This window comes from Ylistrum balloti, unplaced genomic scaffold (assembly GCF_031769215.1).
Source record: "Ylistrum balloti isolate Yb309-2 unplaced genomic scaffold, AGI_CSIRO_Ybal_v1 Utg369884, whole genome shotgun sequence".
In the NCBI taxonomy this organism is placed as follows: Eukaryota; Metazoa; Mollusca; class Bivalvia; order Pectinida; family Pectinidae; genus Ylistrum; species Ylistrum balloti.
Window position 1 is genome coordinate 175,924 of NW_026782020.1, and position 72,089 is coordinate 248,012.

The window sequence follows — 72,089 nt, forward strand, 5'->3', positions numbered from 1 at the left end:
ATCTGTGTTTTACTTGATGTCATTATTCAACTATATAATTGCAATTAAACAGTTACATATAATTAAATGAGTGTCTTTATTATGCGCCTCATTTTGAAGTGTACACTGGTAATAACCCTTAAAGTATGCCGTAACGTCAGCAAAACTGGACGCCACTAGACAACGTTGGGCGGAATATCGGTTCAAGATATTTTACAAACCAGGAATCAGTAACACAGCTGCAGGTGCTTTGTCCAGATTCTTTGCAGACACTGCGGAAAATGCATACGAATATTTCAGTTCCTGCAAGATGGGCTTGGAGTGGCACAGATTTGTCTCCCTGAATATCGAAGGTCAGTTCTCTACCAAGAACTATATGAGAATATGGTACATGTTGGCACGGATCGAGTAATTGCGTTAGCCAGAGACAGGTTTAATTGGCTTGGAATGGCTCGGGTCATTGGCCATTTTGTTCGAACAAGAGACCAATTGTCAATAGAACGACAGAGTTAAAACCCACTCGTATAAGGTGCTGATATCCATTGATTATATGCATATTGAACGCTCCAAAAGAGGTTATGAGTACATCCCTGTGATTGTGGATCATTATACAAGGATTGTACAAGCTTACCCTACATGAAATAAGAGTGCCAAGACCTTATCCTCCGTTAGGATATGGTCAGTCTCTGAGCCAGAAAAATGATTAGAAAACATATCTCGATCAGCCTGTACATATCATGTTTGATCTACAATATCCTGGTTCTCCAAACACTGTCGAGAAATGGGTGGAGGGATTATAAGAAACCTACAAGCTACCGAATGAGAAAATCTGCAAATCTGACAGGAAATCCAAGAAGTATTATTACCAGAGACTTAGTTTTGAAGTTATTTGATCGAGTACTTGTGAGGAACTGTCAGAAAGAGAAGGTCCTAGCAAACTGAGATCATTCTTGGTGTTTTATTGTTATGTCTTTGTATAAGAGAATTCCTATCTGATGTAATACGCGATGTTTAGCATGCAACTGATAACCAAAAAACGTTAGAAAATTCATATTGTCATGCTTTGTATTTTGAAGCATGTGGTTATGTATGACTTTGCGACTCCAGAGTCGAGGATGACATCTGTTAACAGGGTATGTGACAGATAAGAAGTTAACAGTTTGGAAGGGGTACAATTTTGATTTCTAAACGGTTATTTAAAAATTGATGGCGTGTAATCTAACGGACAAGGGGAGGTAAGTAGTACTGAACAAGCTAAGAGGTAGCCGGATGACAACGTCCATTTCTGCCACGTGCCAATAAACTGTTGGTAACCAAACAATTGCCTCTGGTGTTTCAGGTTAGTTTTGTGTAAGTAATCGATTATTTATGGATTCTTGTTAGCTAGGTGTCGTTGGAGCTCACGTCATATTTGTTCGGTGTTGTCATATGGTATTTTAATGATTAACGTACTTTTGATGAAAATGACAGTTTTGCTGTGGAAGCACTAGTGATGGAAATTCGTAATTGTTGATAGTATTCATACAAACTAGATTTATGTTATATATTATGTAAGTTGCATATTTACATGCTGTGTTTGGCTTTGTTAACCATATATATTTTGTTGATTTCAAATCTCTTGTTAATTTGTGTCGTGTCTTCAAGGGTTAGAATTCGTGTCATTCGAGTTTGTTCCCTTGATAAGTTCAGATCTCTAGTTAGCCTACGTAATAGTAAGATGGTAATACGCGTTTACCTTGGTATATGTAATAAGCAGTATTGCTTATGAATTCAAGTGGTTTCAAGTAGATATTGTAAATAATTGCCGTTTATATCACCATTGATTATAAATGGATAAGATAGTAAATTGAGATTATATTGATTGATTTTGTTGTTATGAAATAATTCCATGTTTGTAATTATGATTCTTATAGCCAATTAATATGTTTACTCGCTATTAACATTATTGTTGATTATAATCAAATGTCAAGAGATTATTAAAAGGTTTGTTATGCATAGGTATAATCAGTCTGAAGTTAGGTCTTGTCACATGTTGTGTGTTTAGTCACTTTTAGTCACCTCTAGTCATAGGTCAGATTATACATGAATGTGTTTGGTTATATTGTCATTGATAATTTACAGATGCCATAGTAACTCTTGGTAAGTATAAGTCACACCATGTAATTTGACCGATTATCACCATTTGTCATCTGTTAGTAAGTTACGTCAAATTAGATAATTGACTGAATGGTTGATTACTGTGGATGGTAAGTCATATTGAGTTGTTCAATTACTTGCAGTAGTAAGTTTCAATAATCATTTCGGTCATATTTGTCACTTAAGTCAAAGCCTGTCATAATTATAACATAGATATTGAATGTTTTGGGTGAAGAATTTTTATTGATAGAAGAAACACTGAAATTTTCATTACGGGAGGAGATATAAGTAGAGGTCGAGGAAATTCTCGATAATGTACATCAAGAGACAGATGGTGAGCTGCGTATCCCAGCGAAGTTATTAAGTGGGATACAACCCCTGAATCGGACAGTCTCTACGTAACGTAAGACGATTCTCATAGATCAGGAAGTACTGGCACAAACAAATTGGAAAAAGAACATAACCTGGCAGTAACAAGCTTTCCAACCACAAAGGGACTAAAAACAGACACAGTTATCAAGTTAAACTGCGAAGAGAACAATTGGTGGTGATAGATTTGAACGAATGTGATGTTCTCTCAGATTTAAATCATACGGGACTCCAACATAATCTCATAACAAGTCATGAATAATCTTGGAGTAAAAGAGCAATCAAAGGAGAATTCAAGCACACAATAATCAATTCAGTAAACAAAAATAAAATTGATTTTCGAGTGAAAAAAAATAGATATGAATAAATAGTGGTTAGGTCTGGAAAAAAAGATTTCTCGATATCTAATATTTTCATACATTTTTAATGTCGGGCTTAAGCAAAATTACATCACAATAACAATACGTTGGTATACAATTCTTGTGTTCGACTAACAAGATGGATCTCGCTCTTGTGTTGATGTCTTTGGCTCTCATGCTAAAAATATTTTAAATGGTGAATTAGACGAAAATCAAGCAAACATCAGCGACACAATATCAGTTGGGTCAGGGTCAGCGAGGAATGCTAGCCAAGCTACTCTTCTTTCACTACTGGAGAATACTAGGACTTCAAACTATTATTATTTTATGTTCCTTTCGTCCACTATCTGCACCCGTCTAGCACTATGAAGACACTGCTTGTTTTGCTTATTGTTGGATGGAATATTCCGTCCCGACCGACCGAATAGTGCAGCTATCACATTTTCACCACAATGTAATTACTATATCTATTATTCTTCAATATGAATATCATTGAGCTCGCTTTTCCATGTTATATCTTATTAAAACATTTTCACAACAATGTAATGACTATTTTTTCTTCAATATTGTGCTCGCTTTCATGCGGTGGCTATTCCATGTTATATCTTATCAAAAAATAAAAACAAAGCACGAAGTATGAGTTAAAACTTGCTGATTAATTCAAACTCCCGATATCTCGCAGACAGCTGCACCACGAAAGGAACAAGCAAGATCAGTCCAAGCATAGCCAAACCAAGGTGCCAACGCTAGACAGTGTGCTTCGAGGTCATTTCCGGAATTATTATCCGGCTGTCCTGGCTGCCAGTTCTCATAGGTACGTATCGGTAAACCGGAATTCATCCAAACCCATTTGCCCTCTTTCTTGACGTCAGATCCAGCTGTCCAAACATGGAATATTCCTATGGAAAAAGGACACTAGCATTTATTTCAAAATCAGTTCACTGAAAAAAGTAGTAGTCTGTTTTGGACTGACAAGAGAAACTTTTAATTCTTCAACCAAAGCCAATAGAATAGCTGACCCTCTTGGATGTGAGATAGGGGATCTTAACCGATTGGAAAGATAACAAAAAAAATAGCAAATACGAGGTGTTTGCAAATTTATAATTTTTTTTTCCGAGGATTGAGATCAACCATCTCATCAACAAGAGAGTGAATTAACATTGCTCTATTACCTGCTGGTTTTATAAGGTGCTAGGTTTTGTGTGGAATAAATTGGTCAAAATAGTTATTTCATTGACCATTATCAATTATAATAAAATACAAATAGTGCAAATAAGGACATTGCGTAAATAGAATAATTATATAGATATACTTGTGGTTGATGTTACGGATTATTTGACCACTGTGAACTGTGCGTAGATTTCACGATTTATTTAATAAATATGTTTTGTTTCCACAGAGGTTTACACGATAACGACGTCGGTCGTCTCCACTCAATCATAAATGGACAGCAAAGACATACTCTTCTAAATAATTCCTTTACCTCGGTCGATCTCTTCGTAGGAGAACTTTTACTATTTGAATTTTGAAAATAACAATATAACTATTACTTACCAGGTATTGTCTTTGCAATACTGCGGACGAATTTGTCTTTCTGTTTTGTGTCAGTTTCAATCAGCCGCGCGCCAAGCAACTGACAGTACGCCTACAACAAACAATTAGAATAGTCTAAACATGTCATTTATGATGAAAATAATTTATTGATATCTATAAGTTTAATTAAATGCTTTCCATATTGGCAATTTGTGTATAGAAGTCGCATGTGTCACCATAAAAACAAAGGTCATTTCGGATTCACACACCAATGTCATTTTAACGTTATTACTCCTTTATCGACCATAACGAAATAAACGCTTGAAACCAAAGATGTAACGAATGATGTGAAGACTCTGCTGGTCACCCAACAAAAACATCATTTGAATAATAAGACTATATTTATGTCGTAATACAAAATCACCATTGATCCTTTCCATGACATCTTCAACGTGGGAAACAGAATGTAAGATGATTTAAACTTGTACCATCCACAGAGTGTGTCTTTGTCGTCAACTATAAAAGCAAAATTGAACATAAATGTCAGTCCATAAAATGACGATTAAAACAGATAAAGGATATAGTGAAAATAACATAGACCACGTGGTTCAGAATTATGATCTGGCTTCAACAAGAATGTTAGTGATTAACGTAACGAGTAATGACAAATATCAGTTGCGATGTGGCAACATTAAGAAAACGAAACATAACCAACAGTTTTAAACAGTTTGTGTTGCCTTTTTTATTCCTGGATAGATAGTCGTCGACATAAATGAGTAATGCTATTAGCACGTGTGATCTTAAATTTCGACATAATGATACCTTTATACCAGACAGATGAAGATGTCCGAGGTAGAAATCCCGACCACTCACGATGACATGTACATACAGAGGTGTCCCGTATGTACGACATTAAACAGCTTTCTGTAATTCTCGAACAGTAAGCCATACAGGCGATATGACTCGGAGTTACAGCAGGTTTAAATCCAGAGTCGGTTTTGGGTTGATAGTTCCGGAGAGCGACGAAGACTTTCCAATTAGTTTGTGCACAGTTGGTGTATTGAATAATGTTCAACAGGAACCCTGCAGCAGAATAAGAACACGGTATTGCTAACACTGGCCATTAATCACAACAATGTCGTTTGTACACTTTTTGTTAAAACGTTATACATTATTTGCTAATATTGACGACGGTGGATTAAATATGACTTGTGTGTTTTCTTTCATTACGTATTTAAAAGTAAAATGGTTAAAAAGAGTATACGGAGAATTCAATGTATCACGGAAATTACTCCTTAAGGAAATATTGCCACTTGATATTGATATTTTTTTATGATCTTCATAGGGAACAACTGAAAAAAATGGAAAAAATATCAAACAAAATTTGTTTGCGTGATCAGAGATACAGTCTAAGACAACAGACTATCAGAAATATTTCAGCAAGAGTTTGATAAATTTTGTTTCATATAATAAAAGAAGAAATGCGATTTTGTGGAAACAACATGGTTGAAAATAATTAGGGATCCTTCTGAAAATGGAAGGTTGAAAAAACATTTTGAATTCCATAATATGCCTTCATTTGATTTTAAAGAGTATTTGACTTTCGTTGATAAGTTGGGCGTAAGAGGAGGATAGAATTGAGACATGCAAGCGAAAAAGGTAACACTACAACACCTTTCCTTATTTATAACGCAAAAATTAAAGTGTATTTATAAAATGTTCATTGAAGAAAGAGTTATTAGGCCATTTAAGTGGCAGGGAAAATGGAAAACAAAAACAAAAATATCAATTAAAGCGTATACTTGGATGATATGTTCAATAATTCTTTTAAATGTACCACAGAAACCAAACTTCAAGCATGTCAGTATTACATATCATATTCCTTCCAGTCTATTTTAGTAAAAATGAAGATAACATCTTTTACGCTTTGTATGTTTTGTGAAAGAGAACCAGAAACAGTGGAACACTTTCTCACATAGTGTCATAGTCCAACTTTTTAAAGAATGTATTTACTGCTTGGTATGCACTATACAAAAACCATTCCATTTGATATCCTTTCCAGGTGTAGACATTTCGTTGGAAATCCAAAGTTTGTGCCTGGTTTAAATGATTTTAATCTATTGTTATGATATTGCATTTACCATTAAGAATGAAAGAGTATTTACCAAACTTTGATAGTTGACAATAAAAATTAAAACATAACTAGCTATAAAATATTGTAACTTTTTTCCCTCAAAAATGGATGTTGTGACGATGCACTGAGCATATAGAAACCTTGGCTCTATACATTTACAATAATTATGATAATTATATTCCCCTTTTTAATTTCCAAGTATCTGGAAATGCAATATATATTAGCAGAGATGATACAGTTTGGTCATGCCTTCCGACATAAATCCTCTAGGTTCTCTAAACATTTTGTGTATGTATATGTTAAAAGTAGGAATGTATCTCTGTATGCTTTCACTGACAAATACGTTTAAAATATCTTACCTGTATAAAGAATAACAACAGCCATCGTCATCCCCAATGTTGGTTATGTTATATAACAATATCTTCTGCAAGGTGTTACGACGGCAAATCAATATTGAAGTAAATGAACTGAAACCCGTCATACCATCACGTGTATGCAAAGTGTTAAAGGATTATTTGAATAATACATAACTCTAGCTAAATATGAATTTTTCAGAACAGTAGCTGGTCACAGTTAGTCATATTCTTGTGTAAGGAATGAAAAATTGCTTTCTGCTTCATCGAGAACATCCGCCATGTAATGCTTAAACAATATAAATAAATTATTTCCTGTTCCCACATGAGAATCGTATTCACAACAACGGAGCCACCAGGCCTACTAAAGAGTCTCGATATAGATATAGGATAAAACACCCAGAGATAACGTTGTGGAATACAAAATGGGACTGCGACGCTTCGTACATCACAGAGACAGGCAGTAGATTGAGGTCTGACTTAATGAACATCAGAGGGACTAGGAGTCCCAAGGAGGAAGAAAACTTAATCAGAGCGAAAACATGCTTAGTCAAAGACCATCGACTGAAAAAAAATAATGATCAGAGAAAAACAACGTTTTTATGCGGCAGATACAAGGAACCACCACAGAGACATCCTTATAACCGTGGGTTAAGATGCTGAAAATCAATATCAGAAGCGTAACATAATTCTTAAATTGCAGTGCAGTGGCCCAGTTAAAAGGGGCACATACCCTTACACTCCGGCCATATGTTAAACAACGCATAGCCGAAAGACTAGAATGCATTGTTTTCACCTTGTGTATTTTGTGTGCAATGGTTTATGGTATAACCGAAAACTTTGGTCGATTCTTTACCATCTCGCAGAGTACCCAAATGGCAGTGCTTATATGCTTCACACTGGTCATTTGTCTCAAGAAGGAAAACTTGTCGCCATCGAAACGCCACACTCTAATTTGCTACCGGTTGTGGTATTAGAACTTTGTTCTATCAACACAACAATCTGTAGCAAATAAACCGCAATTTATTAGCCCACCATCATTCAAATCGCTCTAGGTCCGTGGTTCCTGGTCTGTCCGTAAAAAGTCCACGATGGACCTTTCTCATAAAGCATACGTAGGTTTCGCTTGGTTCAAATTTCATATATTAGTTTCTTTTGTCATTTCCTTCATTTGCCCATCCTGATTTTGGGACAAACCAGAAAATAAAAATGGCTTCCAGGCGGCCATTTTGAATTTGGCAGATAAAGAATATCATTGCTATTTCTGCAAAGAAAGGTTCAAATGTCTTATTTTTAAGAGCAAAAACAAAGAAGAGAAGGGGAAATATCTAACTTTCAAAGAGCATATAAAGATCAAACAATGGTTGGCGCCAAGATCTTTTAGTGACTCAAACGAAAAAAATCACAAAACCAGAAACCTGAAAGCGTTGTTTACTAGTAATACGGCATTCAATTCCACGATAAACATTCATTTCCAAGGCAACACAAATTACATATCAGGCATCAAACGTCAAAAATGTGGAGCTATCGCGTTAGACATTTCAAGAGGATTCGTGTCATCAACAGCGACAGGCTGTAGGTTGCTGTCATATTTTCAGTCGCGAAGTAACTTGTACCAGGTTTTAGAACAGTTTTGTCTGTTAGTGACCTGAATTAGTGATCATAAAACATTCCTTCATATTGAAATCTATTTCGTACTGCGAAGTTATGAGTAGTGTCCGCGAAAATCATAGTTGGATTCCGTTTTATATCTATTCTAAATATGCCAGTAACTTAGCTATTTTGACTGCGAAAATGAAATGAATTGCCTGTTTAATAGTGTATCCAGTAATAACAAATATACAGTAAAACTCACTTGTGTCGAACACGCTTGAATCGAATACATCGGATAAGTCGAATGTTTCGTTCGGTCCCGATTTTTTCTCTTCTTCGCCTTAATGAATTAATTACGAATGATTCAATGACTGTTAAGTCGAATACTGCGTTTGTGTCGAATATATTTTGTGGTTCGTCTCTTCTAAATTTCCTCTTTGGTCTCGAACATAGAATTTATACATAATTAGGCAATCAAACTTAAAACAAAATACACTATAGTCTAAAAAATAAGCGATAACTACCACGCCGATGCAGATTGGAAAAAAAATACTTTGTCATTGAAATATTTGGTTAGGGTTTAAACTACATTTACTTATATACATGTTTATATACAATATACAAATACAAGTTTTATTTTGTTCTATTTACGATATACGCTTTTAGAGTGCTGTACGTGTAAATTTTAACTTATGCTTCAGTGACGTTGCCGCGGCCTTTTCGCAACCTACCTCAGTGCTATCAATATTTAATCAACGTAGAATGTTCATGAGTACGTTTTTATTGAGTTTTATTTTTAAATGTTGTTGAAGTGACTTTTTACTCTTAAAGATACAATTATAAGTACAATATTTGTATTACCGTATGTATCGATTTCTCTAAGTTGAGAGTTGATGAATATCCACGCCTTTCACATTACACTCTTTCTATCATATATCCGTACCTATATCTGTTGATCTAAATTAAAGATTTCGTTAAAGCTAATACAGTGTAGCAACAAGAGCTTTATACTGATTATCCAGATGAAGTGTTTGTACAAGGTCTACTTAACAAGTAGTTTACCTGTAGTTTTAATTTCGTCTAAACCTATTTTTTATAAAATTATCATCCAAATGTATACGGGAAAAATACTGTCATTTGAACGAAAAAATGCTTTATTCATGTGTTAATGTTGCACTCTATAAACAAATCATCTCAACGATAACTAAAAGTTTCATTCTCTCACAAAACAATTCTTCTTCACGTATCTGATCGTGATAAATAGTTATTATAGGCAGTTACCATTCCTTCCGATGAGTCACCTGACCTGGAAATGGAGAGACATTAACACTGCTAACACCGCTCACAAATGTTCTCCAGTGCAACTTCTCCTCGTACATCCTACAACCTGAAGAGTTCCAAACTTTGAGAACAGCTACTACATAACAAATTGTGTCGGCGCAAACTTTCCCCGGGTATGTGTCACTGGACTGGACATATTATTGATATATTATAGAAAGCAATGCACAGTTATATGTAGGACCGGTGGCAGCTTGTTGTAGGTAAGTAAATATTGATATCATAATCAGCCAGATTTCCATATATGGGCATATTTTACATTTGAATAAACACAGATTCATATAATAATGATTTAATAATAAATCTGCTCGCACGTGTCGCTATTACGAAAACAAATTTCATTCAGGTGTTCATTTCAGTGACACATACCCGGGGAAAGTTTACGCCCACACAATATTCTATGCAATTTGCTGCTCTCAAATTTTGGAACTCTTCAGTGTTTTTTTGCACTCGATAGTAAAATTTACTAATAAACACGTTGTGAAATGACCATAATTGCTTCTCATTTTGACATAACGACGGCCATCTTGTCTTTATTTCAATGGTGTTGTATCAATTGTTAAAGACGTCATCTCCAGGAATACAACATACTTCTGAGTTTGTCATCTCAGTCAATGACAGCTGATGTTGCTCGGAATGATGAACCACTACGTGCTGAAGATATGATATGTGTCGTGTATTTGATTGCTAATGCTAAAATTACGTTTGCGTTCATACGGTATTGTTAAAATTATGATTACAAACAAATGACACCTCACAATATAGATACACACACATTAACAGACAATAGCGACATGTCAGCCGGTTCTGAGTACACACGGCCGTTGTCAACAACGTGATGCCATCGGAATGTTGACATTGCAACAATGTATGTTTTTTTATGAATACACTAATGTGCCACAGACATGGGAGAGCATGCTGAACCTATACTTGTGTTGATAGATTTGATGTTCAGTATTGAATCCATTTCTGTCTATCAAATTCAACACGTGTGCATATATGGAAGTAACACCACTGTTAGTCATAGTAAATATGTAAAAAGGGGGATTCAAAGTAACGCACAATATCATGATATTTTTTAAGTAGTTAATTATTAAATTTGAATCAGTTTTAAAGTCCGTCAAATCCAAAACGTGTGTAAGTTGGAAAGTAGAACCGTTGTTTATTATAATTAATACGTTAAAAGACCACGGAGTACCCGGGGACTCTTAGGTTCTTAAATGATGGTACAAAACACATAACATCAATAACATATTTGAAAATACCAGAATCGATAACTCATGCTGATGAAGAAAATTTTCACATACTTTGGTTGTTGACTTTTTATCACATTATACCCAGATCATATTAGAGGTTTGCCGTTTTGAAGTCTGTCTTTAAAACAATTCAAGGGATAGTGCTATTAATTAGGTGTGCTCGACTTTCAAGTGCTTCAGCGAAGTGTTTTCGGCAACGGTGTATCTTTGCATTGATGAAGATAAGAAACTCTTACCTGCATAAAGCAATACAACACCCATCATCATCAACGCTTATGTTGTTTGCATATGTATATGATAATGCGTGGCGCAGAGTGTTAAAATGGAAAATCAACATTGAATTAAATTTGAATGGAATTCCCAGATGTCAACTTGCATCTCTCAATCAGTCATCTTTTTCGGTGATGTGTCATCTTTTAACAACTATTCCCGGAAACGGTGATATTAGGAACAAACCATTGAATATTGGATTAACTGAAGCATGTTAGCTGTAAACATCGTCGGGTATCTACATAGGTACGTTGGAAACAACGAAATTATCTCGCTTATTGTATAGATTAGTTAAGGTTCAGAGAACCTGAAAAATATTTATTTCTTCCAAAACAGCAACATCAGTAGGAATGGTAAAATTCAACTCTGCAATACCATATAACCTAATGGATTTGGACTTCAGGAGCGACGATGAGTGATTGAACACAATAGATTTGTCCCATAATTAATTGCACACACACACAATCTACCACACACACACAATCTACCACACACACAATACCACACACACAATCTACACACAAAAACAACACAATGTGACCACACACACAAACAATCTACCACACACAAACAATCTACCACACACACAAACAATCTACACACACACAAACAATCTACCACACACACAAACAATCTACACACACAAACACAACAAACAATCTACCACACACACAAACAATCTACCACACACACAAACAATCTACCACACACACAAACAATCTACCACACACACAAACAATCTACCACACAAACAAACAATCTACCACACAAACAAACAATCTACCACACACACAAACAATCTACCACACACACAAACAATCTACCACACACACAAACAATCTACCACACAAACAATCTACCACACAAACAATCTACCACACAAACAATCTACCACACAAACAAACAATCTACCACACACACAAACAATCTACCACACACACAAACAATCTACCACACACACAAACAATCTACCACACACACAAACAATCTACCACACACACACAAACAATCTACCACACACACAAACAATCTACCACACAAACAAACAATCTACCACACAAACAATCTACCACACACACAAACAATCTACCACACAAACAATCTACCACACAAACAATCTACCACACACACAAACAATCTACCACACAAACAATCTACCACACACACAAACAATCTACCACACACACAAACAATCTACCACACACACAAACAATCTACCACACACACAAACAATCTACCACACAAACAATCTACCACACACACAAACAATCTACCACACACACAAACAATCTACCACACACACAAACAATCTACCACACACACAAACAATCTACCACACAAACAATCTACCACACACACAAACTACCACACACACAAACAATCTACCACACACACAAACAATCTACCACACACACAAACAATCTACCACACACACAAACAATCTACCACACACACAAACAATCTACCACACACACAAACAATCTACCACACACACAAACAAACTACCACACACACAAACAATCTACCACACACACAAACAATCTACCACACACACAAACAATCTACCACACACACAAACAATCAAACACACAAACAATCTACCACACACACAAACAATCTACCACACACACAAACAATCTACTATACACACAAACAATCTACAACACACACAAATAATCTACCACACACACAAACAATCTACTATACACACAAACAATCTACCACACACACAAACAATCTACCACACAAACAAACAATCTACCACACAAACAATCTACCACACACACAAATAATCTACCACACACACAAACAATCTACTATACACACAAACAATCTACAACACACACAAACAATCTACACACACACAAACAATCTACTACACACACAAACAATCTACCACACATACAAACAATCTACCACACACACAAACAATCTACCACACACACAAACAATCTACCACACACACAAACAATCTACCACACAAACAATCTACCACACACACAAACAATCTACCACACACACAAACAATCTACCACACACACAAACAATCTACCACACACACAAACAATCTACCCCACACACAAACAATCTACCACACACACAAACAATCTACCACACACACAAACAATCTACCACACACACAAACAATCTACCACACACACAAACAATCTACCACACACACAAACAATCTACCACACACACAAACAATCTACCACACACACAAACAATCTACCACACACACAAACAATCTACCACACACACAAACACACCACACACACAAACAAGCTACCACACACACAAACAATCTACACACACACAAACAATCTACCACACACACAAACAATCTACCACACACACAAACAATCTACCACACCACACACACAAACAATCTACCACACACACAAACAATCTACCACACACACACAAACAATCTACCACACACACAAACAATCTACCACACACACAAACAATCTACCACACACACAAACAATCTACCACACACACACACAATCTACCACACACACAAACAATCTACCACACACACAAACAATCTACCACACACACAAACAATCTACACACACACACACACAAACAATCTACCACACACACACAAACACACCACACACACAAACAATCTACCACACACACAAACAATCTACCACACACACAAACAATCTACCACACACACAAACAATCTACCACACACACAAACAATCTACCACACACACAAACAATCTACCACACACACAAACAATCTACCACACACACAAACAATCTACCACACACACAAACAATCTACCACACAAACAATCTACCACACACACAAACAATCTACACACACACAAACAATCTACTACACACACAAACAATCTACCACACACACAAACACACACACAAACAATCTACCACACACACAAACAATCTACCACACACACAAACAATCTACCACACACACAAACAATCTACCACACACACAAACAATCTACCACACACACACAAACAATCTACCACACACACAAACAATCTACCACACACACAAACAATCTACCACACACACAAACAATCTACCACACACACAAACAATCTACCACACACACAAACAATCTACCACACACACAAACAATCTACCACACACACAAACAATCTACCACACACACAAACAATCTACCACACACACAAACAATCTACTACACACACAAACAATCTACCACACATACAAACAATCTACCACACACACAAACAATCTACACACATACAAACAATCTACCACACACACAAACAATCTACCACACAAACAATCTACCACACACACAAACAATCTACCACACACACAAACAATCTACCACACACACAAACAATCTACCACACACACAAACAATCTACACACACACAAACAATCTACTACACACACAAACAATCTACCACACACACAAACAATCTACCACACACACAAACAATCTACCACACACACAAACAATCTACCACACACACAAACAATCTACCACACACACAAACAATCTACCACACACACAAACAATCTACCACACACAAACTATCTTCACACACACACAAACAATCTACCACACACACAAACAATCTACCACACACACAAACAATCTACCACACACACAAACAATCTACCACACACACAAACAATCTACCACACACACAAACAATCTACCACACAAACAAACAATCTACCACACAAACAATCTACCACACACACAAACAATCTACCACACACACAAACAATCTACCACACACACAAACAATCTACCACACACACAAACAATCTACCACACACACAAACAATCTACCACACACACAAACAATCTAACACACACACAAACAATCTACCACACACACCACACACACAAACAATCTAACACACACACAAACAATCTACCACACACACAAACAATCTACCACACACACAAACAATCTACCACACACACAAACAATCTACCACACACACAAACAATCTACCACACACACAAACAATCTACCAACACACACAAACAATCTACCACACACACAAACAAACAATCTACCACACACACAAACAATCTACCACACACACAAACAATCTACCACACACACAAACAATCTACCACACACACAAACAATCTACCACACAAACAATCTACCACACAAACAATCTACCACACAAACAATCTACCACACAAACAATCTACCACACACACAAACAATCTACCACACACACAAACAATCTACCACACACACAAACAATCTACCACACACACAAACAATCTACCACACACACAAACAATCTACCACACAAACAAACAACCACACACACAAACAATCTACCACACACACAAACAATCACACACACAAACACACCACACACACAATCTACACACACACACACAACTACCACACACACAAACAATCTACCACACACACAAACAATCTACAAACACACACACAAACAATCTACACACACACACACAAACAATCTACCACACACACACAATCTACCACACACACAAACAATCTACCACACACACAAACAATCTACCACACACACAAACAATCTACCACACACACAAACAATCTACCACACACACAAACAATCTACCACACACACAAACAATCTACCACACAAACAATCTACTACACATACAAACAATCTACCACACACACAAACAATCTACCACACACACAAACAATCTACCACACACACAAACAATCTACCACACACACAAACAATCTACCACACAAACAATCTACCACACACACAAACAATCTACCACACACACAAACAATCTACCACACACACACAAACAATCTACCAAACAATCTACCACACACACAAACAATCTACCACACAAACAATCTACCACACACACAAACAATCTACCACACAAACAATCTACCACACATACAAACAATCTACCACACACACAAACAATCTACCACACACACAAACAATCTACCACACACACAAACAATCTACCACACACACAAACAATCTACCACACACACAAACAATCTACCACACACACAATCAATCTCCCACACAAACAATCTACCACACACACAAACAATCTACCACACACACAAACAATCTACCACACACACAAACAATCTACCACACACACAAACAATCTACCACACACACAAACAATCTACCACACACACAAACAATCTACCACACACACAAACAATCTACCACACACACAAACAATCTACCACACACACAAACAAACACACAAACAAACAAACTAACACACACACAAACAAACTATACCACACACAAACAATCTACCAAACATACAAACAATCAACCACACACACAAACAATCTACCACACACACAAACAATCTACCACACACACAAACAATCTACCACACACACAAACAATCTACCACACACACAAACAATCTACCACACACACAAACAATCTACCACACACACAAACAATCTACAAAAATCTACCAAACACACAAACAATCTACCACACAATCTACCAAACACAAACAATCTACCACACACACAAACAATCTACCACACACACAAACAATCTACCACACACACAAACAATCTACCACACACACAAACAATCTACCACACACACAAACAATCTACCACACACACAAACAATCTACCACACACACAAACAATCTACCACACACACAAACAATCTACCACACACACAAACAATCTACCACACACACAAACAATCTACCACACATACAATCTACCACACAAACAATCTACCACACACACAAACAATCTACCACACACACACAAACAATCTACCACACATACAAACAATCTACCACACACACAAACAATCTACCACACACACAAACAATCTACCACACACACAAACAATCTACCACACAAACAAACAATCTACCACACACACAAACAATCTACCACACACACAAACAATCTACCACACACACAAACAATCTACCACACACACAAACAATCTACCACACAAACAAACAATCTACCACACAATCTACAAACAATCTACCACACAAACAAACAATCTACCACACAAACAAACAATCTACCACACACACAAACAATCTACCACACACCACACACACAAACAATCTACCACACACACAAACAATCTACCACACACACAAACAATCTACCACACACACAAACAATCTACACACACACACACAAACAATCTACCACACACACAAACAATCTACCACACACACAAACAATCTACACACACACACACACACAAACAATCTACCACACACACAAACAATCTACCACACACACAAACAATCTACCACACACACAAACAATCTACCACACACACAAACAATCTACCACACACACAAACAATCTACCACACACACAAACAATCTACCACACACACAAACAATCTACCACACACACAAACAAACACACACACACACAAACAAACACCCACACACACAAACAATCACACACACAATCTACCACACACACAAACAATCTACCACACACACAAACAATCTACCACACACACAAACAATCTACCACACACACAAACAATCTACCACACACACAAACAATCTACCACACACACAAACAATCTACCACACACACAAACAATCTACCACACAAACAATCTACCACACACACAAACAATCTACCACACACACAAACAATCTACCACACACACAAACAATCTACTACACAAACAAACAATCTAACACACATACAAACAATCTACCACACACACAAACAATCTACCACACACACAAACAATCTACCACACACACAAACAATCTACCACACACACAAACAATCTACCACACACACAAACAATCTACCACACACACAAACAATCTAAACACACACACAAACAAACAAACACACACACAAACAATCTACCACACACACAAACAATCTACCACACACACAAACAATCTACCACACACACAAACAATCTACACACACACAAACAATCTACTACACACACAAACAATCTACCACACACACAAACAATCTACACACACACAAACAATCTACTACACACACAAACAATCTACCACACACACAAACAATCTACCACACAAACAATCTACCACACACACAAACAATCTACCACACACACAAACAATCTACACACACACAAACAATCTACCACACACACACAAACAATCTAACACACACACACAAACAATCTACCACACACACAAACAATCTACCACACACACAAACAATCTACCACACACACAAACAATCTACCACACACACAAACAATCTACCACACACACAAACAATCTACCACACACACAAACAATCTACCACACACACAAACAATCTACACACACAAACAATCTACCACACACACAAACAATCTACACACACACAAACAATCTACCACACACACAAACAATCTACCACACACACAAACAATCTACCACACACACAAACAATCTACCACACACACAAACAATCTACACACACACACAAACACACACACAAACAATCTACCACACACACAAACAATCTACCACACACACAAACAATCTACCACACACACAAACAATCTACCACACACACAAACAATCTACCACACACACAAACAATCTACCACACATACAAACAATCTACCACACAAACAATCTACCACACACACAAACAATCTACCACACACACAAACAATCTACCACACACACAAACAATCTACCACACACACAAACAATCTACCACACACACAAACAATCTACCACACACTTTGACTGTATTTAAGACTTTTGCACTTCACAAACAATCTACCACACACACAAACAATCTACCACACAAACAATCTACCACACACACAAACAATCTACCACACAAACAAACAATCTACCACACAAACAATCTACCACACACACAAACAATCTACCACACAAACAATCTACCACACATACAAACAATCTACCACACAAACAATCTACCACACACACAAACAATCTACCACACACACAAACAATCTACCACACAAACAAACAATCTACCACACACACAAACAATCTACCACACACACAAACAATCTACCACACACACAAACAATCTACCACACACACAAACAATCTACCACACACACACAAACAATCTACCACACACACACAAACAATCTACCACACAAACAAACAATCTACCACACAAACAATCTACCACACACACAAACAATCTACCACACACACAAACAATCTACCACACACACAAACAATCTACCACACACACAAACAATCTACCACACACACAAACAATCTACCACACACACAAACAATCTACTACACACACAAACAATCTACCACACACACAAACAATCTACCACACACACACAAACAATCTACCACACACACAAACAATCTACCACACACACAATCTACCACACACACAAACAATCTACCACACACACAAACAATCTACCACACACACAAACAATCTACCACACACAAACAAACTACCACACACACAAACAATCTACCACACACACAAACAATCTACCACACACACAAACAATCTACCACACACACAAACAATCTACCACACACACAAACAATCTACCACACACACAAACAATCTACCACACACACAAACAATCTACCACACACACACAAACAATCTACCACACACACACAAACAATCTACCACACACACAAACAATCTACCACACAAACAAACAATCACACACACACACACAAACAAACAATCTACCACACACACAAACAATCTACCACACACACAAACAATCTACCACACAAACAATCTACCACACAAACAATCTACCACACACACAAACAATCTACCACACATACAAACAATCTACCACACACACAAACAATCTACCACACACACAAACAATCTACCACACACACAAACAATCTACCACACACACAAACAATCTACCACACACACAAACAATCTACCACACACACAAACAATCTACCACACACACAAACAATCTACCACACACACAAACAATCTACCACACACACAAACAATCTACCACACAAACAAACAATCTACAGTCGTAGCCTTAATAATACTACACACCAGAAGAAAATAAAAAAAAAATTTACAAACGATATTTATTTACCTCAATGATGTCCTCACCAGTCTGATTATTCTACGTCAGGGCGTGTGGAATAATTTTCAACCTATTTTAAAAGCCGAGTTGTTTTTCAGTCAACCAATACGACCACGAGTATTTCACTTGACATTTTGAGGTTCAATATGAATGGCTCGGACTGAAGTTCTCCTGTTACTTCTCAGCGTGAGAAAAAACTCCAAACTTTCTAATAATACAATACTGTGGTGTTGTTTTTGTAGGTCCATCTCATCGAGGCTTTCGAAATGTTCTTATTAATATATAATTTGATAGTGTTTCCTGTTTGTAGAGAATCCGTAAAGACGCTGAATAGCTTTACAATAACTCGTTTATTATCACGTTTATCAATAACACGTTTATTATCATGTTTATCAATAACACGTTTATTATCACGTTTATTAAATACACCGTTTACAATAACATGTTTATCAATAACACGTTTATCAAAAACACTTTAGTCAATAAAGGTTTATCAATAACAAGTTTATCGATAACATTTTTATCAATTACATGTTTATCATATATTGTAACTGCTGAACGAGCGACGCATACTTGCCTGGCCATGACAATTATACAGTATATATATATATATACTTATGTATAAATGATTCATCACCATGCCGAGCTTGTTAGATTTGTCAATTCAACAGAAAACAACAAACTCCACATGTGAATTATACATGGCCGTTTTTATTAAACAACCTATACACAAAGATGCACATACAACAAATTTCAATAAATGAACAATAAACAAAACATTTGTAAATATTTTTAAATATTGTTTTGAGAAACGTCTAAGATGGGGATATGCAAACGCCCATATACTACAAATTTCAACAAATGGACATATGTAAACATTGTTATGAGAAACAGTTGACAAGTCAAAGATGGGCTATAAAAAACTACATACAACAAATTTCAATAAATGGACATATGCGACGATATGATGAGTGAGTTGTGTCCACCTAGTCATCTTCCTAGCTTTATGTCTGGTGTAAACACGCCAGTAATTTGACTATTTTGTTTGTCTAATAGTGTCTTCAGTAACAACAGATACATTTCACAAATGATTAATAGATATCCTCTATTGTTTTAAGCCATGATCTTTCTCACTTCAATGGAAAGCATACAACTGGTGCGTCAGTTACATCTATAATTCATAGCAAACCTGACGTTTCATGTTACCATGTTATACAGATAATAACGTCTAAACCGTATGTTTACATATCTGATATTAATATATTGTATTGGATTATCAAAAAATTTCACAGTCCATCATACCCATGACGTGTGGATATATCAAAATCGTTACATACAGCTTATGTTTTTTATTATTCTAGTTAGTATGACTGACGAGTCGGAGGCGACATTACAGCTGATGTTTTTTATTATTCTAGTTAGTATGACTGACGAGGCGACATTACAGCTGATGGTTTTTTTATTATTCTAGTTAGTATGACTGACGAGTCGACATTACAGCTGATGTTTTTTATTATTCTAGTTAGTATGACAGACGAGTTCACATTACAGCTGATGTTTTTTTATTATTCTAGTTAGTATGACTGACGAGTCGACATTACAGCTTATGTTTTTTTTTATTATTCTGGTTAGTATGACTGACGAGTCGACATTACAGCTGATGTTTTTTTTATTATTCTAGTTAGTATGACTGACGAGTCGACATGACAGCTTATGTTTTTTTTATTATTCTAGTTAGTATGACTGACGAGTCGGAGGCGACATTACAGCTGATGTTTTTTATTATTCTAGTTAGTATGACTGACGAGTCGACATTACAGCTGATGTTTTTTATTATTCTAGTTAGTTATTATTCTAGTTAGTATGACTGACGAGTCGACATGACAGCTTATGTTTTTTTTATTATTCTAGTTAGTATGACTGACGAGTCGACATGACAGCTTATGTTTTTTTTTATTATTCTAGTTAGTATGACTGACGAGTCGACATGACAGCTTATGTTTTTTATTATTCTAGTTAGATGATGACAGACTTACATGTTTTTTTTATTATTCTAGTTAGTATGACTGACGAGTCGACATTACAGCTGATGTTTTTTTTATTATTCTAGTTAGTATGACTGACGAGGCGACATTACAGCTTATGTTTTTTATTATTCTAGTTAGTATGACTGACGAGTCGACATTACAGCTGATGTTTTTTTATTATTCTGGTTAGTATGACTGACGAGTCGACATTACAGCTGATGTTTTTTTATTATTCTAGTTAGTATGACTGACGAGTCGACATTACAGCTTATGTTTTTTATTATTCTAGTTAGTATGACTGACGAGTCGACATTACAGCTGATGTTTTTTATTATTCTAGTTAGTATGACTGACGAGTCGACATTACAGCTTATGTTTTTTTATTATTCTAGTTAGTATGACTGACGAGTCGGAGGCGACATTACAGCTGATGTTTTTTTTTATTATTCTGGTTAGTATGACTGACGAGTCGACATTACAGCTGATGTTTTTTTTATTATTCTAGTTAGTATGACTGACGAGTCGACATTACAGCTGATGTTTTTTTTATTATTCTAGTTAGTATGACTGACGAGTCGACATTACAGCTGATGTTTTTTTATTATTCTAGTTAATATGACTGACGAGTCGACATTACAGCTGATGTTTTTTATCATTCTAGTTAGTATGACAGGCGAGTCGACATTACAGCTGATGTTTTTTATTATTCTAGTTAATATGACTGACGAGTCGACATTACAGCTGATGTTTTTTATTATTCTGGTAAGTATGACTGACGAGTCGACATTACAGCTGATGTTTTTTATTATTCTAGTTAGTATGACTGACGAGTCGACATTACAGCTGATGTTTTTTATTATTCTAGTTAGTATGACTGACGAGTCGACATTACAGCTGATGTTTTTTTTATTATTCTAGTTAGTATGACTGACGAGTCGACATTACAGCTGATGTTTTTTTTTATTATTCTAGTTAGTATGACTGACGAGTCGACATTACAGCTGATGTTTTTTATAATTCTAGTTGTCAGCTTATGTTTTTTATTATTCTAGTTAGTATGACAGGCGAGTCGACATTACAGCTGATGTTTTTTTATTATTCTAGTTAGTATGACTGACGAGTCGACATTACAGCTGATGTTTTTTATTATTCTAGTTAGTATGACTGACGAGTCGACATTACAGCTGATGTTTTTTATCATTCTAGTTAGTATGACAGGCGAGTCGACATTACAGCTGATGTTTTTTATAATTCTAGTTGTCAGCTTATGTTTTTTATTATTCTAGTTAGTATGACTGACGAGTCGACATTACAGCTTATGTTTTTTATTATTCTAGTTAGTATGACAGACGAGTCGACATTACAGCTGATGTTTTTTATTATTCTAGTTAGTATGACAGACGAGTCGACATTACAGCTGATGTTTTTTATTATTCTAGTTAGTATGACTGACGAGTCGACATTACAGCTTATGTTTTTTTTTATTATTCTAGTTAGTATGACTGACGAGTCGACATTACAGCTTATGTGTTTTTTTTATTATTACTAGTTAGTATGCTGACGATGACATTACAGCTTTTTTTATTATTCTAGTTAGTATGACTGACGAGTCGACATTACAGCTGATGTTTTTTTTATTATTGTAGTTAGTATGACTGACGAGTCGACATTACAACTTATGTCGATTGGAATGCCGTATTTATTACGTTTGACAGTATATGCTACCGTGTGTCCTTTACCAAGACACGTTACCTTAATTGCTCTGACGGGCATGATATACGATGTTCAGTGAGGTAGACACTCTTTAGTACTACAGGGAGACCCCACTTCAACACGACATTGGTTTTTCACGATACACGTCTTACTAGTACGCATGAGTTATGTCCCTTAGTACAGATAGTATGTAATGTAAGATTCATCATAGTTTTATGAAAAATACAGTTGTACACACATTTGTTTACATCGCGAAAAAAACAAATGTACACACTCCGAAATTATTATATGATGATTGACTACACGGTAATATAATATATCGTTATTTCTATCGACACATCATATGTCTCCAGTACTCTAGTACCGATTCCATAGACTAAAAATGCTTTGGGATAACCAAAATAGAAAACCCACGTGACTAGACTACACCAAAATTCGGTAATGAATCTAATACTTTTTATTAGAGTCAGACCTATGAAGATATAATGTACGGATGACCTACCAACAAGGGAATATCGGTATAAGAAAAAATTCAGTCTGGAAAACGATGACAGGGAAGCAAAATATCAACAAAAGGATACAGACGGAGAGCCACTACGACCAGGCGTTCCGGAAGGGTTGACACCATGTCACGATCTCAAACCTGAATCAAGTCTACATCAAATGAACCATTATGTAAATTAACAAACAGCGGTAACATTGATTCAACTAGAAGTCTAGACCAAATGAAATAGCACGTGGTAATTCTACATAAGTTTATAGGGGATCATATATCATACCGAAAACACTAAACATCATTGAGATCTTCAGAGTTAAACAACGGAAGACAACCAAGTAAAGAGAGAAATGATGATAAATAAATACCATGTAGGAGAGTTAAATTGAAACAAACACATCATTATAACCGTTAAGATGCTGTATGTAAACATTAGATCCGGAACATAAATCTAACATTGTGTTGTAATAAACTGGATGTTAAATGACTTATTATAGGATGAAATTACTAAATGATACTAGAACATATCATCATTTTACAAATGATTAATAGTTAGAGAAAATATTCATGATCGAATTATTTTTCCTGATTAGAGTACACATTACGTCCTCTTCGCCGCCATAATAGTGTAATCATGACATTTATCAGTAACTGTGTTCAAAATATCTAATTTACTAAATATGCTAGGTAAGATTTCTCACAGACGGGCAGTCCTACACTAGAACACCTGTTGTCAACCCACTGGAAATCATACATCCTCATAAGAGCTAGACAGTTGGCGGGCCCGCCGGTTACGTCTGAATTATCCGGCTGTGCTCGCTTCCAATTCGTGTAGGGCCCTATCGATCTATCAGGATTTTTCCAAACCCATTGTCCCTCGTTGTCCATGTCAGATCCGCCAGTCCATATTCTTTTGAAATCTATGGAATAAACGAGAGATAAGCATTACGTAGTTAAGTACACTATATAGAGTTGTAAGTTTTCGGCCGGTTTTTTATTTGTTAAGTCTCATCTCTACTCAATTCTGTATATGTAACATAGTTGGACAAGGGTCAGTTCACAAAAACGAAGAAAATATCTTAACCATTCATGTCATCAAACCATCCATCCGACTACTAGCATGTTAAAAATCCTGATTCTTAATCAGAACAAAAAATAAACACGGAAACCCTAGAAGATGTTAGATTAAAAAAAAAAAAGGCCAGGCATTCCGGAAAAGTATCGTTCTCTGCTTCAGACAACCGCAATGTAACCAAGTTAAATGTAAAGATGAAAAACATCAAGAAAATACCAACATGGCAACATAATCATGATTCAAGCTCAAAACTAGGTGACAATATGAACAAAAGACAGATCTACACGGAAATTCCTGTAAATAAGAACAGGTATTCCGGAAGAATAAGTGTGTTCTGCTTAATCGAAAACACCCGCCATGTAAAGTAAGCATTTCATAACCGTCATCATAACTGAACTAGGTCATGTAACCAAACTATGAAGTTCGTACCCTTATTTTTTGAATTTTTCTTGGTGATCTGGTCGCCAACATCAGATCACAATTAGACACTCTACAGCTTAATAAAGAATTCTGATGTATCATACCACTGGCTTGCCAGTCATCCTACTGGTCTAACTCGTCCCTTGTAGTTGATTCAGGAAACCATACTTGGTAGGAGCAAATGGAGAGGTCAATAGACCCAAAATTCAATATTCACTCATTACAATAACACACGATTGTAAAAGAAATTCTAATACCTGTGTTTATTCTGACCCATTCCACTCACGAATGCAATATAACAGCTGGCTACGACAAAGCTCGGTGTCTGTCATCCACACAGACTCATAGAGATTATACATATAGCACGTAAGGACATTGGACTTTGTTTTAATCCTGATTTGATAATATGTTTATTGAGCAACCTTTGGGACAAATCTCAACAACAAACTCATCCTCTACTACTTACCAGATAACCTGCTTCCGATATCGCGAATGAATTCGTCTTTTTGTTCTGTGTCCACAGTGACCAGCTGTGCATCATGCATCTGACAGTACCTCTAAAAATATTTTAACAAGTCTGAACAATTCAACGATTTGACGGAAACTAGAATTTTTTACTTTTAACTATTGGTTTACAGAATGACGTGTTCTCTCTTTATTCTGTAAGTTTGATTATGCCTATAAAGTGACCTGCGTCACTGGTCCTACAATCGTACTAGTAAGACGCCATTACGTCCATGAATGTAAAACATAAGGATAAATAGTGTTGATATTAAATATATTATTATATGAACAAATGGAGTCTGTAATGTATCGAAAATAACCCTTCGACAGAATTAAAAATAAAAATCTAATACATAATTCAAGTCTGCATATATATCGAAATCATTGGATTATGTACCTTTATAAGATATTATGGCTGCCTTATAAACTGATAGTTAAAATTACCATGGAATCCTCCCATGACATTGTCATGCTGACGTCAGCAAACAGAAGGCAAGAGGTGTTGAGCCTGTGCCATCCGCAGGAACACCCATCTTCTCTTACTAAAATGTATAATACATAATATAATAAAATATATATCATAGAAGATATATCATAATGAGTCTATTGGGTAGGCTGAACATATTTTCCTCGGAGAAGAAAATCTGGTATTCTTACAAAGTTACATGTCGGTACGGACAGGTGAACATTATTTGTTCAACTAGAGACAGCGACAGTTTGACAAGAAACAAGTGCAGGAGACGAGTACACAATTGACTTAATCAAGATACAGGCTACGATACACAGTAACAAATTACAGAAACATTGAAAGATTATAGAGTCAAATTGGCGCAGGTACCGATTGCGATTACACAATTGACGGAAAGCGAACTGTTGGCTGGTGACAATGACACCACCTTACCCCATTCTTAGCTGAATTGTCCCGAGAGTTTTCTCTTCAACACAAGGTGAACGCCGGTACATTTGTTTAAAAAACACCTCCAATCCAAAGAGAAGAAAAATACAGAAGACGAAATCATACAAAAACAGTATTTTTGTCGACATTTTTATAAGATCTTACAACAGACTATCAGCATACCTATGGGACCTAACTGAGCCCCTCTGTTGGCTGTCTAGACCTTGTCAAAACAGGTCACAAAAACCTTGCAAATTCGTTAAAATTCACTTTGAGATGAAGACATCTTGTCGTCAAACAACAAGAGATTTACTGTCGTGTATTCCACCAGAATTGGAAATCAACATACACTTCTACATCTGTTGACGATTATAAAGTTAACTTGTAAGAACTGGTGACAATTATACGGTTAACTTGAGGTAGGGACAGGTGACGGGTAAACAGTTAACTTGAAGTAGGGACGTGTGTCTGGTAAACAGTTAACTTGAAGTAGGGACAGGTGACCATTATACGGTTAACTTGAAGTAGGGAAGGGTGACCATTATACGGTTAAATTGAAGTAGGGACGGGTGACCATTATACGGTTAACTTGAAGTAGGGACGGGTGACGGGTAAACGGTTAACTTGAAGTAGGGACGGGTGACGGGTAAACGGTTAACTTGAAGTAGGGACGGGTGACGAGTAAACGGTTAACTTGAAGTAGGGATGGGTGACGGGTAAACGGTTTACTTGAAGTAGGGACAGGTGACGGGTAAACGGTTAACTTGAAGTAGGGACGGGTGACCATTAAACGGTTAACTTTTAGTAGGGACTGGTAATTATTAAGTTAACTTGTAGGGGCTGGTGATTATAAAGTTAACTTGTTGCAGGAATTAGTGAGAAACAATGATATGGATGAACTATTACTGTGCCAAATATTTAACATTAGGAAACAGAAAATTGGTTGTCACTTCATGTATGTGCAGAAGATATTGAGTTAAAACTTGCACTTATAGAATCAATGTATCCTTTGGTTTCAACTGAAATGTTATACAAGTAAGGAAGCAAAAAGAAATTTTCCAGCATGAATATAAAGTGGAATTAACATCAACTTACCAATACTCCAGACAGATGAAGAGTTCTGAGGTCGATAGTTCAACCAATTACGGTGACGTGTACACAGGAACGTGATCTCATTGTAGGAAATAAAACAACATCCCTCTGTTACAGTACAAAACAAAGAGCAGGCGAAAAGGTTTGGTGTTTTTGTGATGTTAAAGTCTGATCCGGTGACGGCTTCCTGGTTCTTGAGTGACCGGAAGCCTCCCCAGTAGTTTTGAAGACAGGTAATGTACGTGAACAGGAGACATCCTGAAAAATATAACGTTTTTTAAACAAGTAGCGCTTAATTTAGATTTAAATGTTTAAAAATAATAAAATGAAAGAGTCAAAGGTAAACATTATAAGAAATGAAGAAAACATTCATCTGTTACAATGCAATACGTTAAGCAGGTGATGAGGTTTTGTACTATTAATTTACGAGTCCGGTGGCTTTGTAGCTCCGTAGTGACCGAAATAGCCTGCAGTAGTTTGAAGGATGGCGATGTACTTTTTCACTTTTAAGCATAAAAACATCAGAAAATCTGTAAATCATGTTTCTACTGATTTAGACTAACCGTCGTCAGAACATAGACAAATATCCTTGTAATTTTTACGACTTAAGATGTGTGCTGTAAGTGATGTCGTTATTGGACAGAAAACACTATGATATAATTTGCTTTCCTATTAATTCATTAGTATCTACAAGGTTTATATAACATTCTTAAAATAATTACTGAAATACGTCAAGACCACTTTAATTCTGTGCGTCGTTTCATATAATATTGATTCGTAAGATACATATACTGTGTGACAGGAAGGCACAGATGTAAACGTGAGAACGCATTGTCGATTTTTCGTTGATTTCGTTTTAAAAGTTTTTTGGCGATGTTTTGTGTTAATATAAAAACGCCTCTTTTTATTTAAACTTGTGTTTTGGTATTTGTTGTGTTTGTTCAGGTAGGAATATTGTGTCTAACTATAGTCATGAAAATAAAAATTCCAAGTCTCGATAAGTCGGAGTTTTGTGTTAGTCCCTTGAAATATCTAAGGTACATAAATGATACAGAATAACTGACAAAACGTAACATATTGTTTTCAACATGACTTTATAAATAGACGACCGTAGTACAGTTTCGTTTTTCATCAGCATATTTGTGTCGCCACTTACATTTAGTGACATTTAATTGTCGTTAAACAACCGAATCTTTGATTTGCGCTGGCCACTGAAGCGTTACGAAAGCGCTGTTAAAAGTCTCCACTTATCGAACAAGCTTTTAATACATATATATATATGTGTGGGTTTTTTTTTAAATCATCGACGAGAAAAATGATGCTGATTATTTTTTCCTTCAATTTCCCTTTGAATACAAAATCATGTCAAACATAGGTTTTGTCTCTCTAAGCATGTTTATTCCTGGAAAAAAAGGTTTTTTTTAAATATATCAGAAAGAAAATAATCTAGGAATACAGACTAAGCTATGTTAGATTTAAACAGAAATCAGCTTCTTGCATACTTTAAAGAGTTTCCTGTGTTTTTAAGTCACAAATACACGAGAAATAACGTACCTGTACACAGCTTTAAAACATCCATTGTCACCATTAACGTATCTGGTATCAGGTATAGATATGTTAAAATTCGTTTCTGACTCCGTTTTTCTCACCTTTGTTTTTGATAATTACGATGTTTGTCGTTACCGTGTTTCCCAGTGGTACCCTAATCTAAACAATATATCATGTGGTCCCCTTGGGTCAATACTAATTAAAAAACGAGAAATGAATATCTAATGGGCAGGCACGTGTTTCGTCATTCTGTGACGTTTTTGCAATGATAAAGGATTATTTACGCAGAATTTGACTACACAAGTGACTTATATAGTGTTCATTTCATATAGATTCTGATATTTTATCACATTTCTAAGCAATTGTGTGTTAATTTTATTAGTATGGTGAATGTAAATGATGTAAGATATCACATTCATAACAGAACATTGAATTACCGGATAACAACAGATCATTTACTAATGACAGAAAGTTAATTTATACTTTTTTCATAAACGTTCTCCCTAAGGACTGTACAATACAAAACTGGTAAACAAAAACTAATTAGATGCCCTTCGTTAATTAGTATATTGTGTCACGTGATATTGGTCTAATTCGATCGATATGTGTATCTATATGTTCTCCATATTACAGATATTACATTATTTTCCTTATTTCGATCTGAAGGGCTCTCGTATTTCTTAATTTCGCTCTGTCGATTGGCGTCTTCTTATGGATAAATAAATGAAAAGATGAAATAATTACCAGTCATCCATGGCAATCGTCTATGGTTTATATGAATTGATCCCCAGCGATCAGTATAGGACGTATAATCTGGAAATCTATAAATTATTTACGGCAAAAAAAGTATTTGTTCGCAATCTGTCATAGCTGTAAGTAGAGCATATCATAACGTTATGTTTTCTCGACGACAGACGTTATGAAAATCATGGCCAAACAAAACAAATTTAAAAAAACATGATCATAATCCAAACTTAAATTCAACATTACCAAAAGATTTACACAAAGATTCCTAAAGTAAGGGAAGGAATTTGGGAAAAGCGTGTTGACAAACTTTGAATGGGACATAACCTTCATGACCTGTTTGTACCTAATCATATCCTAAGTTACTGTGTGATCTCAGCCACGTGTGTATTCATAACAATGGACACAATTAAGAGGTATAATGATCTTTGGAATAACTCGGGAAAGTTAATGGTTGTGTACGTATAGCACTTTTAAAACTGCTTTATATTTGTATATAATGTTGTTAATTACGTTAGCCTTCCGATGTAGTAAGTTGAAAATTGAAACTGTCCGGTGTCCCCGCCCACCATTAGCATTAAAAGATAGGAAATATATGTTGTGTCAATCAGATTCAGTTGAGGACGAACGTCATAGTTCAATGAATTGAGGATTTTACTCAGATACCAGGCGAGTTTTATCTAGTAATGCTATTCAACACTATACAAACTTTTTAGAGTTGAATATGTCAGAAATTTTTGTTTATCATCTTATGAAAACTGATTATCTCCAACTCACTTCATCTTCTACCCTTTACCACATATATAGACGATCTTGTTTTATCAATGACTAACAATATATTTCATACATTGCAATATTGACAAAAGTGTCTCATAAATCTATTGAGGCTGGACATTTTAAAATCATCAGATTTATGAAGATGTATATTTCTTTATGTTAAAATGTGACACTATCATAAAATATTCTATTAATATTATTTATTAGATTCGTAATGTCATGTCTCAATATACAGATGTTTCGTCCTTCCATGTGTCAAAATACAGATGTTTCGTAATGCCATGTCTCAAAATACAGATGTTTCGTAATGCCATGTCTAAAAACACAGATGTTTCGTAATGCCATGTCTCAAAAAACAGATGTTTCGTCCTTCCATGTCTCAAAATACAGATGTTTCGTCCTTCCATGTCTCAAAATACAGATGTTTCGTAATGCCATGTCTAAAAACACAGATGTTTCGTCTTTCCATGTCTCAAAATACAGATGTTTCGTAATGTCATGTCTAAAAATACAGATGTTTCGTTCTTCCATGTCTCACTATACAGATGTTTCGTAATGTCATGTCTAAAAACACAGATGTTTCGTCCTTCCATGTCTCAAAATCAGATGTTTCGTCCTTCCATGTCTCAAAATACAGATGTTTCGTAATGTCATGTCTAAAAATACAGATGTTTCGTTCTTCCATGTCTCACTATACAGATGTTTCGTCCTTCCATGTCTCAAAATACAGATGTTTCGTAATGTCATGTCTAAAAATACAGATGTTTCGTTCTTCCATGTCTCACTATACAGATGTTTCGTAATGTCATGTCTAAAAACACAGATGTTTCGTCCTTCCATGTCTCAAAATACAGATGTTTCGTAATGTCATGTCTAAAAATACAGATGTTTCGTTCTTCCATGTCTCACTATACAGATGTTTCGTAATGCCATGTCTAAAAACACAGATGTTTCGTCCTTCCATGTCTCAAAATCAGATGTTTCGTCCTTCCATGTCTCAAAATACAGATGTTTCATTTTTCCATGTCTCAAAATACAGATGTTTCGTTTTTCCATGTCTCAAAATACAGATGTTTCGTAATGTCATGTCTAAAAACACAGATGTTTCGTCCTTCCATGTCTCAAAATCAGATGTTTCGTCCTTCCATGTCTCAAAATACAGATGTTTCGTAATGTCATGTCTAAAAATACAGATGTTTCATTTTTCCATGTCTCAAAATACAGATGTTTCGTTTTTCCATGTCTCAAAATACAGATGTTTCGTAATGTCATGTCTAAAAACACAGATGTTTCGTAATGCCATGCCTCAAAATACAGATGTTTCGTAATGCCATGTCTAAAAACACAGATGTTTCGTAATGCCATGCCTCAAAATACAGATGTTTCGTAATGCCATGTCTAAAAACACAGATGTTTCGTAATGCCATGCCTCAAAATACAGATGTTTCGTAATGCCATGTCTCAATATACAGATGTTTCGTAATGTCATGTCTCAAAATACAGATGTTTCGTCCAATCATGTCTCAAAATACTATCAGGGATCACAAGGGTCTAAATTTTGGCAACCGACCGAGTCAAACTAACAAAGACACATGGCTGAAATAGCCAACAAAAAATACCACCGAAATAACAATCCAACTCAAATCAAATAACACTAGGAAACACTACAAATAAAAAAATATATTTACACAGCGACTCCTGATAAAGAACATGGAGAATAAGACCAGGTGTTCCCGAAGCGTAAACGTCTTCTGCTTCGTCGATAGCATCCGCTATGTAAATCAAAGTTAATCCAAGTAAGCTATGTCACGTTCTCAAATGAGAACAAAGTATACAACAACCGAACCAACAGCAAACTAATGAGCATCAAATACGTCCAGCTTCATGTCACACAGATATTTCTTAATGAAATCACTATGGCGACCTTAAAACTTCCCCATAATTTTGACCAATCTGCATCTTTCAAATCCTTGTGTTGCGAGTTAGTGTAATTATATTTTTGATGTCGCTAGCTCCCGCGAGTACTTTGGGCAATCGTATCTGAAAACGCTTCACAATGATCCATTCTATATATATGTTACGTACACACGTGTCAAGATGTTCTCGCTAGAGTAGAATCATCACCACCTTTTAATGTGTGAAACTGGAGCGTTGTATGTTACACAACTATTATCATCGAATAAAAGACATACGTTGTGGCCTTGTTAACTTTATTTCGTATTTGAAGATATATTGATTGAAGAATCTGCCCTCGAATGTCATGCACAACGTGTGTAGCCGGAGAACGAAGAAAATTTAACCATCCTTAACTCGCCTAAACGTTTAACATATCAACATGAAACTTGGTACAAAGATTTTTATCATATCTGTGATGTTGCTGACCAGTTCGTCATTGATGATCAGTGTAATACACAAAGCCTGACAATTTTGGTAAGATTTAAGTATAACACTTGCTGGTCTCATAAGAGTGTTTTGAAGGTTATTTGTTTACAGCATACGACTACCGCTAGGCAGTGTGGTCGATCATTGATATTTTCGACAAATCAGAAAACTGGGATTGGTAGTAACATCCAGTTCCAGTGGCTGTATTATGTCTAGCTTAAATATATATCTACTGATGGAAACTAAGAAAAAAAACGACAAACATTTTTCTTCAGGAATAAATATACCTTTACTTGCTGATAAATTCCTCTGACACTTTATGCTAAGTAGTTATTCAGTTTTCAAAACAATCTTGACAAAACAGACTTTTTACAATACATAATATGGCCGATATCTATTGTATATAACTACTGGCAACGGTTTATACAACTTCTGTCTCTAGTGACAAGCTTTGGTATCGTCACAAAGCAAAGTAGCATGGAAATAAAGCTCAATGTTATTTATAGCAGAACAAATTCATAAAAAATATCTTGTATACACACATCATTGTACACTAAGCAGCCATTTTGAAATTGAGTTCAAGACCTGTATGTACATAAACTCTTCGTACTTTATACATCCATTCGTCCTTACATCCGTATGTCCTCTCGTCCTTACACACACCATACTAGTCTTGTGCTCGGATCTTCCTTCCCTTTAATGAACACTACCGAACACACCAGAACATACTTAGTCTGACAATATTGGTGGGAAACTGGAATATGAAAATGCTATACACAAAGCGACAGTTACAGTTATCCGGGAAGTATCCGGGTAATCGGAATTAGGTTAAAACTGAAGGTACAATGTGGTGAAACAACAATCAGTATGTTCAAACTTTTTTTTAAAATTTCAAAGTCAACCTATACTCAACCAGAGTTGTCTCTCCTTACACTCGCATTGGTGGGCGTGAGTGTAAGGAACGAAAAGCAGGGTAGAGATTGAATCTTTGTAGGAAAATCTAGTACACGTGTCATAAATAACGCCATTATGAAGAAATACACTGTTAAAGCGAAGGTCCAGACCGTTCGTTAGCTAACACAGCATAAAGTGATCATTGTCACTCAAATACAAGCGTTTTCCGGACGCGGATAAATAAACATCATATTAACCAAGATTAAAATTACATGAGCTCAGTCAAGACAGATTTTAACATAATATATATCTCTCGGCTGATGAGTCTCTCTACTAAACTACACACTGATGATAAACAACCAACACAACTGGTACAATTCTGATACCCGACACAAAATACACAACCTGAAACGTTCACAACCGGACACGTACAGCACACTCGGGAAACACAACCAAGTATTGTCTAATGTTACATACTACTTTGTATTTGTTTTGAAATATAAAGAAAACTTTGTATCCATTTTTTATAGTTGAAATCATTTAAATTTTATAAAAATGTCATAAGGCAAAGATAGGTAGAAATTTATAAAAAAAAAAAAAAAAAAAAACACAAATACAAAAACAAAAAACAAAAAAACCATCAGAAATTATACACTTGTTGAAGAATTTGCAGATTATCAGATCCGGTGTAGATCGAGGAAAATCTCGAACTGATCTAGAAATATTCAAAATAAGTCTGCAGGAAATCAACGCAAAGTTCCCGTGACAAAATAAATGTATTCAAAATCCTGTTATGTTTCTGGCACATGTACAAAAACTAGTGTGACAGGTGACGCATTGTTTCATAAATTATAATAAAAACTTTCGCACATTTATTTGCATTTCTTGTTTATACCATTTAAAGTTGATATATATACTATAGATAATGTGAGATAATTGATGTACAGTAATATTAAATTAGTAGGATAAAATGAAGCATTAAAGGTATATGTAAACGTTTAAACACATCGTAATGCCACCTCTAATCAGAATCAAATGCCCTGTAAATGTTAACACAAGAAATATAGCGTCTTTGGTAACTCATTATCAATGTTTAAAATCAACACAAGTTGATTCCTAGGTTGCTGCAGTTTGATGACGACCAGGAAACAATATATACTAATAAATGGGGTAGATATCTAACGACATACCTTGAAATAGACCATTAACTTACAGTGAAGTCTTGGACAACAGTGAATCAAAGTCGCACAACCAATGGCTCTACCTAATTGTGGTGACATCCATTACAACGCAAACTCACTAGGAGGCATTTTCTCTAAAACCCAGGCAGTGCTCACAACAACACTATTTCCATTAAAAACATTTTTCAACAAAACGAGACAACGCTCACTTATAGGCAGCATCCATCCCCATGAGGCGATATCCAAAGTTCAAAGTTCGTCACCAATAGTTGAGTTTAACTTCACTGTAAGAATTTAAATGGAATCGACTGAAGATTATGTCCCTTTCATTATACTACTATAAGAATGTTGATTTGGTAGAATGTCACTTGATCAATGATACAATTTCGACATTTCCTGTTCGTGTAAACAAAATTGCAGTAATAAGTGTTAAGACATGACATACTGCATTATTGATATCAAGATACCAGCTATTTACCATTTATACACAGATATCTATCTTGTGTTACAGGAAATCGGTCTTAAATCAAGTTACTACAGGTCATCTAAGGACAAAGTCCATTCCTCTATTTCGTATACATATTTGGGCCAACGGTTGAACAGAGGTACATAGGTATTGCCTTTAATGGATGTGCACCATGACATGCAATATATACGGAACAGGACCACCTTTTCTGGCATTGATATATATTACGTTATTCAAAAAATCAAAATCATTTTCAGTAAAGATCAGAAAAACAAATGGTTTGGGTGAAACAGATGTCTTAAGGCAGTGAGCAGCAGTCACAAGTAATGCACCATACAAAAGGAACAGCTAAAAATAACATTTAAAAATTACAGAGTAGATTTTGGTGGTCTCCGTGAAACAGTAATGAGGGCAAACTACCGAAACTGATGAATAATGCCTACCGTCCGGTACTGAAATCTGATGACTCTTACCAAATATTAGTAACCATAGTAACTAGACAGGAACTGATGACATTGCCGACGATTTGTACCACAGCTGATTCTACTTCAATCGTTTCTTTCTCTCAGTGATGGCGATATGAGAATCAGTGTACTAATATATCAATATAAAATAAATGAAACAAGGTCATTACTGTTAAATGTTCAAACGAACATCCGAACATAACTTCGCTAAATGTCAATGTGCTACGTGTAAGTAAAAATATCGCCAGCGACTTTGTACACTAATACTACTAAGACTTTGGCAGATTACTTGTATAAATGAACGATTAAACACTCAACAGTCTGTTAAAGGTATAAAAAACTGAGTCTCACAACAACGAAGACCATTACGATACACCAAGGCCATTTACGGAAACATTAAACGATTACTAAAACCAGACTATCATTTCACTCATTCTAAATATTTCTGTAGACCTTATCAGTAGGATACAAAGGACAAATAGAATTTTTATGAAGGTATTTCTTAACGATGTAATGGTGTAAACCAGAAACAACGAAAAACTGGCCAATTCCATGCGACAAAGTTTGGCTATGGTAAATTGAGGCGAATGTGACTTCTCGTATAAGTATGATAAATAATAGCAATTTCACTTCAACCGCATGGTGAAATCAACAAAATGATTATATGTTAATTTGTCAGCACCTCACATTATTACCAGTCCTTTCATTTTATCTGCTGTTTCTATCGGTAAAGAAAATGATAAGATACAATGCCGCAAAAATATACATTATTAATGAATAATTACATGATTTTTCATCAGGAGGTATAAAGAGAACCAAGCCTTTAATGTGAGAAAGCAAATTTCTAGATTCACTGGAAACAAGTGAATTTCTGGAGTTATTAAGGTGAATCAAGACTTCACAGAAACAAAATTTCAATAATTGAATATATAATATGAACTTGAAATTTAGACATCAATGTGGTTCATTATACTATGAACCCTTACAGCTAATGCCAATCACTACACCTTGATCCTTCGCTTGCGCCCATGTAGAATTCATCTTTACACACATATTCACATATAAAGATTGCACCATTTGAAATACACCAATGCACAAATTTGTGTTATTGATTGTGACTTGAGTCTTTAACAGTAGTTGTTTTATGAACAGTTTCAGTTCCATAGACTAGTTCATCAGTCCAGAAATCCTATTTTGAATTTTTTTTTGTCCGGTCAAGTGATTTCTGTTATTAATGTCTGATAATATCGCAGAGTAACATAATAGTCCACTGACTGAAACGTCAGTGAAATGCTGAAGTTTAAGGTATCACCGACCTGGAATATTCAGACTGAATTCACTGTATCTGAATACCCTCAGTGTATTAATTACATGTTTGACATACTGTGTTTATCATGCTCTGAACTTCCAGTAGTAAACACAGTATCATATCACACGTACACTATTTATAACAAAATCTACACCATTTTACCACGTCTACTTACAGTGTACATAGTCAGTGTTCAAAATTGATAACAAAATATACCAGACAACCTCCAATGTCAGGAAATGAATCGCTGAAATCTCTATTCTACACAGTGGTTACAATGCATCCCTTCGGCGTTGTCTCCACTGTCGCATTTTCCTCTGACTGCAAACTTAGGTTTTGCAGGTAAGTCTGCTTACGTCTAGCTTGCAGCATTTCCGTTTTTGTTGCATGTCCAGTTGGTGTTGGAATAGTCTTTCTTGGAGTGGTTGGTTTCACAGTCAAATCTTCGATTTCGCGTTTGTTGTCATCAATACTACTAGACCGTGCTGGCGGAGGCACAGTCTTAGTAGGGGTGGTGTTACCTTTGGCAGAGTTAGGGACAGAAGCATCTCCCTTGGTAGTAGTAGGTTTGTAATTGAATGGCGGAACTGTTGCTTGTGGACTTGTCTTCAGTTCCTGAGATTTTGATGTGCTTAGTGCTGCCTTAGCAGCTTTCTTCTCTTCTTTCCTCTTCTCATCTTTGCGTTTCTGTTCCTCCTTCTTTTCAATTTTTTCCTGTTTTTTCTTTAAGCTTTCTTCTTTTTTCTTCAAACTTTCCTCTTTCTTTCGGAGACTTTCTTCCTTTTTCTTAGACTGTAGTTCTTCCTTCTTTTTCTTTGAATGTTGCTCTTTTTTCTTAGAATTTTCCTCATCGCAAATATCGGTTCTATTTAAAATTTCACTTTTGTTTAAAGCCTCTAGTCCACTCCTATTCAGTTTAAACAGACTTTCCTTGGAAGTTGAGAGTGACATACTGGATGCTGCCTTTTTAGTTTCTGTCTCTTTTTTGACACTTTTTCCAGAACTAAATATTTGCTTCATTGCTTTAATTGGCAGAAAGCTTTTACTTCCACTGTTGCCACCTTTTGACTTGCGCTTACTCGATCGAAACAGACCATGCTTGCTTAGTTCAGGCTCTGAACGTGAAGTGTCCCCATCACGCCTCACCCAAATTGATTCTTCATCATCACTCTGAGCAAAACTTGAAACCGACTCGTCACGATATCGCCGCCAGGTGCTATCGATTGTCTGATTTCCCTGACTGAGAAAACTAGAGCCCTGGCTCAAATAACTATCCTCCGTCACTGAAGAGTTCATCATACTTTCAGTCATACTTGCAGAGGAATCGAGCAAAGCCCGCACAGCATCCAGTGACTTACTAGTGTCGTCAGCATTTGGCAAATCTCCAATTAAACTCTCCGATTTTTTCTTTTTCCATGTGCTTGAGTCAACGCGGTGATTTAGTACCTTCAGGCCATAAGGGTCCATTTGTGAAGGGTGTTTGAACAAAGATTCATCACCAACATCTCTTTCACTTTCGCTTCCACAATCCCTGTCCGGCGAGCAAACGCTATCACTTGACATTCCTTGATCTGTGGAGTTGGCAGAACTTGATTTTTGTTCAGAATCATATTTTCCCCCATTAGTTTCCTGCTCAGGGGAATGTGCAATGTTATTGATTGTTGAATTGTGAGCACTTCTATCCGAGCTGTCTAAACACGGTAATTGACTTGTGTCATTAATAGCGCTGATTTTATCATAGGTAGAACTCCGACTTATCCCATCACTTTCGTCTCGTGAAGTGGATTTTACATTACTCGTGCTGGGTGATACTCTCTGACCTGAAATTTCACCACGGGAGTTAGGGGAACCTGTCCGCCCTTTGGGTTGCTGTAAACGACTGTTGGCCATGTTGGCGTTTCCTCGTGGTGACTTTTGAGGTGGGGTGGTGGAGACAGGAAGCCGTGATCCACGTTCTTCGACATCTTCTTTTCTCCACATACTAGCTACCTTGCTGTTCACCTGCTTTTTGCCAGGAGTTGTTTTTTGCTCTGTTTTACGAGAAGCCGCTGGAGCAGGGGCTGAGTTTTTACGTCCAACTGGTGTCGAGGGACGTGAATTATTCTTCAAACTAGCATTACTATCCGACTTTCTAAGTTCTCCTTTACTGCCAAACTTTCTAAGATTTGGGTTAGATCCGCCCTTATTCAAAGAGGCACCACTACCTGACTTATTTAATGAAGCGCCACTACCATACTTATTGAGAGAGGCGCCACTTCCTGTTTTGGTCAATGAAGAGCCACTACCTGTTTTTGAAAGAGATGACCCACTTCCAGTTTTAGTAAGTGAAGACCCACTTCCAGTTTTAGTCAGTGATGACCCACTGTTAGTTTTTTTCAAGTTACTTCCACCAGATTTGCTAAGATTAGATGTTGCTCTTGATGCGGGCTTCCCGTTTGGAGTTCCGTTACGGCCAGCTATATTTCCGCCACTGTTTGACCGATTTTTTGTAATATTATTACTCAATGGTGTCTGCAGCTTCCTCACACCCGGCTGTGTGTTTTCTTTTGTTGCCTCGGACGACGAGGAATCAATGACTGAGAAATTGTACGTACCCAGAGCCTTTGACCATGTATCTGGGGTTGGATCAGAGTCAGATATCCTTGGGGCGTTAACTCCTGTGGGCTCTTTTGTGAAGGTGCCTTGTTTGACCGGGGGTTTGGGTCGGTCAGTATTGCTTCCCTTACGATTCTGTGAAGCCATTGGTAAACGGCTTGGGCTGTTTTTGTTGGATATCTGTTGTTTCTGAGATGTCAGTACCGTAGTAGATTTCCTTTCTGGTGGAGACGGTTTACCAATTTTGGACTTCTGTGAGTTTCCACTAACAACGGGTGCTGCTTTTGTAGGCGTACTGCTGGCCTGTGGGTGAGTCTTTTGGGCTGGTACTTTACGGCGGGTGTTTGTTGACCCAAGTCCTTTGGCAACGTTTGATGACTTGTTGCCAATATTTGGAGTTGGTCTTTGACCACCACGACTAGCAGCATTATCCTGACGATTAGGGGTAGATTTCTGTGTTGTTGTTGTGTTTGTTCGAGGACTGTACAGTGGTTTACGACGACCACGAACTGTTTTAGAGTCATCTGGCAATGAACTTTTACCATTAGGCTTATTGCTAGGTTTCACAATTCGTGGCCCAGCGCTAGAATTTTCTGACTTGTCGGTCTGAGATCTAGACTCGGAATAGTTCTCAGAATGAGCTGACCATGAACCTGATACTTCTGAAGCAGTGTCTGATGTGTAGTCACAGGACACAAGAGATAATGTTTCATTTTCTATAAACATATCTTCATCCACTGCGCTGCCGATCATTTGGCGACTCTGAATCTCGTTTACGATAAGACTGGCATTTATTTCTAACGCCCGTTCATCATCTGGTGTAATTTCATCCTCGAAGGATTGCTCATGTGAACGAGATGCATCTTCGTAATACACGTAGCCATTTTGCATCATATATTCTATGGCCTCGTCAGTCATTGTCATATTCCCGCTTCCAAAGTTTTCTGTCATAGTTACATCAGCACTGTCAACATTTTCGGTGATATCTTCATTTGAGCTAGCTGGGTCAAAGCCAAAGTTGTCAATGCCTCCAACGTATTTGAATGGACTACGTTGTGTTGCTCCATCTGAAGTGTCCGGGGGTTGGTACCCTGATCTGTTTAAGGCTACCCGAGCTTCCTCCTCCTCATCTCGTCTAGTGCTGCTACCAGAACTATTCCTCGTGTCAGTATCATAGCTAACACCAATTTGTCTTGGATCCTTGGCGTAGGTATTGATTCTAGGATCGACTTCATGACTAACAACACCATACCTAGAGTCATTGCTATAACTACCAACACTATGTCTACTGCCACTTAGTCTCTGGTCGTTACTATAGCTACCACTGCGGCGACTGTGAGAACCGTAACTATCCCGATCAGATTTCTCACTGTCCTGTTTTTCTATACTGCTGTTTGAATCACGCTTGGATAGTTTCTCAGTTGAAGATCTTCTGTTCCATAAACTTTTTCGTTGTCGAGTTTCTCTTTCCTCAATGACCCTATTGTCCTGGTAGCTCTCTCCCATTGCACTAGTCGAAACTGTTTCCATAGAATACCGAAAGCGATGAGGCATGGTGGAAACAGATTGGGCTATCTCCATATTTGAAAAATCTTTCTGTCGCTTCAGGAACCCATCACTGTCTTGCGAGCGAGACCGACGCCAGCTCCCGCGTTTGACAACATCAGTCTCTTGTTGTTGTTGTTTTTGTTGTATCTGTTGTTGCTGCTGCTGTTGATGTTGCTGAAGCTGTTGTTGCTGACCAGCGCTGAAATTGCGCGCCATTTGTTGAAGACGTAGATGTTGTTGCTGTTGTTGTTGTATAAGCTGTTGCTGATGCTGCTGCCACAAAGCGATCCGAGACTCATGGTAATGGTCGCCATGGTAACTCATATCCTCAGCAGACGAACAGCTACGCGTCATACGAGATGACTGCTTCACATGATGTCGATTCCAGCTCCGCTGATAATACATTTGAGCATCTTTTTCAACACTACGATCATATGATCGATTTTCCGACCGCCTGGAGGGATCTGTTGATTTACGCTCAGATCTCCTTCCACTTCGGCCAGGTATCATCATAGACTGAGATGCCGGCACTTTAAAGTCGGCATGTTTCTCTTTTGGTCGCATTGACGGTAACATACTGGCATCAAATGATCTCTCTAATCTGCGAGAGTCTTCATGGGTTTTATGTACATTAATGTCGGCATCCAAAGATCGTCGGTCCTGTCTGGAAGACTTGACAGGGGCTTCCTTAGAAGCACCATCTCTTGACCCACCTCTCGTTGATCCTTCCTTTGCAGCTCCATCCTTCTTTGGTATGCTAGTTCCACATGGACTACTCCTAGGAATTTTACTTTTAACTTTTTCATCCAACTTTGCACTAGCAGATCGACTCTTTGGTAGAGCAAGGCTGATACATTCATCCAACAAGGCCTGTTCAGATGCCTCAAATATATCAGAGTCCATACTAAGTGAGCTCAGCGAGCTGTTCCGCGAGAAACTGGCAGGCGTGTCCTCAACAGTGAATTTCTCATTTTGATCTTTCGCAGGGTCAACTTTCCGCGCTGTTTCTTCGGTGTTCTTTGCTGCATCATCCTGACTTTGTATTGAACTTAGAGATGAATGCCTAGAGAAACTCTGTGGAGTATCCTCTACAGCAAATGTTTTGGGTTGCTCTTCCAAACATTTACCTGATTTCTGTGATTTTGTTTCGTCACTAGATTGACCTTCGACCTCACGCTGAAGATCAATACTACAGTTTCTAGCTGTTGTTTTCAAACTTTCCGGTGGATTTGCCAGGTTTGATTTATTTCTGTCATTTTTGGATTTAGACATAGATGACAGATCCCCTTTTACATCTTCATCCATCATACTTAAAGAACTAAGTGAATCATTTCTGGAAAACGTTTGGGGCGTACCTTCCATATTATACACTTTAACCGAATCACAGGATTCGATAGTCTGTACAAACACAGAATCATCAGCTGTGGTAGCCAGCATGTTAACGCTCGACTGATCCATGCTCGCAGATGTTGAGTTGATAATTGGTTCTTGAAGGAGTGAGGGTCTGTTGTCTAAATGAATATTTTGTGATTTAGTTTTCTGTGGATCCCCTGATACAATGTGACCTTCTTGGTCACTGACTGAGGTAGGATTTGAGAAGTTGTTGGGGGCACCTTCCATTGCGTAAACCTTAGTGGAGTCGGGGATGCTGAAGTGTGCCTGGTTATCTACGCTGGTTAGACTAGAAGTACGCTGGTTATCCGTGGTTGTTGGGATATGACTAGAGGTGCGTTGTGGCTGAAACACAATCTTAGCTTCAGTGGACTGGGAGAAGACATGGGCAGTCAGCGACTTGGCCGGAGACCTAACTTCTGAACCTTCCACTGCACGATCCATATCTAATTTTCTGGACACTTTGCCTTTTGGCATTCCAGACAGTATGATTTCAGACAAAAGTTCGTCGCTTTCATCGAGAAGTGAGCTACTGTCTGAATGAGTATCATCGAGTTGTGGGTTTTCTTCGAGCTGAGTTTCTGATTGATCTTCTTGCTGTTTCTCTGATAGGTGTGGAACTGTTGCCATAGCGATCTTTGTGACAGGTTCCTGCTGTGTTTCTGTTGTTGTAGTTACATGCGGGGATATCTGTGTTGATACAGGATTGGACAAACCTGCTGACATTTCTCCAGTCATGTTCGTAATGATACTTAAGTCACTCAGTGATCCATTTGTAGAAAAGTTAATTGGAGTGTCCTCTGTGGCAAACGTTTTAACACCATCATCAGGTATGTATGGTTCTATTGCCGACAGATTGACAAGTTTAACCTTGTTTTGAATGACATTCTCAACTGTGTCCTCAGCTTTATGTGAGGGCGAGCCTGGATTTGAAACATTGTAAGGTGTACCCTCTATAGCATACTGCTGTACAGCATCATCATCCACCTGAACATCAATCTTTGCCACAGCCTCCATATTAAACAAGTCAACAGGTGCCTTTTTGGTTGTTGGTGAAACCGCCTGTGACATAAGAGGTGTGTCCTCAGTAGCGTATGACATTGGTATGTCATCATTATCATCCATAACATCCTCTTCTCGTCTTAAAATATCCTGTAATTTTAGGAGTGGTTTAGGTTTCTGAGAAGTCTGGGAATGGCAGACATTTGGCATTACTCTGCCAACATTAAGTGTTGGCCTATGTCCTTTTGCAGCATCTCGGCATTTGTTATTTGATTGTATATTATTTTGTACACTGGTATTTGGTATACCTTGTCCTGCATTTGGGACATTACACAACTCTGCCACTCTCATGATTGATGATGTAAGGAAATCCTGTGATCTTGTCCTCAGTATGTCCTGTGGCCCTGATGTTTCTTGTGAAGTTGACATGGAACTATCCTGTGACCTTGACATTTGATTAATCTGTGACCTTGACATTGGTATGTCCTCAGAAGCATATGATTTAACTGTATCCTCCTGTAAGCTTTCCTCTGTAATCTGTCGATGGTGTTTACTCCCACCTCGTGATATCTTTCCTTTTGAGGTTGGTGACAAAACTGACTTGCTGCTGGCAGTTTTTCCCTGTCTAACAGGCATCTTGCTTCTATGTGATTCAGACTTAGATTGTGCTGACTTTTTCTTGATTGTATTATCTGAAGAGCTTCTCCTCATTTTCGGTGGCATGGCAGAGATGATACACTGTTTTAGAATGTCTTCCTCACCCTCAGAAACTTCTGACATTGACGAGTTCTCCTTATCCTCACTTCGATTGAACATGCTTATATCGTCTACTTTCTCCTGAATTAATGTCAGATCATTAGAATCAGAATCCTTTGCACGTTTGGAAGCTTCACTATCTGTGTCTTTTGAATGTTTGGTATTATCACTATCATCAATTGTCAAGGCACTTAGAATACTGTTGCTATCGGAGCAATGAGGTGGTGTACCCTCATCTGCATAAACAGTTGGTCGATCATCTTTACCCATAATTGAGGCTGTCTCTACAAAAATAGTTTTGTTCATGTTGTTTGATGGCATGGGTTTCACCACATTTTGTGGAATTGAACTACTAAATCCTTTCACTTCCGAAGAATCACTGTAATTCTTAGATGACAAACTTTTAGAGCTTTCATCAGGCTGTGGTGATTTTCCTCGTGGACTTGGAGGCATTGTCTCACTTGGTGAATCAGGAAGCTCGCTGGGAGAAACGACCTCACTGGCTCGACGACTGTACTCACTCACTACTGAGCTGTGTACAGATTGGGCATCAAAACTGCTAAGAGAACCAAGAGAACTGCATCTGGAGAACATGAGAGGAGTCTCCTCTACATGATGGTGGTCATCAAATGTCACGGTTTTGTGCTCCTTCTCATACTCCGAACTCTGTGCATCTGAATCACTGAGAAGCTTCTGTCGGCCCATTAGTGGAGTATATTTCCCAGCACTGACCCTACGATCACCAGGGCTCATTTCACGATTTGATGTTTTGTTGTTTTCGTTCTCATTGATGCTGGTGAGACCAAGTTGACGATTGAGTGCTTCGGTCCCCACCTTGTCCTGAGCTTCAGTACTGTGTAGACTACTGAGAGAACTCACTCTGGAGAAACAGATGGGTGTGCCTTCCTCACAGTATGTCTTTATTTGATCCTGACTAGAATCATCATCAGATCTAGCATGAAATGACCTTTCCAGGGTATTGACTTCTACCGATTCATCAGGTAGGGGCGGGGGACTGCCCGGAGGAGTACGGTGGTAGTTAGTTATCACAGTGGTTCCCGTCTGCTGGTCTGTGCCCATGCTTCCACTTCCACTTCGTTTGTCAGACTCACAGTGTCGCGAACTATTTCCCATACGCTTGTCAGCATCACTGCTGTAATGCTTTGATGAGGCTGTCTGTTTTTCTGATTCATTGTAATGTGACTCATTATTTACCTCCTCTTCCTCTTCTTCTCCCTCCTCTGACTCCTCCTTTTCTGCATTCTTCCCAGTTAAGTCTGTCATTGAGGCTGCCAAAGAGAGATAGTTAAGAGGTGTTCCCTCAGTGTAGAATGTCTTTACTTGGTCGTCATGGAAACTGTGCGTACACTGTTCTAGTCTGTCATTGGTTCGGCGAGCTTCCTCCAGCTTACAATCAGCACAGTTAGGGTCTGTGTCTCGGTACCGCATATGTATGGGGTTATTTTCCTGATAGCGAGGTCCTTCCCCTTCCTGAAATCGTGTACTATAGGATATGGGTTGGTCACGATAATCTTCTTCATGTTGTTCCGGGTATCTGCGACTGAAATCTGTAGGTTGGTCATCACTATCCAGGTCAGTCTCAGCATACGTACTGAACTGAGGTGGAATCATCGGAGGTCTCATCATTGGGCGGAGCGGTGGACGCATAAATGGTCCGGGATTGATCTGACGTGGATGCTCTCCCAGTAGTCTATGATGTACAAACCTTGGCACACCTTGTTTGGGATCATACCCAGGGTTCATATAATTATTGAACCTTTGTTGTGGCTGGGGTGGAGGCTGGGAAGGAGGACCCATACTAGTAACCGGTCCTCCCATCTTTCTGTTATTTGGCCCCTGGTGTGCTGGTTGATTGTCATGATAATTTGATGTGGTTGAAGCTTGACTGTCATGAAATTTGAGGCTGTAGTCGATGGGTTGGTCATTGTCATTACCTTGATGGTAATGCTGAGCACCTGGGTAACTGCTATTACCAGGTGTACTCGCCACAAACTGATTGTTCTGGTGCATGTGCTGTGGACCTGGTGATGACGAAGAGTTAGTTAGGCTCCGATAAAGCTGGTGAGCTGGTCCCGCTGGGGCAGGAGGTCCATGCTGATTTGAGTTATCTCCCCTCAAAGGATATGATACCTTATCTCTCTCTACTTCCATCATGACCTGTGCTATGTGAGCCCCTGATGAGTGGGGTTGCCCCTCGTGACTGCCTTGTTCAGACCCTGTCTCCTCAGAAGAGGAATTCCCATACTGATGCCCTCCTGATGTTCCAGAAGTTCTCCGATCGAGACTTCCTCCCTGTCTCTCTTGACAATTTCTTGCATTTCGCATCGCTGCACGAAAGCGACTACGATCGTGTGAGATGTCTGAATGAGTACTCCCTACACTGTCTTGACTGCCTGATCTTGCCACCCGTTTTGGTGACATCAGACGACTGTCAGACATCGGAGTATTATCCCCACTTCGTGTCCCACTCTGATAGTAGGGACCACGGGACAATCGCCGCGAGTCATGTTCCTGCTGCCCTGTACCACCAGGGAAGTGAAAACGTGAATTATTGTCTTTTTCAGTATTACGTCCATTCTCTGTCGGACTGTCACGAGGGCTCTCTAAATTTTCACAAGTCTCTGATAAATTCTGGTCAATTTCTGCTTCTAATGCTCTCTGTTTCCGTACATGTAACGATGGACGGTTTGAATTTGTCTTTCTATCCATGTTCATATTCTTTATATTAGGACAGGCATTGAGTAAGTTCTTTAAAGCTGCTGAACTTCCCATTGAAATCATCTGATGTTTTGAATGCACAAGATTCCTGAGCATGCCAACTGCCCCCATATCCCATAATGCCTGTTGGTCCTCTAAACAGCGAGCAGAGAGATTCCATAAGGTACCACATGCGTTACTAACTATTGTCAGACTTGTGGACCGAAGTTGTTTCAGCAGAATCTGAAGACATGACTGTTTACGTAGTGTTGCTCGGTAATCCTCACGAACTGTGATATGACTTGAAATATTACGAAGCACACCGCCACCATTTTCTATCACAGCCGTTGTCTTAGAAGGACTTTTATAGGTTAATGTACCAACTAAAAACTCTAATGAACCATCAACTGCACATATATCTGCCTTATTTTCACTTCCATGAGCAGACAGATTCCACAACGCACTGAGAATACTCTTCAACGTAGCCTCTTTTTTCACTTCCATGGAAGCTTTCATGAGAGTAGTGGCCGCACCTACTTCACGCAATGTCTTTTTACTTGCCAGGTCAGCTTTCCAGGAAAGATTCCTAAGTACACTCGCAGCAACCTGACACAAATCTTCACAAGAAGACAGTAACTGACTGACCAGTGCTTGCATAAATCCTCTCATGGAACAGAGTAGAGCTTTGTTGGTGCCGTCACCGAAGGTAAGATTGGTGAGGGCCATACAGCCATAGCGACGCATGGTGATATTATACTGTTCCTCTGTGTCGGTGTGTATATCGTTGTCAACCTGTATCAGCTCCGCTATTGCCTGTACACCTCCTGAAAAACAACATAAATATCATGAGAAACAGAATATTATAAGTTTTTATCCCACAAAAAGTCCAGTAATTCTGAAAATCTGACTCGACATAAAAGGATGGGTTTATTACAGGACAAATGATTTCATAGCATTAGTTTGGTGTCTAACTTTCTTAATGTTGGTGGGAATATTTTACATCCTATCAACAACTAGGGATATTTAATGGCAATTTAGCACATCATTTGTTAATCCAAAATAAGTTCTGTACAGAAATTTTTAAACAGAAGTTATTAAGTTACATAGACAAATTTTCATTCTTAACAATAGTTCAACATGAAAATGTTGCTAGGCCTCTAAAAGACTGAAATTTTAAAATTTTGACAAAAGATCACAGAAGAGATAGAGTGGTAAAATGTTTACATGAGGTGAATATGTAAATAATAGGACATACCTAAGCTACAGATTGCATGGCGATGTTCTTCATCAAATGACAACTTCATCAGAGCTGCTACAGCTGGACCTGGATGGTGATCCATGTCATGTGTCTTGTTACCTGGTAACAATAAAATTTTACATCAATTAATTGGTTAGTCTTCAGACCATATGACTTCTGTGTTAGTATTTCTAATGAAAATGTTAAAAACATTAAGATATAGTTTATAAACATTTAAGAATACAGTCAAACCTGTCTTTAAGGCCACCTTTATAAAGGCAATCTGTCTGCAAAGGCTCCTCTTTTTTGTTCCCTGTATGATTCACAGTAATTGAGGTTTATATAAAAACCACAGTTAAGGCGATTCAGAAGATGTTATAAACAACAGCCTATCTTAAAAACTGATTTTCTCTGCTCCATAAAGTGGTCTCTATGGACAGGTTTGACTAGTATTAAATGAATCAGATATTTACGAGTTGGTTTATTTCCTATGTCATGACAATTCTTTTTTATTTCAACTGTCTCAAGAGCTTGTTGGTTGATTTTTTTAAAATTACCGATAAATGAAAATTACAAAATTGATTGAGTTATGGGGCACCTCCCCATCCAGGACATGATTTTATTTTCTGTCACTTTGGATCTTCTGTCGCCTCTTTGGCTTCAAAATTTAGTTCCTTAGCATTAGGGACGTCAAAACAGCTGTATGCTGCAGTTTAATTCATTGTTTTCTGTCTCGAAGTTTAACTTGAAACTGTTCAGATCTAACAGCTCAAAAAATCAGAATTCATTTAATGCTGACTCATAAAAATCACACATGAGGGTGAAATTGCACATATTTCTACCTAAACAAAGAGATATTTCTCTAACCTGATTGCCCTGCTTCCTCTTCTGGTCCATCCCTCAGCTGGTCACTGTGGGCACGAATCTGCTCCAGCAGTCTTAGTACTCTGGCCTCACGCCTACCTCGTTTGTCATCAGGGTGACTGTGTACAATGTTGTGAAGTGCCGCTGCAGCCCGTGCTCGGGCAGCTTTACTCCCTCTTGTGTTGCCTAGCAACCCTGAATCCTTGTCACTTCCGTGTAGTAACTGGATCAGCAGTGGCATACAACCTAGAAAAGATAAAGAATTAGACATAAGATTACACATCAACCATCCGTGATTAAAATAATCAGTGAGTTCTTCAGACGAACTGAAAATTTCATAAAATTGCTCCCAATGTTTAATACCATGCCTGGTCTTTTCAGTCTTAACAGTATGTCAAATGGATCCGTATGTGTTACAAAGTCTTTCTTCTCTTCTATTTAAATGATAAAATCCTAGTGACATAAATACACAACATTAAGTATTAATGTGTATGATGATTTTACCTGACTGTCGCATGGCAATACAGCTATCCTGAGAGCTGGACATGGCCAAGAGTGTCCGACTCATATCATCCTTGTCATGTGCCCCAAGCATTGACAGCAGCGAGTACACCATCTCCACCTATAGTAACCATGACAACAGAAGTTTCAATGAACATAGAAACCATGACAACAGATACAGTTTGACTGCATATTGAAATCATAACAACAGATATAATTTGACTGGATATGCAAAGCATGACAACAGATAAAATTTGACTGGATATGAAAAACCTGAAAATTATATCTGAATTAATTTCATGAAAAAAAGATATCACACAATATGGAGTGACTTTGGCAACATGTATATAATTATGAAATCTGAAATCATGTTGACAGAAACTATAACCATGGCAATGGAAACCGTAACCATGGTCAGCTGTTGATGGTTTCCCTGTAAACTGTTACCTTGGTTTCAAGTTGCTGCGGTTGATTGGCTAGATCCTGTGACGGTATCTGCTGGGCTTGAGGTGCCTGGACCTGTGATGGTGGGGGAGCCACTTGTCCAGGAATGGTCTGTGTGGGTAGTGCCTGAGTGCCAGGAGCTTGGGATGTTCCCGGTGGTAAAGGTGTGGCAGAAGACTGCTGATTGCTGTTAGTGGAATTAAAACTCATTACACTAGCCAGCTCTGTAGACTGGTCAGTCTCAGCTAGGCGGCTCTCTCGCACAGACAAATCTGTAAATAAATTTAAAATACATAATTTCGTTGAAGATAATGAAGTGACAAAGTTTTATTTCAATAATAATGTCAAAACATGTGTCAAGAAACAAGACTGAAAATACTTTTTTAACTATTTACATCATAAGTGATTTTCTATAAAACTACATTTCAAACTAAGAGAGTCAAATTCTGTAAAAGCTACCATTCATGAGAGAAAACATATTTTAAAGGCTCTAGATATATACAGAAGTTACATTAGACAAGGTAGGAATATTACCAACAAAACTAGCTTGTTTATTACAGAGTTCTCACCTTTTTTCATAGGACTCATGGGCCAAGCTCCGTGATATAATGAGCCAATGTTAAAGCTAGCATCTGGATCCATTGACACTGATGAGTTCTGGTCGTCACCAGGATTGGTCTGCGTTGCTATGGAAGTGTTGTTGGTGTCATCATCATTGGTGGCTCCGTAGTTCCTCTGGAATCATAGAAAGGTTGCAAAATTATCAACTATTTGATATCTCAAGATTGATAATAATGAAGGAAGGGAGATAACTCTTACACTAACAGAGGACCAAAAACATGGCCTGAAACCTTACTAGTACATAAGATGAGTTCATCCCAAAAACAACTTCAGGAAATACAGCCAGATAACAGGTCTCTCAAGCCAAGTGTTAACTTATATCAGAATGACAATTATTGTTTTAATTCTTAGAGAATACTGAAATCCAGTTATATTATACCATTTCAACAAGGTGTGGTATTTGTGTCTTTCCTTCACTCAATGTGGGCAACAAAATTTTTTTCTCTGTATTAACTCACCTGGTCCTGACTGTACCCATTAACCTGCTTACTAGCTGCAGCCTCCATCTGAAAAATACAAGCACTTTACTGACCAACTATACAGCCTGTGATAAGGACTATCTACCTGTTAATCTGACTTATATATATTATCACATACATACATTCTGATCTTTGAATTAATCAGTTTATATATTATGACTTGAATATAAATTTGTACCCATGTAAGTGTATTACCTGTTTATGTGTATTACCTGTGTATGTGTATTAGCTATGTAAGTGTATTACCTGTGTATGTATATTACCTGTATATGTATATTACATGTGTATCTATATTGCCTGTGTATATATATTACCTGTGTATGTATATTACCTGTACCTGTGTATATATATTACCTGTACCTGTATATCTATATTACCTGTATATCTATATTACCTGTGTATGTATATTACCTGTACCTGTGTATATATATTACCTGTATATCTATATTACCTGTGTATGTATATTACCTGTGTATGTATATTACCTGTACCTGTGTATATATATTACCTGTACCTGTATATCTATATTACCTGTATTTCTATATTACCTGTATATCTATATTACCTGTGTATGTATATTACCTGTACCTGTGTATATATATTACCTGTACCTGTATATCTATATTACCTGTATTTCTATATTACCTGTATATCTATATTACCTGTGTATGTATATTACCTGTATATCTATATTACCTGTATATCTATATTACCTGTGTATGTATATTACCTGTACCTGTGTATATATATTACCTGTACCTGTATATCTATATTACCTGTATATCTATATTACCTGTATATCCATATTACCTGTGTATGTATATTACCTGTACCTGTGTATATATATTACCTGTATATCTATATTACCTGTATATCTATATTACCTGTGTATGTATATTACCTGTACCTGTGTATATATATTACCTGTATATCTATATTACCTGTATATCTATATTACCTGTGTATGTATATTACCTGTACCTGTGTATATATATTACCTGTATATCTATATTACCTGTATATCTATATTACCTGTGTATATATATTACCTGTACCTGTATATCTATATTATCTGTATATCTATATTACCTGTGTATGTATATTACCTGTACCTGTATATATATATTACCTGTACCTGTATATCTATATTACCTGTATATCTATATTACCTGTATATCTATATTACCTGATATTGCTGTATCTTCAGTATGTCCGTCTCTATAGCCTGAACTCGTGTCAGTCGAGCTTCCTGTCGCTGTACAATCTGGTCGTTTGTTCCCATTTTCTGCTGAAATGCATCTTGTACACGTTTGACCTCAAACTCATGTTGGCGCCGAGCCAAATCAGTCTGTCTGTGGTACTGCAACCGCAAATACATTGCTTTTATAGAGTTTTGTTATTTTACGACAATTATGGATGAATTTCATCAATTTACATTAACAACACCATGGAAGTTTAATGTGGATGACATTCACAGTAATGGGAAGGTAACCACAACTTTTTCCATTTTTTTTCAGATTTTATTCTTACTGAAGTTTTAAGTATCTATTAGTATCTATCTAAATCCCATCTCAATTAAAATATTTTTATAACTCAGAAGTCGCCTGATTACACATCTCAATCACCAAAGTATGTGTCCTTGTTTATAATATGATCAGTGTCAGAAGGAGTGTGTTTCCTACCTTGTCTGCCATTGGTAGTGCATCCAGCTTACATTTGATAGCCTCTATCCGGTCAAAGTACCACTTTCTCTGCTTTCCTTCTTCATCTATGTCGTTCAAAAGCTTTAACCTGTAATTCATGTATTGATCATAATACATAATCATCTTGGTCATTCAAAAGCTTATATTGATCTGTAAAAAATTATGTTGAAACATTAATATCAAAATCTTTTAGATGCTTAAAAATGTTCCAGGTATCATTGATAAATTTGAAATGTACCACAAAGTGACATTTCTTATCTAGGTCATTCAGGAGCTTTATCTGCAGGAATAAAAATGTATACATGGAAATTTACATGTGAGGGAAACATCCATTACGCGGCAGTAATTCAGTCACAAAAATTTTACTAATCTGTATGAATTTGTAACATGTTTTACTAACCTGTATGAATTTGTAACATGTTTTACTAATCTGTATGAATTTGTAACATGTTTTACTAATCTGTATGAATTTGTAACATGTTTTACTAATCTGTATGAATTTGTAACATGTTTTACTAATCTGTATGAATTTGTAACATGTTTTACTAACCTGTATGAATTTGTAACATGTTTTACTAATCTGTATGAATTTGTAACATGATTTATACACATGAAATTAAACATTAAATATGGGAAGGTACATTGATCATGAAGATATTCCCTGGTTGTGCAGTTTGCCTTCTGAAATCACAACACCAACCTCAGGAGGAAATAATGTTTACAGTACTTTGAAACACTGAACATCAAAAAGTCATTCAGGAGCTTATATTCACTATACAAACAGGATTACACAAAACATGACATTATCCCCTGCGCCACGCTCTTTAAAAGAAAGACACACAATCATAAATCTGTTAATATTACATCAAGTTGAATAACTATTTGCTATTTTCAATTGTTCAATACTTTGTATTGAAACTGAGAACTTCTACTAGAGTACCAGTTTGATGCCTGTACAAAGTTTTGAGTAACGGGTAATTACCTTAAATGGTTTAAATGAACTGGTCTGAAAAAACTGAACTTTGTGATTTGGTCCGTTTCCAAGGCAACAGAAAAACGTTTTTAAGTGGAGAACTTCCCCATAGCAAAAGATACTATTAGCTTAATAAGTGTTAAACATTTTGAGCAATTAAAATGAATGGTTCAGAGCATTGGTCCGACAAACTAAAATTTGTGGTGAGGGTTATCTGTTTCTCTAGGGCACTTACTTCACATATACTGAAAATTTTGTGGAAATGAGTGGAATGATTTCGACAGTGTATCACGGAAAGGAAAGTAAACACAATTTTTTTTTTGCTATATTTCCATGGCAACAGAAAAAAAAATAAAATGAAATGTTGTCAACAGCAAAAGGCACAACTACGACACAAACGTAATATATACAGCTGCTTTTGTGAAGTTTCACGATTTTGAAGTTAAGAGTCCAAAAAACCCTCAGACAGAGGGACCAACGGACTGATGGAGACCAAATTAATATTCCCTGCAAATGCATTTGGCGGGGGATAATAAATAGGAGTTAACTAAGTTCAATGGTTATCAAAATCTACCATGGATCTGGGTGTCTGGACCATCCACACAAGTCATGAGTTTTCTACACAACAAACAAATTGACATTTGCTATCTAGATTTTGAGAAAAAAATTAAATTTGGTGTAGTTATGGGCAGGTTGGTTTTAAGTATTAAACAGAAATATAAGAAAAAAATACATATATTTAACACTGTCAGCTGGCACTGACAAAGTACTCAGTCCATGGTTAAATCTCTACCTTCATGTGACATAGTAACAAGATGTTTTTTACTATGATATGATGGTCATACAATACCCCAGTAATACCAGGTGTAAACATGTAGGACTGTTGTGTGAGATTACCAGGCGAGTAACAGTGGTGTTGATTATAATGTATGATTACAGTTAACAAACATCAAAGACTTGTGTACTCATAGTTTTACTTTCATATCTTAAAGCGTACCCTGAGAGGTCAGCTATGTTGACCTTGAAAAATAATTCTGCACATAAAATACACAATGCCGAAAACGCAAATGCCCTGGAATGTTCCATTACTGAGAAAATGTGACTTTTCTGAAAAACACACCTTTGGCTGAGAGGCGTTGACCTCGTTTTCGGGCATCCGAACCTGTGACGTCATAAGTTCAACGCTTTTGCTGATGCAGACATATTGGCATTACTGTGCTACATGTGATTGTGATATATTTTTGGATTTTTCCGCGTAATTTCTTTGTTTATTTACGTGAAAGTACTTCACATCTTCGCAATATTTAAGGTAGTGAACGAGGGGTCGGTGAATTAGCGCTTAAATCCACTAAAATAGCTTCCTATCGAGGAGGGAAGCGGTGTGTATGGTTGTCCTAACACTAACACGGATGGGTGGCGATGCATGACGTCGATAAATAAAACTTATTGTTGATTAAATAAAAGTATATTTGTTAGGTTGATATTTTGTTATTAATTCTACAACTAAACATTTTAAATTGATAGGCTAGCCTATGACTTACGCGGTCATAGGAATATTATTCCTTCGTAATCGTGAATGCCTAATACTCGGAGAAGGCCTAATAGTGAATGGGTCAGCTAACAACGGACGCGTACCAGTACTTGGGTAAAAAAAAAGTCAAATAATTGTATAAACTTCTAAAACATCAAATTTTTATTATCAACACAGCGGAGGGTGTTATAATTAGTTGTTGACACCCTATCTATATATATCCATAGTGCTACAAAAATTCCCCTCAGACGAAAATTCTTCGGTACGAAAATTCCCAGCACCTCATGAGGTATGCATAGTCTTGCACAAAAGCGATTTCCCGACGTCAGAAATTGTTGATCGAGACTTGAAGATAGTAAAATTAGTCCAAAAACACACCCAATTTTATTTTGTTTCTTTGAAACGACGATTCACTGTTCGACTACTTTCACGACTACTGGTTAGACCCAGTGTAGTACGTGCCAATCTAAGTTGCCCAAGCGATCGTCACCTTCTGAAGGGTTATTTTCCTTTTCACTGGATACATCGTCTTGTAATTCCGGTTCAAATCGGTAGGGCTGGATTCTGTCTTCAGAAATATCATCCACACCATAATCAGACTCCTCAAAACTCATGTTCAAATCGCTCTCAGTTGCGGTGTCGTTGTCACTGTCAGTCATGTTGGCTGCCATTGCTGTTGAACTTATGACGTCACGAGTAGAAGCGCCTCGATTCCGCGGAAATGACGATTAGGCTGATTAGGTCTGAGCGGACAGGTGAAAATCGACAACTTTGAGCTTTAATAACTTGACACTGGGGCGACGGATTTTGACGGGGTTTTTTGGTTATTATTATTTTTTACGGCATTCTTAACATTATATCTAAATATAAAATTACACTCAGAGTACACTTTAAGATATTATTATCAGACATTTTAATCAAAAGTTTGTAGATTGCATCTGAATCTCAGGATGCTAATATACCCTACCTATAGTTAATGGTATCAACCATATACCCTACCTATAATTAATGGTATCAACTGTGTACCCTACCTATAATTAATGGTATCAACCATATACCCTACCTATAATTAATGGTATCAACCATATACCCTACCTATAATTAATGGTATCAACTGTATATCCTACCTATAATTAATGGTATCAACCATATACCCTACCTATAATTAATGGTATCAACCATATACCCTACCTATAATTAATGGTATCAACCATATACCCTACCTATAATTAATGGTATCAACCATATACCCTACCTATAATTAATGGTATCTACCGTACTGTCAGTCTAGTGTCCTTATTTAGCTAGTAATAAGACCATGCCTGGTAATAAGCCCATCCTAATTCCTAACAGTTTCCTTTGAAATGTTAGAAATGCTTTGTGATTGTCCTGTAATACATCCACCTCCTCCTACATTGTGTCACAGTGATCTCTGAAAGGATAACTTGATTTCAGCTTTACATCCTATTAACACCAAGGGTCACTTACAGTGCCAGGTTTGAATACCAGATGAAAGCCCGAGTCGTTTGAGAAAAAATACCAATCTGCAGTCAGTACTTGGCAACTGCCCCCACATAAACCTCAAAACGGGAACACTAAGATGGAGAGCTAGTGATTAAGGCGGTCAAACATTTCATAAAATCCATTTTAGAATTTTGTTTGCTCAGATTTACAAATGTTTTAAGACCCAAGATTGTTTAGACTTCTGATTTCTGAGCAATAGAACAATAGGATTCTGTGACCGATTCCCTAAAGGTTTTCTCTACAGCTGAATGTTTAATACAATCCTACCATAAACATTTTAAGGTGCTATTTTTCAAAGAAGTTTGTAAGAAAGGAAGTTGGAATCGTTCCCAATCTGACAAGCGTTCTAAAGTTGATCTCCTACGGTTGAATAATAACACATTACGATACATAACTCTACCCAAGCATTGCTGTAAAATTGGCTCAAATTAAAGTCTGAATTATCATGAAAGGAAAACATTCCAAAATTGATTTCTATCTCTTCTCTGTAAATTTAAACAACATGTGTGCATTATAACACAATTTATATAGATAGTGTTTGCATGTGGTTTCTGTGAGTTTACAGTCTGTAACAGATGGATGTTGTATCTAGCTGTTGAGAAGCTGTGTATCTATGAACAAACTCTCAGTTTTACACCTAATTATAGACAAGGCCATACTTCCATCGTCTAATGTCCGCACCTCAACTTCAAATCTGTGCCAGCTAACCGTTTAGAGTTTTGTGTACTTAACCATACCTTACTGATCATGTTCTTTTACGTAACATTGTGATAATATGTTACATAATTCGTGTAAAAACAGGAGGAAAATTTCTGATTCCTGTGATGTCACAAAAAAATGATAATCAAATTCCAGCGTCATCACAAAAAAATGAGTATCTGATTCCTGTGTCATCACCAAAAATGAGTATCTGATTCCTGTGTCATCACCAAAAAATGAGTATCTGATTCCTGTGTCATCACCAAAAATGATTAAGAATTAGTTTAGTGTATAAACTTAATTAAGAATCTTTCAACTCAGTTTGAAGGAATAAAGACTTTATTCTTTATTTTTTTAGCTGATTTCTGAGGAAAAAAAAACTGAAAAGAGGAAAAATTTGTAAATAAAATTTCACACTTTCAGCAAAGGTAAAATATCAACCCACATGTTAAAGCAGGGAATGTTCGGACTCTTCAAAAAGCTTCTTGTAAATATGTCTATGAAATTTAATTCATCTTCATCAAGAAAACCACATCCAATAACCTTTTCTAGTTTATGATGAAGTTAAACAGACAATACTGAAAGGAGACTAACAATGATTAAATTAGACTAACATATCAAATTAGATTGACAATGATGAAGTTTGACTGACTGATGACGTTTTTGACTGACAATGATGACGTTTGACTGACAATAATGAAGTTCGACTGACAATGATGAAGTTTGACTGACAATGATGAAGTTCGACTGACAATGATGAAGTTTGACTAACAATGATGAAGTTCGACTGACAATGATGAAGTTTGACTGACAATGATGAAGTTTGACTGACAATGATGAAGTTTGACAATGATGATGTTTGACTGACAATGATGAAGTTTGACTGACAATGATGAAGTTTGACTGACAATGATGAAGTTTGACTGACAATGATGAAGTTTGACTGACAATGATGAAGTTCGACTGACAATGATGAAGTTTGACAATGATGATGTTTGACTGACAATGATGAAGTTTGACTGACAATGATGAAGTTTGACTGACAATGATGACGTTTGACTGACAATGATGAAGTTTGACTGACTGATGAAGTTTGACTAACAATGATAAGTTAAACTGACAATGATGAAGACAATAAGGTCTTTAACCACACCCATAATTAACAATTACTTTGTGTATTAGTGTAAATCCTATTGATATTCATTTAATCAAAACCATCCTATCCTCAGAGTTTTTAATGGTAAGTTTATCATTCAGTAAATATACTTTCTCAAAGGTGTTTGTATTACCTTTACAAACTCCTCTCTCCCGCCCATTTGGAGATGAAACAAATTTCATCAGTTATCACTTAAATGAAACACATAACCTGACAGGAAATGTATTTTAATGTGTTGTGTGAGATACACCCCCATAGAGGTATCATGATATAACACAGGTGTCATCCCATACACAGCTCACCGTTCATTGTGAAGTTCCCTCAGTACGGCCATCGTCCCTCCCTCCACCACCAGATGGTGCTTCACTAGCCCTTCGCCTGACGGGCGTGTGTTACCTGGCAATGACAGAATTACATCATTTCCTGCAGGCATGTTCGACTGTGATGGCTGAAGTTGGTTCAGCGGTTTCATCGGACCGCCATCATTTGGGGAGATATCCTCATCTGCAAAAACAAAATCATTAAAACTGAACAAAAACAACAATTTGAAAGAATGTGTGATAATTAGAAATATAACAGATCATTATATTTTTAGGAAGAATTTTGCAGAATCTTTCGTTTTCCTTCTGGATACATGTGTAAGAGAATCTCAATCAAGGCTTGTTGAGTGTGTGGAAGCTTAATAATCTTACCCCTAAGGTTGAGATTATCTTTCCAGTAAGATCTATGTAACTTTCCTCTTTCGGTTTCGTGTTTCATTGATATGTTTTCTCTAGATTGTTGGCATACTGATTGTTGATGTGACATTGTTGTTATAACTGGAAACTCCAGAGGAAAACATACCTACTTGTAAGCTTGTTGAGACAAGTCAACTTTTTCAGATCCTCCTACCTTTTCTTACATTGACAATGTATTTAATTTCAATTTTGAAAAAATGGAAATTTCTAGATTCTACAAAAATGTTTCACTTCATATAGATCCTCTCCACAACTTACAGTTCTTGTGACTTGAACACTCAAATGATTTTCAAGAATGTCCTTCACTTATTGCAGTTTACAGTTAAATAAACAACTCTTCAATAACATCCAGATCACCAGAAATATAGGACGAATGCTGACTCAGACTATGTCTGGGTGACTGGTCGATGATGGCCTATTATATACAGAATGTACAAACTACCATTGATTTATCCTTCCCCCATCACACAGCCACAAAACAACATCAAATATCAACTATTACTCACAGAAAACACATTAATATTCACACTTTTGCCACAAAAGTTTCTAGAAATTATTCCGATATTCATACGTATGTCTGCAGCCTCAAAAACACATTTTTTTTTTATTCTGATGGCTACATAAATGTTTATTCTATAGAACCACCGAAATAAGAAGGACCAGAAATGCAATTGTACTGGTCAATTCAGGAAAATGTATCTTTAACAGAATTGACGAAAAGCTGTCATACAATTGTACAATCAAACAGAATTGATGAAAAAGCTGTCATACAATTGTATTAGACACCAAGTGTAGTATACTTTCAACCAGAAACATGACAATGACCCCCCCCCCCCCACCCCCTCCCCCTTGTTGTCCAGTAGAAGTTCACCAAAACCTCCTAACCTATATCCTGTAACATGCCCAGTGTAAGCCCAGTCCTGTTCTTACTAATTAATCATAGACTGACCCCTTGAATTGTTGAGGAAAAAATACTGGTAGCTGACATACTCCTGCAAAGAGTTACCAATACACGTTTCCTCAGTAAGACATACCACAATGTTTTTCCAAGACAGAACCTACTTTGATGTTGAAAATAATTATTGGAAGAAAAAGGCAAGATATGTGCAACTATAAATATTTGTGAGAATTAGTACTTGGTAAGAATAGGCCAACCATCAGTACATCCTACACACTGTACATATACATCAGTCTGTAGATTTAACATCAATACTTCTGTTTGTGATCATGAGGGTTTACTTTCAAGCAACATCCATGCTAATTTGTTTGGGGAATTGTCGGCAGACTCAGACAGAGCTGGAATTCATATTGATCAGAATCATTTGAATGTTTGACATGTAGACTTAAGCAGATTCTACACAGTACCAAATCCCACTCATATTTTAGCCAATCAAAATACATCAGTTTACAAGACTTCCCAGTTTAAAAATACATATATCTAACAGAAGAAAATGATTATGACATGAAGCCAACAAAAACATTTTCACTGTAAACACAGTATTCTATAATGATTCACAGTAAGAAACGATGGTCCCTATATTGTTAGTACAGCCGAGTCTTGTTTACTGCTAGAGTTTGGATGCCTTCATCAGAGCTGCTTGTAACGAATCTAATACAAGAGATTTTCCAATATTGAAACATAGCTGGCTGTGACAGTAATTTAAAATGTCCATCATTTCTAATCGACTTAATGTATAACATAAAAATTCTTCAGAAATTTAGAAATATATATTTGAGAAATTCTAGATCGTCCTAACAATCTTTTACTATACCATGCAGTATAAAATATGTTTGGATGATGATGAAGTAAAAAATAAAATGTGTAAATTTTCTATTTCATATATATAGTAAAGCTTAATTTTGAGAAGTAAACTTAAGCACATAAATTAATATGGCACTATCTCAATAAAAAACATTGAACAGTGACTCTGAAGACCATTTCAATGTGTCAGTGTAATGATTTTAGAGTTGTAGTAATCAAAGGGAAAATTGATACACCAAATTATAAATTTACTGCAAACAAAGGGCCATAACTCTGTTTACAGAAGGCTTAACACTTTAATACATTAAACTCAAGTAATAAGGAGTCAAGAATCATAGAAAGCAAAAATACTACCAACAACATTACTTATCAATTTGAAATTCATTTTTTTAAAATAATGGAGCTCTGGCATTTGCCTTTATTGATTCAGTGCATAAAATTCTGCCTCAGCTTCTGCGATCAACAAATGGTTGAAATGGTTCATATAATCAGTAAAACCATCAAGCTTTTAAAAGGAAAACATAAAACATTAACATCCCTACAGTAGAACAATGGATTGTCCATTGATTCTTTAGGAACATTCCACTGTGTCTGGAAGGGTGAATAAGTAAAAATCAATAACACAGCTAATTTGACAGATTGTTATCAACGTAATTCAATAGCTTTTATCTTTTCAATGCAAACCATTGATTACACAGAGTCCTTTATTTGTGCAGCTGCCACAGAATTTCTGTACAAAAAGTTATCAGTGAAATTCAAGTCCCTGAAACCACATGAATCTAGCATTATATGCATTTTATTCTCCCAACCACCAAATTTAACCTTAAATTTTTTAACTTTTTCAAATAGCAAATCAATATTGCTCATATTTAATAACTGTAAACTGCATTATGGTGATAACACTATGCTGTTCACAGATAGATGGATGGCAGAATTTTCTTAAGAAAATCCGGTTTTTATTAATTTTTTTCCTATATTGATAGATTATTTTTTACCTGAAGAAACAAATGTTTATCAATAAACTGTACAAACTCTATATAATGTCAGGCTAAATAACCCAATCAAAGCCGGAGCCTCAGTCTGAGTACTGTATTTACCTTCAGGGTCCTCCTCTTGGTCTTCCCCTATGACAATTTCATCCTCCTGGACATCCTCTAATGACAAGTAAAAATCATCCGACATCCCCGACACTTAAACCAGGTCCTCAAACCAGGATCTTTTCCAAAATCACTATTGTTTTATATATATATATACAGTGTGTAACACTCCAGTGTCTATCTACTGTACATAATCTGCTGTATTACATAACCAACAGCAGCTTTAGTCAGAATCATCTCCAAATTTCACACTCACAGCCAGGACTTTCAATTACAACTATTCTATAACTATCCAGGAGAAAATATAGTAACAGGACACATTGTCAAGTCAGTACAAATGTTTATACTGTTACTGCTAATATCTATAATGTGCTACTGCTGTATTATAACAAAGTTCAACTCTGTATACTACTACAATACATATATACTATTGTATAATTACAACAATGTTTGACTGCTACAATGTATAATACAATGTATCCCTGTTAAAATGTATATCTGTACAATGTACAACTGTAAGAGTGTTCACTGTTAATGTGTATTTGCTACAATGTAGGACCATTAAAATGGATCACTGTTAAAATGTATGACTATTAAAGTGTATCAGTTGTACTAGGAGACATTCAACAACCTTGTTCAATTATGTAATCGTTGAAAATATTGATCTTTCTGATTGTTGTGTATATTGAACTATATAACATAAAAATTTAGAGAGGTAAAAACACGAGACAAGTAACGATACTAACAGACGTCTACAGATATAAAACACTGTTCTATCTTCACTTAGGTATGTATCCAAGAAGGTTTAGGTCTTCTGACCAAGTACACTATGTATAGGTACACAGTTACAACAGAAGTACGAGTGTAGACCCACAGTACGTGTGATTATAGGTGATCCAAAGTTACAGAATATATATAATCCAAAGCTACAATCAAATGTGAGTGTAATCCGAGAATTACAGCACATACACAAAATCCACGATAATAATATAGGATCCAAAGTTAGTAAATATATACATCCACGATTCCCACTAATACACACGATGTTACATCACAGTCCGATGATACACATGCATTGATTATAAACACATTGCCTATAGCCACTAATTACACAATAAAGGAGATATATCCAGGATATAAAGAAGTCATGGACTTCCTCACCGATCCATGGAGACAATCCACAGAGACGGAGAGAGGAATACAGACAATCACACAACACGTCCAACACAGAACACGATGTAGCACAAACCGTTAACCTTACAGCAGTTCTATGTAAAACCACAGATAAGAATATGGAAGATCCAGAATGTTTTGATTATGCAAATAAAAATCCGTCAAAATGTATGGAAACAAATAAATATATCAAAAGCACCACAGTTAGATATTACAGACTATAAACAGGAAATCCTCTGATTGTGAGACTAAAGCACCACACAAGACATCTCATTTATTCCGTGTAATCCTGCTATTTGTATCAATATTAAGATTATCAGCAGTGGTATTTCAGTGTGATTCATGATAATGCAGCACCACTGCCGGTCATCAAGTATGCAGCTTACTGACTGCACCAATACTGTTAGCAGAACGAAGGTGATGTGTAGTTATAGTAACTCCCACACGACTCCCTGTCTGTTCAAGGGAGATAACTTCCAATGACCTGTCAGTAATCTATCATAAACAACACTTTCTTAGTTCTGCTGTAAAGTTACTATTTCTCTCTGTAGAAGAAACATCTGATAAATGTTACAGATAAGTCTTTCTCCCTAGAATCCACCGATTTCTCCTTCTGTTATTGAGATAAATCACTTTCTCTGTGTTGTTAAAAGAAACATGTGATGAATGCTAGTGATGTTCCTCAAACGTTACTCTGACCTTGGATTTCAAGTGTCTGTAAGTCAAAACTTCTAATGAATGTTATTGAACATAGGATTTTTCTCGGAGAAATTCTTCACATTCCTTTCGATTAATTAACACACCACTGTCATTTTCTATCAGTTGTGATCTGCCAAACATGGTTATATCATTCCTACAATTACAAAGCAAGAATAATGACTTGTACTTCCTAAAACATCCAAACTATTGGAATGAGGTTGTTTATTTTCTGTCTGAAATTTTCCATTAATGATTAAAGTTGCTTCTGTATCTACACAAATAACATTAGTCCACACCTCTCCACATAATAACACTACACATCATCTATCCCATCATATACATATGTCCATGTTGTTTCCACATCTGTCTCTTGTTTTCTGGATAACTATTATCTCTATCTTCCTCCCTGTCTGTAACTCTCCACACATACATCCATGTTATATTCGTTTCTTGTCTGGACTAACACACTGTTGTAATACATTGTCTCTCCTCTGGACTAACACACTGCTGTAAAACATTGTCTCTCCTCTGGACTAACACACTGTTGTAAAACATATCTCTTTCCACCGTTCCCTGTCTGTAGCTGTAATAACTCTCCATTCACAAGTCTTTACCTCACAGATATCCCGTTCCAGCATCAATCAACGATAATAACACACCACACTCCCCATACACATGATAATGGGATGGCCCAATCAATACACGGAAGAGTCCAAAACTGATATCAGGGAGGTTACTAATACACAAACAATTGCTTCATTAGCATTTTAGTGTTGCTGGCTCTTTCTGATATTTCCCAATATCCTTTGAATTTGGTGAATCACTGTAAGGGTATAGATATTGACTATGATCTGAAAGCTTCTCTAACACTGTTGATCACTGCTCCACCTTTCCTCTATGTTCTGTGACGTAAAAATAAAAACACTTCTTATCTATAGAGATATCTTTAATGTTTGAAAACGATAGTTTTCTTTTATGATGATAAAGTTGTCTCCAATTTCTTGTTTCAGGGCTTTTTACTTCCTCATTAGTTTTCAACCCAATGTTACAGATGGTGAAGTCATAACCACAACTTAAATATGGTTCTTTAACACTGACAATCCTTGTTCTTCTCTGTGAGTAACATTAGTCCTTCCTTCCAATCAGCTCAAATCTAGACACCTTGCATTAATTGTTTAATATATTCAGTGTGTTTTATTTTTAAAGAAATATTACAGTTATTCTTTCACTGCTGAAAACTTACTATTCCATTTAACTATAACAGTCCTTTCTTCAACACAGATTCAAAATCTTATTCTTCCTTATCAGTTATCAAATATTCCTTCTTTCAAAGCCATGGTTATCATTTCATCCCCTTCAGTTATCTATAAACTCCATCTTTGTCTGTCTTTTAAATTCACCTATTCTTCCTATGAACAAGCTATCACAGTCCTTCCTTCATAGCCAGTTTTTTCCTTATGAATTCTGTCAGTCCTTCCTTACAAGCTGGTATCCCTCAGAGCTGGACATTTTCATTGTTACTAGGAGACTACCCTGTTAGTTCTAACACAGTAACATCAGTAGCCTACAGACCCTCCTGGTAGTAATCAACTGAAGCTCTCCTGCATCTCTCCAGTCTACCACAAGTGTGTTACATAGTCCTCAGATCAATGATAGTGTTACACACAGCTAGTAATCTTACTGCAGGCTGATCTCACTGGAATCCTACGACACTCACAATGTTAGATACACACAGACGTATATTAATAACTTCAGAATTTACACCACATATTACAGAAATGTAGGTTAATATACAGGAGACATGCCAGTTTCTTTCCCTCTGATAATCACATCTTGGGAAATCTGAGTTAAAAGCTACTTATCAAAGATGACATCGTTTGCATTGAGTCAATACTGATGAATCATCCATGAATTGTGCCAGTAGACATCACCAGTTTCTGTACAGAATCCGACAGGTTCTATCACAAATTCCAAACAGATTTTAACCAAGCATATTGGTTGAGTCGTACATAAGACAGTTCTTCAGTGTTTTTCTGTTCTAGATCGATGAATTATAATCCTCTGATACAGAATTATATATAGAACACAGACATAAAATTTTCTGCCATTAGAACTAAAATGTCCACATGAAGACACAGACATTGGTGGTCAATTTTCAATAGTTAGGCTTGTAATGTCGGACTAAAGTTGACCATATATGACCTACCCAAGATAATAGGTCACACTACTGCTTAGACAAGGACAAAATATACAGCTCTACAGCAGATCCAAATTTGAATTTCTATGTTAAGAAAAAATAATGAAACCTTAATACAGAGGTTCCATAGGGGATAAATCAAATCTACAGCTAACAGTAGCCCCTCTCTTCCTTTACAGTCTATACAAAATCCATCACAGATCTAGAAAATCTGGCCCTTTAATCTTGTTCACCACATGAGGTAATTACAGTTTCCACTAAGCCTTTGATATTTCCTTCAACATTGAGTCTACATCTATGACTCTCCTTCCATCCCTTCTCCTATCTCCACTTTCTACTCCATGGTATAAAATGGTTTTACACTGGTTTGAAGCTTGATGTTAAAAGGCTTGTATCTACAGCCTATAACATTCTATAGTAAACAATTGACGGCTATCATGATGGAAGATGTATATTGTCGTAAAAAGTGGAAGATGATTTTCTTTCATTTTAGGATATGTCTATCAAAATCTGTAGTACATTCTTGTAGATTACGATGTTATCTCCGGTCTAGAACATCGCCATGCATCACTACATTCCACAAACTGCTCGTAGGAATGCATCATCATATTTTGTTGACTTTTCATTTCTGGGATAAAACCCCAAATCAAAGTCACTCATCAGTCAATAGCCAATGAAAAATCAGCATGTGAAAACACTATGGTAGCTATAACTGTAAAGTACTATCTTCCTTGGTTGGTGAACATTCTCTCCACGTGGTCAATCTGAACATTTTCTGAAGCAGTCACATAACAAGATAATACATTGTTTTTAACACATAATGGAATTAATTGATATATGAATTTACTGCCAACAATATGCTAACCATACTTAGGAATATTCACAAAGCAGATGGTGTTATATTCCAGCAGATATGTGTTGAATTCATTGAATATGTTACCATTTATCAACACTTTATCCGATGATGCTGTTCAAATAACGAACACCCTCTCCAATAACAAAGTTTTATACTCCACATGTGACTTTGTTCATTGACCTATGAACTGCAGTAGAGAACAGTATGTCCTATGTGCGTGTGACAACACAAAACAGTATACAGCATTCATTAGGTAGTTACAAGCTTATCTAATGTCAAAGCTAAATTTTATAGTGATATTTGGTGACCATTGACCTGGTACAGTGACCTGACCTTGTGCCCCTTGACCCGGTACAGTTACTTGACCTTCTGACCTCTCACTGACAGAAATGTGATACTGTTACTTTGACCTTTATTGACAACCTTTTATAGTATACATACACGCCAGCATTAAACTTGATGTGTGATTAAACAGAAGTAACATTCATTCAACCTTTGTTACTTGTTTTGTTCAAAAGTGACAAATCTAAAATATTACTTTCAATTCAAATGATTACATGCATTATCATTAACTAGCTGTAGAAATTGGAAACAGACTTCAGGTTTGCATTTTCACTGTTCCTTAATTCCCTATAGCTGACATTTAAGTATGATAATTCATATAATTTGCCTGTATTTCTATAAATAGACCCGAGACTGTTATACAACATCTACTAAACATAGAGGTGTGTACCTACACATCTCTCCTCCATCAAACCACAAACTCTACTGGCAGTTAGAGGGAAATTCTTCAAGGAAAAACAGCTGCAACGTTACATAAACATTCAGAACTTGGGTTGGTGTTTAAGTATTAATACAGATACTTTAAGCATAAGGTTTTGCTTCAACAGAATGTCATCAGCATGCATTTGGCAGTCTTTGGAAAAGATCAAACCAGTTCATTCAACAGGATGTCATCAGAATGGGTACAGCAGTGATCTCTCCTGTATAATACCACCTATAAACTGTTATACATTGATATCCACATATGTCAGACCAGATGATCAAGTCTCCTATCAACAGTTATCCACAAATTCATTCTCTTCATAAAATATTCTGTTCTGTTTTTTCCTGTCCGTTAATTTCTCTGTCTGTCTTGCAATATGAAATTTGTCATTTCTTATCCAGAATTAATTGCATTCATGCACCTATGAACACCGACACTTTCCAGGCCATGTCCATGCTCTGACACATGCATAAGGAAATCTATATTGTGGTAAAAGATCCTTGTTTCAGAATATAAATGATCAACAATTTGTGTAATCAGACTCCAGGATTAAGTGTTCTTACATTATTTTCTGATTCTACAAAACTTGTCTGTAGCACAGTATCAGTGTTGAAGTGTTCTAAATAATATTAAACGTTTCCATGGTATCCATATTTTGGATTTTACAAGATTCCCAAATATTATTTATGGTATCCTGGTTTAAATGTTCTACTTTATTTTTAATGTCTCCATGGTATCTGTAGTTTAGATTTGAAAAGATTTGATTCTGTAGCGTAACATATGTTCTAAATCTGATGTAACTGTGTCCTTTAGTGGCACTCTACACAGCCCGATAATACATACATCAACCATTCATCCCTAAAACATAATTCATGGAACAGCCTCTTCACAGATAACAGTGTGGATTAATTCCAATGGAACGGCCTAGTAGGGGGAAAAGGTTCAGACACAATCAATACCATGAGAAATTTTCACTTCAACATCGCTCTAAGATAGTGGCACAGGACGGAAAATAATTACTTCCACTGAAAACTTGATCAATGAATTTAAGGAAGGAGTATTATGCATCTTGATTATAAGCACTTCTCCTGAGAATTAAATTCTTAAGATGTTCAGAATTCATCATTATCTGTAGATGGTATGTCCATATATCAAGATTTAAATAAAACAGACATCGCTGTTTTCTCCACTTAATCTACAGACATGGCATTAAAACTCAATGGATTAAGATGGTTGCTTAACAGTTTGATCCAAACCTCAGTGATATATCAACCTCAGTGATATATCAACCTCAGTGATATATCAACCTCAGTGATATATCAACCTCAGTGATATATCAACCTCAGTGATATATCAACCTCATATCAACCTCAGTGATATATCAACCTCAGTGATATATCAACCTCAGTGATAATATCAACCTCAGTGATATATCAACCTCAGTGATATATCAACCTCAGTGATATATCAACCTCGGTGATATATCAACCTCGGTGATATATCAACCTCGGTGATATATCAACCTCAGTGATATATCAACCTCAGTGATATATCAACCTCAGTGATATATCAACCTCAGTGATATATCAACCTCAGTGATAATATCAACCTCAGTGATAATATCAACCTCAGTGATATATCAACCTCAGTGATATATCAACCTCAGTGATATATCAACCTCAGTGATATATCAACCTCAGTGATAATATCAACCTCAGTGATAATATCAACCTCAGTGATATATCAACCTCAGTGATATATCAACCTCAGTGATAATATCAACCTCAGTGATAATATCAACCTCAGTGATAATATCAACCTCAGTGATATATCAACCTCAGTGATAATATCAACCTCAGTGATATATCAACCTCAGTGATAATATCAACCTCAGTGATATATCAACCTCAGTGATAATATCAACCTCAGTGATAATATCAACCTCAGTGATATATCAACCTCAGTGATATATCAACCTCAGTGATAATATCAACCTCAGTGATATATCAACCTCAGTGATATATCAACCTCAGTGATATATCAACCTCAGTGATATATCAACCTCAGTGATATATCAACCTCAGTGATATATCAACCTCAGTGATAATATCAACCTCAGTGATATATCAACCTCAGTGATATATCAACCTCAGTGATATATCAACCTCAGTGATATATCAACCTCAGTGATAATATCAACCTCAGTGATATATCAACCTCAGTGATATATCAACCTCAGTGATATATCAACCTCAGTGATAATATCAACCTCAGTGATATATCAACCTCAGTGATATATCAACCTCAGTGATATATCAACCTCAGTGATATATCAACCTCAGTGATAATATCAACCTCAGTGATATATCAACCTCAGTGATAATATCAACCTCAGTGATATATCAACCTCAGTGATAATATCAACCTCAGTGATATATCAACCTCAGTGATAATATCAACCTCAGTGATAATATCAACCTCAGTGATATATCAACCTCAGTGATATATCAACCTCAGTGATAATATCAACCTCAGTGATATATCAACCTCAGTGATAATATCAACCTCAGTGATAATATCAACCTCAGTGATAATATCAACCTCAGTGATATATCAACCTCAGTGATATATCAACCTCAGTGATATATCAACCTCAGTGATATATCAACCTCAGTGATATAT

The 72,089-nt window shown here is 36.6% G+C and overlaps 2 protein-coding genes across 2 annotated transcripts; both read right to left on the minus strand.

Moving 5' to 3' along the window:
* Nucleotides 1–3,503: 3,503 nt before the first annotated feature.
* LOC132546334 (perlucin-like) lies at nt 3,504–6,894 on the minus strand. The gene is made up of 4 exons (XM_060210048.1): nt 6,870–6,894; nt 4,801–4,892; nt 4,398–4,488; nt 3,504–3,742 (listed from the first exon to the last, which is right to left on the minus strand). Exons 1-4 carry the CDS (start codon nt 6,892–6,894, stop codon nt 3,504–3,506), a joined length of 447 nt encoding a protein of 148 aa, XP_060066031.1.
* A 27,433-nt stretch (nt 6,895–34,327) lies between these two features.
* Nucleotides 34,328–52,022, minus strand: LOC132546345 (adenomatous polyposis coli protein-like). The gene is made up of 6 exons (XM_060210058.1): nt 52,004–52,022; nt 51,438–51,706; nt 50,994–51,111; nt 50,493–50,735; nt 49,644–49,745; nt 34,328–49,212 (listed from the first exon to the last, which is right to left on the minus strand). The coding sequence occupies exons 1-6, from the start codon at nt 52,020–52,022 to the stop codon at nt 38,639–38,641; spliced, it is 11,325 nt and encodes a 3,774-aa protein (XP_060066041.1). The 3' UTR covers nt 34,328–38,638.
* Nucleotides 52,023–72,089: the final 20,067 nt, after the last annotated feature.

Bases quoted from the DNA above. Each gene is read 5' to 3' on its own strand.
- LOC132546334 (XM_060210048.1), bottom strand. From the start codon at position 6,894: ATGGCTGTTGTTATTCTTTATACAG. The intron at 4,893-6,869 runs GTAAGATATTTT...TTGCTTTTATAG, and splicing joins TGTTGTTATTCTTTATACAG to TTGACGACAAAGACACACTC. The intron at 3,743-4,397 runs GTAAGTAATAGT...CTTTTTCCATAG, and splicing joins TATTGCAAAGACAATACCTG to GAATATTCCATGTTTGGACA.
- LOC132546345 (XM_060210058.1), bottom strand. The intron at 51,112-51,437 runs GTAACAGTTTAC...TGGTTACTATAG, and splicing joins CGCAGCAACTTGAAACCAAG to GTGGAGATGGTGTACTCGCT. The intron at 50,736-50,993 runs GTAAAATCATCA...TATCTTTTCTAG, and splicing joins TATTGCCATGCGACAGTCAG to GTTGTATGCCACTGCTGATC.